Consider the following 72,089-nt stretch of genomic DNA (forward strand, 5'->3'; position numbering starts at 1 on the left):
AGTACCAACATAGGGAGGGTAGAGCGAGTGCTAGCTCAAGTGGGGCAGGGGCTAGTGAGTCGTGTGGTTTGAGTCCCGGAAATCCCGACGTTATGCCGCTTGTATGGTAGGGTTAATTTACTATTATCATTCCTTGCTGCCTATCTGTTGTTTCTGCTATTGTTCTGATGTGGTTCTGGTTATGAGCATGCCGTTGTGTTTAGTTAAGGAGGGCTACTTACGGAGTATGTTATGTACTCACCCCCCCTCTACCTTATTTGTTTCAGGTGTGAACAGGGCCGACCGTGGTGATGACGTGGAGGAGGTTTGACTGAGGCGGGATCACTAGCTGTGTTGGTTAGGATAGTGGATAATGTCGTGCATTGCAGACAGCGTTAAAATCTTATTGTTATGAATAAAAAGGGAACTAGACATTGGGTTAACTCACGGGACACTTTCTTTTTCTATTCTCGCAGCTTAGGTGGATTATTGTTTTGCAGATAATTTTACTATTCGAGTTACTGGTGTATTTTGGATTACTAGACAAAACGATTATATTTTTTTTTTGATTGGATTCTTAAGCCTTAAGGCGGGCATCATTTTCTTCTGGCTATTTCATTATTGTGTACCTCCATTTTGTAGGTTGCTTTATGAGGACATTACATTTTTTTTCATTACCTTAAATAGGGGGGGTTTAGGAAGCGTTATAGCACTGTTACCTCGTTAAACGTATCAGAAAATCGGGTCTTTACACTTCAGGTCGACTAATGAAGTGGGCCTTGGAGTTAAGTGAATACGACTTTGGCTTCGAGGCTGATGCTCATGACCAATGGATGGCATCTCAAATGAGAAAGGTTGTGGAGCAGGAATGTTGCTCCTTAGGCTAGGTGATTACGCTTGTTTACATGCGTAAAAAGAAGGTTTTAGATGCTGTTTTTACTATGTTTCAGCTTTGTTTCGGATTTTCTCGGTCGTTTGAGTTCCAATTCATGCAAAATTCATATATTATGGTTTGTGGTTGGCTTATATTATATTTAGGACATTTTAGGACCATTTGGGAGTGGAAATTAATCAAAAGAAGCAAAAGGACGAAAAAACATCATGGGAGGCGCCAGGCGCCTGGGAAGCCTGCAGAAAAACTGGTTTTCTTCCAATTTTGCCCTTAATGAAACGCGTCTTCCAATGCGTTTTGGTGGTTCCAACCGATGCATACGTGTAGAAGAAGTGTTCCACTATCAGTTTGAGCACGATTTGGTCAGTCAAAAGAGTTGGAAATGGGTGATTCACCCATCGTTTTAGGACCTACCTAACCAAGTCTGCACAGCTATAAATTCCAGCAACTTCTCCACCAAATTCATCAAGCCTTGCCTCCTTCTCTGGATCATTTTTAGTGTTTCTTTATTGCTTTCTAAGTACTTTTGAGTTGCTTTCATTAGTTGCTTTTGGTTTTTAAATCCCGAGCACTTTACATTCCTTTATTGAGCTTTGTTTTGTTTCCATTTGTACTTAGTCATTTTCTACTTATTCAAATATATAAAAATCCAGCACTTTGCTTATCTTCCCTTTGCCTTTACTTTATTTTTAGTTAAGAGAGTTGTGTTTTTGGAGGAAAGAGCACGTGACACTCCCCCTTGCTTGAAAGAGAAGGGCGAAGCTCTCAATCCCGATAAAAACTCTCCGTTAGTTAACTTTTGTTTTTCACACATGCATTCCACATTCAACCATTTTACTTGCTGTATTTTCTTCAACATGTCTTTCTAAATTCCCGTCTCTAGCCCAGTTATGGATAGTTAGCCTTTATTTTCTAAAAAGGGTTGCTAAGAAGTAGTGTTTTTGCTTTCCATTCATTGCTCAACATGTTTTCCCAAAAAGTTAGGATTTAGAGAAGGCCACTGTAAGTCTTAACAAGTCAATACTGAAAAGGTTGCTTATTTGCATTGTTGAGTGGTTAAACCGAGGAGAGGAGCGCCTTAGACATAAGGGTTCCGCTTAAGTAGCCTAGACATAGGACCTTAACCCGAGGTTGCGACTATTTCCATCCTAAAACTAAGATATCTCTCATAATAGACATATTAGGGAATGTGTTAGGACTTTGAACTTGCTTAGACATAAGTCAAGTGAGAAGCGTAGTCGTTGGTTTCTAAAGTAAAATGCATATTGTCCTTAGCATGTCCTTGATTCTTTGTTGGCTAACTTGAAGTAATTCGGGCTAGGTTTTATCATTATAAGTCCAAATCCCAAATCCAAAACCATTATTTGTGACCATTTCCCATTTTACAAGAATCACTCATTTCAACATTCACTATTTTTTAAAACTTTAGAGTTTGGAAATTATTTAGAAGTCCTTGAGGATCGATACTTGGATACTCCATCCATTTTATATTACTCTGACAGGTGTGCGCTTGCATCTATATAATTGTTACCACGCTTAGTGCGTGCGTTCAGCATAAACGCCCAGTCAAGTTTTTGGCGCCGTTGCCGGGGACTTTAGTTTTAAAATTATTTTCAAATTCTTTTAGTTTTTATTTTTGTGAATTGCTATTGGGTGTAATTTCCATCCACCGTTTTTGTTCTATATTTTTGGTCGTTTATCTCACAAGGGTAAGTTAAAGTGCATGAGCACAAGATCTTTTCTTCTACCCCTTGACCCTGAGATTGAGCGGACCCTTCGAAAAACTCGAAATGAGCAAAGACTTCGAAAACATCTAGAAAAGCAAAAAGAGAGAGAAGGTGAAATCAGTCCTGAAAGTGAGGTAGAGAGTACGAGCACATCAATGGCAGATATTCCACCTCGTGATCCGGTTGATCCACCTGCTGTTAACGGTAATATGAGGGATCATGCGAGAAATGATGAATTCAACCATATCCAGATGGCGGACAACAGAGACGTGGCAATGTGAGAATATGCCGCCACGGCTTTTCAGAACTTTGATTCAGGGATAGTCAACCCTATCCAAGCCCACGCAAACTTTGAGCTTAAACCAATGATGTTCCAAATGTTGCAGACAATTGGACATTTTGGAGGGCAGGAACATGAGGATCCACATGATCATCTGAAATCATTCATTCAAATTGCAAATGCATTTCGATTACCTGGTATAACAGACGATGCTCTGAGACTAACACTTTTTCCATTTTCTTTGAAGGACCAAGCTAGAGCATGGCTCAATGCATTTCCACCGGGATCCATCACCACATGGGGGTCGTTAGTGGAGAAGTTCTTAACAAAATTCTTCCCACCTACTCGCCACGCTGATATCAGAGAGGAGATCATCTCCTTTAGACAGTATGATCGTGAACCTGTTCACGAGGCGTGGGAAAGATTTAAAGAACTAATCAGGAAATGTCCGAACCATGGCTTGCCGACATGCATCCAGATAGAACATTTCTTTAGAGGTTTAGATCATCCTACTAAGATGATGCTAAACAATGCTGCCAACGGAGCCTTTACAAAGAAGACATTCAACGAGATAGTTGACATCCTAAATGACTTAGCTTCACACAACGAACTATGGTGTTCGCAAAGATCTAGGGCAGCACCAAAGAAGCAAGATCCAGCTGGAGTTTTGGCTCTGGACATTGCGACCTCGATGCAAAAAGAGATGGTTACAATGAACCAGAGGCTGAAAGAGATGGCGTTGGGAATAAAAAATCCATTAGCCACACCGATACAACCTGTGCAGTCAGATTTTTGCACTCCTGCCCCTGTTTGCCAAGTCAACGATCTCATTTGTTCATTTTGCAGTGAAAACCATATTTATGATAATTGTCCACATAACCCTGCTTCTGTTTTTTATGTAGGACATGGGAACAATAGGAACTTTAACCCATATTCGAACACCTACAACCCAGGTTGGAGGCACCACCCTAATTTCTCATGGGGAGGTCAAGGAGGTTCGAGCGGTTTTAATCAAGGACAGAGCCAGCAGAACAAGCAGCCCTATGTTCCACCTACACAACAATACATCCCGCCACCGCAACAGCAGTACAATCAGAGAACACAGACTCCACCAGTTCAAAATAACAACTCAAATCTTGAGAATATGATGAAGGAGTACATGGCCCGAACCGACGCAGTGATACAATCCCAAGCGGCATCAATGAGGAATTTCGAGACCCAATTGGGACAGCTCGCCAATGAATTGAAGAATAGACCAGAAGGTTCTTTTCCAGGCCATACTGAATTACCAAAACGAGAAGGGAAAGAACAGTGCAAAGCTGTCACCCTTAGGAGTGGACTGGCATATGATGGACCAACAATGCCAACAACAGATGTACAGATTCCGTCCACTGAACCAACTGTAAAGATACCAGAAAATCCAACAACACCAAAAAAAGAATATATTAGAAAAGGTAATGAGGACACCCCGAGTGTTCCTCCACAGGTACAACCTTCTTTTACCCCTACTCCCCCGTTTCCACAAAGATTAGTTAAGAAAAATAATGATTCCCAGTTTAGAAAATTTTTAGATATTTTAAAACAATTGCATATAAATATACCATTAGTAGATGCTCTAGAACAGATGCCAAATTATGCTAAGTTTTTGAAAGATATAGTTTCTAGGAAGAAAAAAATAGGAGAGCATGAACTGGTAGCCATGACAAAATGTAGTAGTGAAGCTGTAGGCAGCCCGCTACCCATGAAATGTAACGATCCTGGCAGTTTTACCATTCCATGTTCCATAGGAGGAAAAAACTTAGGAAGGGCATTATGTGATCTAGGCGCTAGCATTAATCTTATGCCATTATCAGTTTTCAAATCTTTGGGTTTAGGAGAAGCTAGACCTACTACGGTTACTCTCCAACTAGCAGATAGATCTATCATAAGACCTGAGGGAAAGATAGAAGATGTTTTAGTCCAGGTGGACAAATTCATTTTCCCTGCAGACTTTATCATTCTAGATTGCGAGGCAGACTTAGACGTTCCCATTATTTTGGGAAGACCATTTCTAGCCACTGGGGATACAGTTTTTAATGTGAGGAAGGGAGAAATTACAATGAGGGTAAATAATGAAGAAGTTAAATTTAACGTTCTAGACGCCATGAAATTACCAGGAGACTTTGAAGAGTGCTCTGCTATAAATAGCTTGAATCCTGTTATGTTTGATGAGTTTTATGACTTGTTAGTTACAGAGATTGAAGAAGAGCTTGATAAGATGGCAGAAGGACCGGAAGATGTGACCAATCCTGTTGAAAAAATACAAAAAGAAGAATGCAAGTCGTTACTTTCGTCCATAGTGGAACCACCCACTTTGGAGCAGAAGCCATTGCCGTCGCATTTGAAATATGCGTATCTAGAGGATAACGACACTTTACCAGTTATTATAGCTTCCAATTTATCACCTACTAATGAATATTCTTTATTGCAGATTTTGGAGAAACACAAAAAGGCCATTGGATGGACGATAGCAGATATCCGAGGGATAAGCCCGGCCTTTTGCATGCACAAAATTCTATTGGAAGAAGATGCTAAGAACTCTATTGAGAGTCAAAGGCGGTTGAACCCGAAGATGAAAGAGGTTGTAAGGAAAGAAATTCTTAAATGGCTTGACGCCGGTGTTATATACCCAATATCCGACAGCAGCTGGGTAAGTCCAGTACAGTGTGTACCAAAGAAAGGGGGTATAACCGTGGTGGCCAACGAGGAGAATGAGCTCATCTCAACCCGAACTGTGAGCGGGTGGAGAGTTTGCATTGACTATCACAAACTCAACAAAGTAACAAAGAAAGACCATTTTCCTCTTCCGTTTATTGACCAGATGCTCGACCGTCTGGCAGGTAAGGATTTCTATTGGTTTTTAGATGGATATTCGGGTTATAATCAAATTACTATTGCTCCAGAAGACCAGGAGAAGACAACATTTACGTGTCCGTATGGTACGTTCGCTTTCAGGCGAATGCCCTTTGGACTATGCAATGCACCCGCGACTTTTCAGAGGTGTATGATGGCCATCTTTTCTGACATGGTAGAAAATATTCTAGAAGTTTTTATGGATGACTTTTCTGTTTTTGGAAATTCTTTTGATGCATGTTTAGTTAATTTGGAGAGAGTATTGGAGAGATGTGAACAAACAAACCTTGTCCTAAATTGGGAGAAGTGTCATTTCATGGTACAAGAGGGTATTGTTTTGGGTCACAAAATTTCCAAGCAAAGAATAGAGGTAGACCACGCTAAGATAGACATCATTTCAAAGCTACCTCCTCCTACAAATGTCAAAGGGATTAGAAGTTTTTTAGGGCATGGGGGATTTTACTGCCGCTTTATAAAAGACTTTGCTAAAATTTCTAAACCCTTGTGTCAATTGTTAGAACATGATAGACCATTTGTTTTTGATGATGACTGTTTAAAATCATTTGAAATGTTGAAAGTTGCTCTAAGTTCAGCCCCTATAATTATCGAACCTAATTGGGATTTACCTTTCGAGCTCATGTGTGATGCCAGTGATTATGCAATAGGAGCTATGTTAGGACAACGTAAAAACAAGATCTTGCATCCTGTGTATTATGCTAGTAAGACTCTGACCGGTGCACAACTCAATTACACTACTACTGAGAAGGAACTGTTAGCAGTTGTGTTCGCCTTTGATAAGTTTAGGTCTTACTTGATAGGCACAAAAGTCATTGCTTTACTGACCATTCTGCTTTAAAATATTTATTTGCTAAAAAAGATGCTAAACCACGTTTGATACGGTGGATTTTGTTACTTCAAGAGTTTGATATTGAAGTTAGGGACAGGAAGGGTACTGAAAACCAAGTTGCTGATCACCTGTCTAGATTGGAATCCCCGCTCTATGATGATGGAACTGTTATACGTGAACAGTTTATTGACGAGCAACTCTTGCGAGTTGATTCAGTTCCGTGGTATGCCGATATAGCAAATTATTTGGTAAGTCGAATAGTTCCTTATGAGTTCAACAAGCAACAGGTAAAGAAATTTCTAAATGAAGTTCGATGTTATCGTTGGGATGAGCCTTTTTTATATAAGCTAGGACCTGACAATATCTTACGCAGGTGTGTCGCAAAAGAAGAGCACGAGGCGATATTAGACGCTTGTCATATGTCTCCATATGGAGGACATTTTGCAGGACACAAAACCGCAGCCAAAGTTTTGCAAAGTGGGTTCTTTTGGCCCACTCTGTTCAAAGATGCACATAAGTTTGCCCAGGTTTGTGATAAATGCCAACGGACAGGTAATATATCTAAACGCCACGAAATGCCTCAAACTCCGATCCTGGAGATTGAAATATTTGATGTGTGGGGTATAGATTTTATGGGTCCATTTCCATCTTCTAATGGTAAGCTTTATATATTGTTAGCAGTAGATTATGTTTCGAAATGGATAGAAGCCATTGCAACTGCTACCAATGATTCTAAAGTTGTCATTCGTTTTCTGCAAAAGCACATTTTTACGCGTTATGGAACCCCGCGTTGTCTGATAAGCGATGGGGGGCTCATTTTGTGAATAGGTCTATGCAAAAGTTGCTGACTAAATACAATGTGCGTCATAGGGTTGCAACAGCATATCATCCTCAGTCGAATGGGTTAGCCGAAATATCTAATAGGGAGATAAAAAACATTTTAGAAAAAACTGTAAATCTCAACTGTAGGGATTGGTCTTTTAAGCTTGATGATTCACTTTGGGCATATAGGACAGCATTTAAGACTCCCCTCGGCATGTCCCCCTATAGGCTAGTTTTTGGAAAAGCATGTCATTTGCCTCTTGAGCTAGAATATAAAGCATTTTGGGCTACTAAGAAATTAAATTTTGATTTGTCGGCTGCAGGTGAAGCGAGGAAGTTACAATTGTTGGAATTAGAAGAACACAGGCACTTTTCTTATGAGAATGCTAAGTTGTTTAAGGAAAAAACTAAACAGTGGCATGATAGGCGTCTTCGGCCGAACAATCTTCAAGAAGGTGATCTGGTTCTGTTATTCAATTCTAGGTTGAAACTTTTTCCTGGGAAACTTAAGTCTAGATGGTCTGGTCCCTTTAAAGTTTTTAAAGTCTACCCATATGGGGCAGTGGATCTAGTTGACTCTAAGGGAAGTATTTTTAAAGTAAATGGGCAGAGACTTAAGCCGTATTTTGGAGAACCAGTGGATAGAGGAAAAACCTCTATTCAACTTTCAGGTCAATAAATTTTTGCGAAAAATGTTTTTTTTCCTTCTTATCCGTTTTTGAAAGAACAAAAGTAAAAGAAGGAAGTCTTTGTATCTTGTATTTTCTTGTTGTTCAATTATAAAGTTTTTAATAAGAATGTTTTTGAAAACGTTGAAAAAACAAACAGAAAGAAAAAAAAACGTTGAAAAAAAAAAGAATTATGCAGGCGCCTGGCGCCTGCCCTTTGCGAAAATAAATCACGCAGGCGCCTGGCGCCTGCCCTGTTTTTCCAGCAATTCGAAAATATTTTCCTTCTCGGTTTGGGTTTTAATTTTCGATAATATGGGCTTTATTTTGGGTCAAACATTAATCCTCTATGATTTAACTTTAAAACTTCTCTTCAAACTCAAATTTTGTTTCCCTAATCGTATTTGGAATTCAAACTTATTTTTTTCCTTTTAGGTTTAGGAAACCTAGTTGAACTTAAATCTCAATCCCTTTCCATTTAGGATTTAGTTTGGGGAAAGCTTTAAATAGACCCATTGCCTAAGCTTTACAACTCCACCAAAACCCACACAACTCTCTTCTTCCCCTTGTTTTTCCGGAAAAACCCACTCCCTTCATCACCCTTGTTTTCGATTTTCAGCCACCAAAAAGAAGAAGAAATTTCCAGCATTTGCTTACATCTATGGCTTCTTCTTCTCAACATACATCACTTCCTACCTCTTCTACTCAAGCTCCAAATGCCACAAGCATTCCCTTTCCACCATTGGAGAACTTCCAACACCACATGGTTTTAGGTTCTAGGCTAGCTGCTGTTCGGGGAGGAAACCCGCTTCAAACATTTGAATGTCCTCCATCCCAAGCTCCTACACAACATCCTATAATGAGCCCACATGGTTATGTTAATTTTCAGCAACTACCCACCCTTAATATACCTCAAAACAGTGAGTTTAGGGCTGAAAATCCTCAACAACTTCCTCCAATGATCAATCCAGGTATGTACCAACCGTTTATGTTTAACCCGGTTCCTTCCTATCATTTTCCCTTGTCCCAAATGCAAATTCCAGCTAGTGTTCATCCTTATGGAATGCCAAATCCATCTACTCTATTTCCTAGCCTTCCACCTTATTATGGAATGGGTCATTGGGTACCTCCAACCAATTATGGGATGCTTTCACCTAGGGTTCCCCCACCACCTCAACTTCCATTCCTAGAAAGAGGACCTCAAGCACCACAATTGAACCCTAACATATTGAGTACCTTTAACATGGGACAACTAACATCCTTAGAGCCTCCTAGGATGCCAACCCCAACCAATATGCCAATGGATGCAGGAGATGACCATGGAGGAGAGCAAGAGAAGAGCCATAGCCATAGGCTAGAGCCCGGGGTTTCGATAGGGCAAAAGAGGAAGGGCAAGGAGGTGATGACAGACCCAGAAATTGAGGAAGATGGGAGTAGTAGGCGTCTGACGCCTAAGGATTCATCTATGGAGAACAGGGACGAGGAGCAGTTTTATTCATCTCCATTGATTATTACACCGGAAGATGGTAATGATGATTTTCTACTGGTTTCACGAGGCCATTGTTCAAATATGCCGGAAACAGAGGATACCGACAACGAAGTGGTGAAAACAGATACTCAGGAACCTTCCCCATTGGATACACCTACAGAATGAGCATTTTGTAGTCACCAAGAGTTGCCTACTAGGGCAACTGGATCTACTCCGTTGGCAACGGATGAGTATGTCACACCGATGGCCACTCTACCAGGGGTAAGGGATGCTCACACTATTCCTTCTAATGCAGTTAACCCGCTTGGGTGTGATACAGGTAGATCCAAGGTTGGGGAGAATAGTACTCAAGAACCTACCAGTGAAGAAGATCTTGAGGACACGCAGACGATAAGGGAAATGTTTCAATACAAGAGGCGGGAGAAAAATAGTTCAAAACGTCGTGCAGTTCAGGCTAAGAAGCCGACAGTGCCCATGAATGAACCTAAAACGAGAGCTGCGAAAGCTAAAGCAGCTGAAGCTAAGAAGAAGGTAGTGGCACCTGGGCCAGTTGATACAATTGAACTGGACTTGTCTGAGGGAGAGGAGGTCGAGACGAAATGGAACGCGGCAAATTTAGCCACTCGAACTTCATTAATGAAATCCCGTAAGATTATGACAGAATTGGGATTCGATCTCACTCTAGGAGATGTGCCTGATGATTGGAGGGAGACCGCTAGAGACAAAGAATGGAGACCACTCATTCAGCCCATACAATGTGAGGCTGTGGAGTTAGTCAGAGAGTTCTATGCTGCTGTCCATCCCCAGTCACATATAGCCATAGTGCGTGGGAAGGAAATACGGTTTGATGCCACTCAGATTAACTACACCTTTAACATTAAGAATATCAGAGATGCTGTGGGCAATAAGATGTTAGTGACTCCGACTCTGGAACAGCTTGATGAGGCTCTAGAATGTGTTGGGAAGCCCTCTGCCACTTGGGATTTGACTACTCATGGCAAGGTACGACTAAAACCCGAGGATGTTTCCCTAGCTGCTGCAGGATGGTTATACATAGTCAAAAACAGAATTCTGCCAACGGAGCATGATGAGCATGTCACTCAGGATAGGGCACTGCTGGTTTATGCCATGCTAAAGGGCATAGATGTGAATTATGGAGAATTGATCAATACCAGTATCCATGAGTGTGCCCACCGGACACGTGGTAAGCTTTATCACCCACGTTTGGTCACTTCTTTATGCTTGCGACAAGGTGTACAGCTCCCTGAGGATCAAATTAAGAGAGATGCCCCAATTGTGGAAGAGAAGAATATTCGGCGTATTATCGCCCATGCGTTACAAAGAAGGGAAGGTACTGGGATGTCTCCTACATCGGAGATCCGTCGTCTTCGAGAGGAGAACCAACAGCTGCGAGATCAGGTTCGAGAAGTCGTGCAACATATCTACAACTTGAGGGCTTCATTGGATTTTGCGGTTTTACCTTCATGGCCTCCAGCACTAGCTGCTATCCTTGGTCATCCATCTTCCAGTACCGACAATGATCCTAGTCCACAACCTCCGACTTCATGAAGGGGAGGTTCCTTCTTTGCTCTTTTTTGTGTTTTATTCTTTTGGTTAATGACGTAGTTTGCATATTCTAGCATTACTACGCATTTTTTTGTATTGATTATGTTTTGAGCTCAGTTGAAGCATGAATAAATTAGTATCGTTTATCTTCTGATCACTTAAAGTATGCCTTCACTTATCCTTAGTTTAGCTTTTCACATGCCTATTTTGAAGCATCTGTGCTGTGCATGTGATTTCATGTCGATGATGATTATAAGAGATTTTTGAGTTTTCTGTTCTATGTCTGACTAAGCTTTGAGCTATTTCCTTTGTTTATGTGATAAACTCATTTTCTTTTATGTCTTTTTGATCTTTACAAACTTTAAGCTTTTTCTTTGCCCCTATATAGGAAGTCCTTGTCCTTTTTATTGTTAAGACTTTTTCATCCAATGCAAAAGTCTTTTCCCAGTGAGGACACTGTCTCTCTTAAGTTTGGGGGGACAGTCGTTGTGTCAATCATTGTTTCAGAAAGATAAAGTGTTATTTATATTTGAAAAATCATGCTATTTTCTTTTGAAAAAGAGTCAGTTGGAAAGAAAGAAAATGTTGAAAAGCACTTAGCTAAAAAAATAAAAACGAAAGAAAGAAAGAAAAAAAAAGTTGCAAAAGAGTAAAAAAGAGTCTTTGTCAGAGAAAATAAGAGTGGGGAAAAGACTTGTGTTGAAAGAAAAGAGTGGTAAAAACAATGAGAGTTAAAGAAAATGTATTTATGATTTCCGAGTCCTACTATAGACACCCATTTAGTTTTAGGTTGGGTGTTGACTTTGAAAATAGCAGTAAAGATGGTGATAAGTGACTTCGTGTTTCTCATTGTCGTCGTTTTATGACCTAGCTGTTAGTTCAAAGTCTTTCTGCGAGTAGCTGTGGTTGAAACCGATGTTAGTGTGTGGAAACCTCAGGGGCTAGTAGCCGGTCTTTTAGATGTAAAAGTCTTAATGTAAGGAGGGAGTGTACAGATTCCTTAGGGGTATTTGAAAACGTTTTCTGTTTTTGAAAGGCAAAAGGATTTTGAAAGAGAGTTTTTATCATTTCAAACTTGGTTTATAGTGACTAAGCTTACAAAGGCAATAGAATGGTAGGCTTTGACATCTTTTCCTTGAGACAATTTATGATTGAACATCTCGGTTGCTTTTGCTTTTCCTTGTCCATGTGTTAGAAAGCTGATTAAAGTTGCTAAGTTTTGCTTGAGGACAAGCAAAAAGTTAAGTTTGGGGGTGTGATTACGCTTGTTTACATGCGTAAAAAGAAGGTTTTAGATTCTGTTTTTACTATGTTTCAGCTTTGTTTCGGATTTTTCTCGGTCGTTTGAGTTCCAATATATTATGGTTTGTGGTTGGCTTATATTATATTTATGACATTTTAGGACCATTTGGGAGTGGAAATTAATCAAAAGAAGCAAAAAGACGAAAAAACATCATGGGAGGCGCCAGACGCCTGGGAAGCCTGCAGAAAAACTGGTTTTCTTCCAACTTTGCCCTTAATGAAACGCGTCTTCCAATGCGTTTTGGTGGTTCCAACCGATGCATACGTGTAGAAGAAGTGTTCCACTATCAGTTTGAGCACGATTTGGTCAGTCAAAAGAGTTGGAAATAGGTGATTCACCATCGTTTTAGGACCTACCTAACCAAGTCTGCACAGCTATAAATTCCAGCAACTTCTCCACCAAATTCATCAAGCCTTGCCTCCTTCTCTTGATCATTTTTAGTGTTTCTTTATTGCTTTCTAAGTACTTTTGAGTTGCTTTCATTAGTTGCTTTTGGTTTTTAAATCCCGAGCACTTTACATTCCTTTATTGAGCTTTGTTTTGTTTCCATTTGTACTTAGTCATTTTCTACTTATTCAAATATATAAAAATCCAGCACTTTGCTTATCTTCCCTTTGCCTTTACTTTATTTTTAGTTAAGAGAGTTGTGTTTTTGGAGGAAAGAGCACGTGACACTCCCCCTTGCTTGAAAGAGAAGGGCGAAGCTCTCAATCCCGATAAAAACTCTCCGTTAGTTAACTTTTGTTTTTCACACATGCATTCCACATTCAACCATTTTACTTGCTGTATTTTCTTCAACATGTCTTTCTAAATTCCCGTCTCTAGCCCAGTTATGGATAGTTAGCCTTTCTTTTCTAAAAAGGGTTGCTAAGAAGTAGTGTTTTTGCTTTCCATTCATTGCTCAACATGTTTTCCCAAAAAGTTAGGATTTAGAGAAGGCCACTGTAAGTCTTAACAAGTCAATACTGAAAAGGTTGCTTATTTGCATTGTTGAGTGGTTAAACCGAGGAGAGGAGCGCCTTAGACATAAGGGTTCTACTTAAGTAGCCTAGACATAGGACCTTAACCCGAGGTTGCGACTATTTCCATCCTAAAACTAAGATATCTCTCATAATAGACATATTAGGGAATGTGTTAGGACTTTGAACTTGCTTAGACATAAGTCAAGTGAGAAGCGTAGTCGTTGGTTTCTAAAGTAAAATGCATATTGTCCTTAGCATGTCCTTGATTCTTTGTTGGCTAACTTGAAGTAATTCGGGCTAGGTTTTATCATTATAAGTCCAAATCTCAAATCCAAAACCATTATTTGTGACCACTTCCCATTTTACAAGAATCACTCATTTCAACATTCACTATTCTTTAAAACTTTAGAGTTTGGAAATTATTTAGAAGTCCTTGAGGATCGATACTTGGATACTCCATCCATTTTATATTACTCTGACAGATGTGCGCTTGCATCTATATAATTGTTACCACGCTTAGTGCGTGCGTTCAGCATAAACGCCCAGTCACTAGGCTAGCTTCGAACAACAATCGAATATGAAGCTTTACTTGTCAGAATATTGGTGGCCTGAAGTATGGGAGTCAATTATCTCCTCATCCTTAGTGATTCCTAGCTCATTGTTAACTAAATAACTGATGATTATCGGGCTAAAGATAGTCGGATTCGTTAATACCTAAGCAAGGCTCACGAGCTCCTCGCTAAGTTCAAAGAATACGTTATATGACCGGTACCTTGCTCTGAAAACTCAAATGCAGACCCCTTAGTTCATCTGACATATTCATACGAGATTGCCTTGCCAAGGTTAGTACTTGTCGAAGTCCTAATCGACCCGTCCATTGACCAAGTAGAATTGATGGACTAGCAAGTTGTTATGGAGAACAAAAGCGACCCGAAACGGGAATCGATAGTCGAGCTACAGGTTACGATTGGAGGGAAGCCCACTGGGCCACGAGGGGCTCGGTCCCGACCCGGTGCTCGGCCCACGGCCCTTCAGCGATCCTCCGTCTTCGATCCACAATTTCGCCCAGGCCCTCCAACGGAATTAGGGTTAGCTACGAAAGGTTCTGGAACAACTTCACTGCTATAAGTAGCGATCCAACCTTAGAGGTAAAGGCATCTAAAAGGTTGACGACATTTACGTTATTCACTTGCTATCTTAAGCATCGTAGCCCGTGTGACTAGAGTCACACCGGTTTAGCTCGATTTGGTTTTGCAGGTACTAGTCTCGAATCAACAAGTTTGGTGGGTGCGAGGAGGAGAACCGAAGGACCAAAATCCACGCATCAACAATTGGCGCCGTCTGTGGGGACGATATAGCAAAGTGAGCTTCGTCGAAGCGAAATCCCGATCCGAGGTGAAATTTCAATCCAAGGCGTGTAGAGTGCAGCGGCCGACCATTCAGGCGAGGTAGGACAAAGCTCTGATTATCGACTTGGTCCGAAAGTGACATGAATCCTGATGAGAGCCACCGGTGCTTCGAAAAGAAGAGCCTGAAAGAAGCGGCCGATCACTTAGATGAGGCAAGACCGAGCCCTGATCGTCAACTTAATCCGACCACCCTTGACGGGGGAGAACCAGTGTTGGGCCTGAATAAAGCGACAGACCTCTCGGGAAAGGCAAGGCCTAGCCCTGGTTATCGACTTAATCCTACCACCCTTGACAGGAGAGAACCAGTGGCGGGCCTGAGTAAAGCGACAGACCTCTCGGGAGAGGCAAGGCCGAGCCCTTGTCATCGACTTAATTCGACCACCCTTGACAGGGGAGAGCCGGCTGAGGAGGTAGAGTCTGTCCGTCTGACAGTCGAAGATCGACGGGTCAACATCGGAACCAAGTTGGGGAATGAGAAAAGAGAAAGCCTTATAAACTTCCTCAGAAGCAACGCCGATGTGTTTGCATGGTCACCGGAGGACATGCCGGGAATCGACCGAGGAGTTATGGTGCATCGACTCAACGTCGACGAGAGCTGTAAGATAGTGAAGCAGAAGCGTCGCGCGTTCAACCAGGAAAGGAACAAGATTGTAGCTGAATAGGTGGATGAGCTACTGAAAACAGGCTTCATTCGGGAAGTACATTATCCCCAGTGGATATCCAACGTGGTGCGGGTAAAGAAGCCAAACGGCAAATGGAGAGTGTGCATCGACTTCACGGACCTAAATAAGGCCTGTCCAAAGGATTCTTTTCCTTTGCCTCGAATAGATCAACTGGTTGATGCCACTGCGGGACATGAAAGATTGAGTTTCATGGATGCTTACTCTGGATATAATCAAATCAAGATGCATGTACCGGATCAGGAGAAAACCTCTTTTGTCACAAGTCGAGGCTTGTATTGCTACACCGTGATGCCGTTCGGATTGAAGAATGCAGGTGCAACCTACCAACGAATGGTGAATCGGATGTTTGCAGCCTTAATCGGCAAAAATATGGAAGTCTACGTAGACGACATGCTGGTAAAGAGTCGAAAGAACGAGCGGCACAAGGAGGATTTGGCAGAAGCATTCGACATTTTGCGAAAGTACAAAATGAAGTTGAATCCCACCAAATGCACGTTTGGAGTGACCTCAGGCAAGTTCCTGGGATTTTTAGTGCACCAAAGGGGAATCGAAGCCAACCTAGATAAGATTAAAGCTGTTCTGGAGATGGATCCACCCAAAACTCTAAAGCAGCTTCAGGGACTCAATGGAAGGATAGCAGCATTCAACAGATTCGTTAGCCGTTCAACTGACAAGTGCCTACCATTCTTCAAAATCTTAAGGAAGAAAGGACAATTCGAATGGACGGAAGAGTGTGAGGCTGCCTTTAAGGAGCTGAAACAGTACCTGGGGGCAGCTCCACTCCTCGCAAAGCCGATCGTGGGTGATGAACTTTACTTATACTTAGCTGTATCCAACACTGTAGTGAGTTCTGCGTTAATAAAGGAAGAAGATGGGTGACAGTCTCCAATCTACTACACAAGCAAAGCAATGGTAGATGCAGAACTTAGATACCCGCAAATGGAAAAGCTGGCATTGGCACTGGTCACTTCAGCTCGGAGACTAAGCCCGTATTTCCAGGCTCACAAAATAACTGTCCTCACCAACTTTCCCTAACGACAGGTCTTGCAAAAGCCAGACACTTCTGGACGACTGGTAAAATGGGCTGTAAAGCTCAGCGAATACGACATTCACTATAAGCCAAGAACTGCCATGAAAGGGCAGGCTGTGGCAGACTTCATAGCGGAATTAACACCAATAGAACCTCAAGTATATAGTATTGACCCACAAGTGGTCGAGGAAGAGCAACTCTGGACACTCTACGTAGATGGGTCCTCAAATTTTCGGGGATGCGGGGCAGGACTCCTACTAATCTCTCCAGATAAAGAAAGATTCGAATATGCGCTGCGATTCAACTTTCATGCATCCAACAACGAAGCCGAGTATGAAGCTCTACTAGCAAGACTAAAAGTGGCCAGGTATGTAAGGGTCAGGAACATACTGATACTTAGTGATTCACAACTGATTGTAGGTCAGGTGAAAGAGGAGTTCCAGGCTAGAGAACCGCGAATGGCGAAATACCTTTCACAGGTAAGAAACCAGCTCGACCAGTTCTCAAAATATGAGATTCGACAAATTCCACGTGCTCAAAACGTCAACGCCGATGCGTTAGCTCGACTAGCTGCGGCTTATAAAACCGACTTAGGCAGAACTGTACCGGTCGAGATTCTACTTGGGCCAACCATAGAAGCTCAAGAAGCCATGGATATCGACGATCAAGGGTAACCAGAAGAAAACTGGAAGAGCCTTTTGATCAAACATCTGAAAGACGGGATCCTGCCTACAAAAAAGTTAGAGGCCCAGCAGCTACAACGACGAGCGGCCAGATATGTGCTTAAAGACGACAATCTATACAAAAGAGGTTACTCATTGCCGCTTTTAAAATGTCTAACGCCCGATGAAGCCGACTACGTCATGAGAGAGATACATGAGGGTATTTGTGGAAGCCATTCTGGAGCACAATCCTTAAGTCACAAAATAGTTCGACAAGGGTACTACTGGCCGACCATGCTGAATGACACGAAGCAATTCACCAAAAAATGCGACAAATGCCAACGGTTTGCAACCGTACCTAGACAACCGCCAGAGTCTCTAACAAGCATAATGAGTCCTTGACCCTTTGCTCAGTAGGGAATAGACCTTATAGGGCCTCTCCCACTAGGAAAGGGCCAGACCAAATTTGCAGTAGTGGAAGTCGACTATTTTACTAAATGGGCCGAAGCCAAAGCCCTAGCGACAATCACCGAGAAAAAGGTCACCGACTTCATCTGGAAGAACATAATTTGCCGCTTCGGAATACCCTACACCATTATCAGTGATAATGGGAAGCAGTTCAATAATGCCGCCTTTCGAGGATTCTGCAGGGAGTTGGGCATTAAGCACATCTGCTTCTCGCCAGCACATCCGTAGGCTAATGGGCAGGTTGAAGCAGTCAACAAAATCATCAAAAGAACCCTGAAGACCAGATTAGAAAAGCTCAAAGGGTTGTGGGCAGAGGAACTTCCCAACGCATTATGGGCATACAGAACGACACCTTGTACTTCGACAGGTGAAACGCCATTCTCATTATCATTTGGCTCTGAAGCGGTAGTGCCAGTCGAAATTGGACTCCCCTCCCCAAGGGTAGAGTAGTTCACTCTACTTGACGACGACGAATCCGTAAAACTCAACCTCGACCTATTAGAAGAACATCGAGAAACAGCACGGCTACGAACGGCTGAATACAAAAATCGAATAGCTCGATACTACAACTCGAAGGTCAAGCAACGTGACTTCAAAAAAGGTGATCTGGTGTTAAGAAAGATTATGCCCAATACAAAAGATTCAACTAGCGGTGTGCTCGGGCCAACATGGAAGGGCCCATACAAAGTCACTAAAGTGGTACGGATAGACACTTATGCTTTAGAAGACCAACGGGGGAAGGCCTTACTACACCCGTGGCACGCCCGACACCTCAAAAGATACTACCACTAGTTCGACATATTTCTGGACATTTTTATGTTTCTCCATTATTTGGACCAACTAAGCTTATTCTAATAAAGTATTCGACATTCGATGTGATACTTGAGTTCTTATGTTCATTCTGAAATAAATTTCTGAAGCAGGGGGCATCATATGAATATCTACATATCTACGACCAATCAAGAAACTCAAAATTAGGACGGACCTAGAAGCAGGCCGATAAGCTAAAAGCCAATCAGTGAAACCAGGGAAAAGAATCCCGAGGTGCATAGAAAGACATGCGTACAGGCCCAGCAAGGTTAAAACAGAAAACAGGCAAGCGTAACCGATCAACGAAACCCACGGGTAGAAAATCATATGGCAAAAGCCAAAATAGGTTAAAAACCCGAGGGTGTTGATTTAACTTGGGGTAAGAAACCGGCAGAAGCCAAATATGTTAGAAACCTAAGGGTACCGACTAAACTCAGGGTATAAAGGCCATTGGCAAAAGCCAAGTGGGTTAGAAACCCGAGAGTAAACCCTGAGGTATAAAACATGGGCAAAAGCCAAATAGGTTAGAAACCCAAAGGTATCGACATTAGTTCTGTTAAAGTTAGATCCCAAGGCCAAAAGTAAATGGTTTAGACTCATATGAGAATAAAACAAGTCTCAGGAGACTTGATTATGGTCAACGAAAATTGGAAAAAACTTCCAATTCTTGAATAGTATCGACAAGTTCAAGGCACAAAATCAGTGGCAGGAACTAAGCACTAAAATCCAAAATTGGATCAAAAGCTTTTAGTAGAAGCCTTGTGCGTTAGCAATCTTCTCATTTTTAGCCACTGATATACAATGATCTCTTGGTAACGACAAGCGACAAATACTCTCAAAACAAAGATCTTTACACAATTATTCGTCTTCTATTTTGAGAGTGGGGGCCATTGTTATGGAGAACAAAAGTGACCCGAAACGGGAATCGATAGTCGAGCTACAGGTTACGACTGGAGGGAAGCCCACTGGGCCACGAGGGGCTCGATCCCAACCAGGGGCTCGGTCCCGACCTGGGGCTCGATCCTGACCCGGTGCTCGGTCCCAACCCGGTGCTCGGCCCACGGCCCTTCAGCGATCCTCCGTCTTCGATCCACAATTTCGCCCAGGCCCTCCAACGGAATTAGGGTTAGCTACGGAAGGTTTTGGAACAACTTCACAGCTATAAATAGCGATCCAACCTTAGAGGTAAAGGCATCTAAAAAGTTGACGACATTTACGTTATTCACTTGCTAACTTAAGCATCGGAGCCCGTACGACTAGAGTCACACCGGTTTAGCTCGGTTTGGTTTTGCAGGTACTAGTCCCGAATCAACAAGTTTGGTGGGTGCGAGGAGGAGAACCGAAGGACCAAAATCCACGCATCAACACAAGTTAACATGGCCAATTCGATAGACCCAATAAAAAGAATTTCTCGGAGGAAAGGTTCCACCTGGCAAGGTCGAAGCTAGGAAATTGAGCCGCAAAGCAGCTCACTACATAATACAAGATGACAAGTTGTACAAGTGAAGCTTCTCTCTTCTGCTCCTCAAATGCCTCGACCCTGATGAGGCAAATGCCGTCATAAAATTAACTGTATGGCAGAGTCCAAGAGACTTGACCACAACCGAGTATGACAAAAAGGTATTGAGGCTAAGAAGGCCGACCCGTGAAATAACAGTCGACCACAACAAGAGGGTACGAGGACTGTTCCACAAAAGCAGCCACCCATGGAATGACAAGTACTCTCAATATAGAAATCTTAACATTTTACTTATGCTCATTGGCTTCTATTTTGAGAGTGGGGGCTACTGCTATGGGAAAAAATACATAGATGTGAAGGGATGTATATCCCGGAGCGGAAGCGCACCGTTGTTCGTGACATTTGGGAAACAAAATAAAAAACGTTAAAGATGAAAATACAGAGGGAAACCATACCTTTGAAGAACGTTTCTTCGATAATTTTCCAACGAACACCACCAAACGGCCTTCCTTACTATTCTCTTGGGTTTCGAGAACACGCTTGTGGGAGCGTTTCTTTGGAATGTGAGGGAGAGTTTGAGAGAGATCAAAATTGAGAGAGATGGGAGTTCCATACTTTTTCTCTGTTCTGTAACAAATTGCAGAACCTTTCTGCAACCCATTTGTCAAAGAAAAAGAAGAATGACGTGGGGTAACTCCCCACGTCATACCAACTTCCGACTCCCCTGCAATTTTGCATGGGAGTTTAATATTAATATTAATATATATATAATTAATTAATTACTCATATTAATTAACAAATATTAATTAATTATTAATCTAATTAATAATTAATTAACATATATATATATATATGTATGTATATATATCAAATAATTAACACTTAATTATTTATCACATAAATAGAATCGTATTCTATAGTATTTCTCTCGTATAACCTATAATTTTAATGTACATCTTATGTGCATTAATTTTTAACCTATAGTTTTAATATGAATCATATTCATATTAATTTTATTTGAATCTCATTCAAATAATTTCTCTCATAATAGTTTTAATTTATAATTAACTATATATTATATTGTATCAATATACATATAATCCCTTAAGAAATTTGAACAGTTCAAATTCTTCCAAAAACTTGATCCTCTTTTTACCCGTTATGAGCTAGCAAGGGGACCTAATGGACGTACAGATCCGAAGCTCCAACGATAGGAGATTAATCGATCAAACTCATCGACTGAGTTAATCAACATTCGTTAACTACGGGTCACTCCACTAAAGACCCGCAGTTGCACTATTCTCACTGCAGAATGTTTTCGTGTCCATGGATATACGACCATAAATGACGAGTCAATCCTTCACGAGTGCTCGTAACTCAAGTTGGGTCGAATTACCGTTTTACCCCTAAGTTACATCTTACTCCTTAAATACCACTGCTCCTCTAATTGAACAACCCGGTTATGGACCGACCAATAACCGGAAGTCCCTTTCAGGCTGCCCTTGTTCAAGTCCCGGAGTCAGCATTTAAGGGAACACTCATCTACTCCCCTAAAGTCGGAGAGGAGTGAATTTCATCTTGTGAAGTTATGTTCCCAGCTCCCCACTTGGTCTCGTCCCCAAAATGGTAGGAATATTGAGTCGGCAACTCGGGCCACTCTCACCCATACAGATCAAAGGACGAGCCCTCATGGGCAGGAGTCCATAACTCACTCAGGATTGAGAATGAGTTGTTTGGTCATCCTAAGAAACAGCAATCTATTAGTTAACGGTGTTACATCTAAAGATTGGCTATTTCGTGGTCCGGTCTTATACAAACTCATTGTATAGAATACCCCCACTCGCATGTCTCCACACGAACGACCTGGATCGAGTCATCTGTAACCTTTACAGAGTGGGTCGTATCCATAGTGTTGCCAGGATAAGGTACCCAGCCTTATCCATATACTATAGACCCTTTAGGTTATTCACGGGACATTATCCACTTGTATGTCAGGGTATATCAAATATATACCTCGTATATCAGGGGTATATCAAATATATACCCAGTACATATACTGTCTCGGTTACACTAAAATAACCTCGGATGTTTATTTTATTGGATTTTGGACAATGCAATGCTATGAATTCAACAACAAATTTATTGAATAAAACTTTATTGAATATACATTTGTTTTTACACAAAATACAAACTACGAGTTTAGGGCAACACACCCAACAAGATGGAGGAAGCGACAGAAAGGGAGTAGAGAACGGGAGAGAAGCGTGCAGGTAAGCACTGAGGATCGACTCAGACCGACCAGGCCTTGGTGCTGAGGTGTTCTCGACCAAATGGCCGAGAACGCTTATTTGGTTCTCCTCGATTCATGTGCAGCGCAATATGAACCCTCGTCAGAACTCGACCCTCAATCCGACGTTAGGCCCATAACAAGACACATAGGTCCATAAGTTTAGATCTCCTAAAGATGCTAGGGTTCAACTTTGTAAACCCTAGGGAGATTAGGATTCGACCTCTATAAATAGGGAAATAAGCCACATCCTAAAGGTACGCCTAAACCTCCTACTCTCTTCAGTCGACTTCTCTGATATTAACTTAAGTATCGGAGCCCGTGTGACCAAAGTCACATCGGTCCTAGTGCTATTCTGTTTTGCAGGTCACGTCGATCTCGTTCATACTTTGAAGATTGGTGCAAATTTGGCGAAATCTCAAGAGACCAAATTTATGTATCAATAGTTTTCAACAAAATATTTTGTGTGATTGAAGCTCGTAAAACTAACAAAACATCGCGTTCCAATATTTGAGGATAAAAGCTAACGAACCCAGGTAGAAGGTTATAAGGACGTTCGCCAACCTGTGGCAACTAAGAGAGACTCAATCGTAAACTTATAGAGATTACGAAGTTCGAGGAGGTCGGCATCGGAGCAAGTCGAAGGATGTTTTTTTGGTTAATCTCGTCATGAGGTGGAGGCCTAACCTACCTCGAGTTGAATGGTTTCTTAGTTCACCTCATATGAATGAGTGTTGTCGGCATTATGACCTTTGCATGATCTAATGATCTTACCCCGACTCAGACGCCGACCTACTCATACTTTAAGAGTGTAAAGAACTACAAAAAGAAAAGGACACTAACCTATGGATTGACCGGACGAGGTTCTGATGCCTCGGATTCAGAGAGAATTAGGAAATTTTGAAAGCGTAAAAGTGAAAAGTGAATTCTTCTAGGTTATAGTAAAAGGGAGATTGATCTTAGCCGTGAGATAAAATTTAAATTCAATGGTTCAAATTCAATCCTGCCAAAAATTAGTGCTTGATTATGTCATCGCACGTCAACTCGCCGCCTCAATTTTCATAACATCTCAACCAACTTCTGTCATTCCATACCTTGACACATGGGAGCGCAAAAAGTACTTTACCAAGCCAACCATGTAACTCGCCAAAGTGGGAGCAAATGTTTTAGGCGATTTCTCACCATCCACGTGTTGATTTCATAGCCAGCAGTGATGAGTCTGCATAGTGACTCACTCACACACAAAGAGAATGCTTGCTCAAACCTCTGAAGAGATCGAGCTAGACTACTTAAGACGGTTGAGACTAATGTCTAATGCTTAGCTAACCATGTTCGTACTTCGACTGCCTGAGATATCAGCCGAGCCGACCAACATCTCGTACCTTGGTCGCTTGAGTTATAAGCTGAGCCAACCTATCCTAGATTTAGTAGGCGCAAACCTCTAACAGAATCATCGACAACATGTCACGATTCTTGGGGCCATTAGAGGATGGTTGGAAGCCTACCTGATAAATAGAGACTTCCCACCTCATTTCCAGGTATGCGAAACTGATTCACTCTGGAGTATAGATTTGACGACTACTGACTTGAACGTTAGAGTGGTAGCTCTGTTTTACAAGTCCCTCATTGATTACAGTTCAGCTCATCTAGGAAGTCGATTCATCATTGCCAACCTTGGCAGACTTGGTCAACTTCTTGATCAAACAAATAATATTAATTATTTTGGAATCTTGAGGCAAATTTTGAAGGAAAAGAATGATCTTTTTAGTTTTAAATTTTGATAATGATTTAAAAAAAATATTCTGAATGTAGATTAGAAAAAAAAAATCAAATTGAATTTAACTCAATTTTAAATTCGGTTCACACATTACTAACCGGGTTGAAAGTAGAATTTTCATTCTATGCAATATTTGTAATCTTATATTCTCAAAATACACAGAGAAGAAAAATATTAATAATTAATCGTAAATTTACAAATAAAAACATTAAAGAAAATAATTATACAACGAATCTTAAGCAACCAATTTTCACCCACCCTAATGAACAAGACTCATTGTTTGAACAATTTAACAAAAAATGGAGTTAGTTTTTTAGTACAAGATGGAGATTCAAACTCACGATGAGGTGGATCTTGACAAATTGAGCTATGCTTAGGTTAAATAGAGTTAGCTTTCTTTCTTTCCCTATATCTATAGTATATATAAAAGACAGGATCTGGAGAAACTTTTTTTACCGTTTTTGCCCTTCACTTTTAATACTTTTGAATATGAAGTTTGAGGCAAATTGGTCCTTTTACATATAGATTATTCAATTCATTATAATTATAATTATTTATCAAAAGATTTGATCGATCTAAATGCAGCTATAATTATTTCGTTATTAATTCAGGTGAGATTAAATGGAAATAAATGTTTAGATTGCAGAAACTCGCGTGATACACTTTTGATCAAATTTGATGTTTGAATTTGAAACTTATTCAAATTGGATCCTTTATAGATTTGAATTTGGCGCTTGTATCTTTATATATAGATTTTTCTTCATTTTTGAAAAATGTAAAAATAATCTCATTACTAAAGGAATTTTAAATTGAAAGTTTCAACTATTGTATACTTTCGTAAAAACAATCAAATGCATATTCAAGCTATTGGAAATAAAGCTTAGAAGAGTTAAAAGGTTCTTAAAAATAGACCTAAAATAAAATTAAAAAAAATTGTTCAAGTTAAACGGTAAAAATCAAATGATACTTTTTCTAAAAAAAAACAAATGATACTTTCGTAATAGATTAAAATGAGGATATTTGCAAATTGAAAAAAAATTAAAAATAAAACTAAATGATGCTTTTTATCCCAACAAATATAAAATACAAAAAATACAAAAACTTATAAAAAGATTAAATATTATTTCGTGCGCATTCAAAATGTATAATAAAAACAAGATAGAATAAATGTTTTTTAATACAACATATGAGGTTGATAAAATAAAAAAATAATGATGTTCATTCAATGAATAACGCTCATAAAACCGTTACAATACAAAATTATGAGTATGACATAATGAAATCATGCACGTGATATGCACATTCTATTTAAAAAAAAAAAAGAAAAGATATGCACATTCAAAATTTATAATTAAAACAAAATAAAACAGAAATTTAAAATCATGCTCATTTAAACTCATAAAACTTCATGTACTGTTACACTACAAAATTATGACTTTCAATGAAGCAATATTAATAAAACTTCGTTACACCACAAAATTATGGGTTTCAATGAAACAATATTAATACTGCCATAATAAATTGATATTTTGTCTTTTTATCTTTCCTCATCTAAAACGTCTACATATTTATATATTTTTTTAAAACTATCTAAAACATCTATATTGTGAGTATAATATTAACAAAATTATTATATATTACCTTTCTTTGCCCAAACAGTTCTTTCATCAATCCTTTCTTTGCACCAAAGCTTCTTTCCACAAGCGTTACCTCTGGAAATACATATTATTCCTCAACATCTCCTTTAGTACCGGTTTCAAATCTGACACAAGTTCGAGATCAAGCTGATTAAAGGTAAATCCATATTATATTTAACTTTTGGTTTTTTTTTTGTTTTGTTATTTTACCCAAAAGAAAAGGTTTGAAATTTTAAAAAGTCATTGTAGATTTACGCAATGAGAAATAATATGATAGCAAATACCAAAACATAAATAGATATAAAATGGAAAGATTGATAAAAAAAAAAGACATGTAAATAAACTTTAGCTCATTTTAGCCTCAGATCTAGTATCGAAACAATACCACAACTTTAAAAATGATGATCTACGAATATCACGGACTTTCTAATGGTGAATAACTACAACTCTAAATCATTGTGGTTCTTTATATTCATATGGTGCAACCTCATAAAAAAAATTGGAATGTTGTAGGTTAGAGTTTATAGGTGAAATGCATGTATTATGGAAATTAACAAAAACATGTTTCCCTTAATTATCGCAAATTTTAATAATGTGAGTTATTAGTTTTATTTTAATTTAAATTTATTACTATTATTGTCATTTGAGATTTGATTCTTAGATATGGAAAAAAATTAAGTATAGATTTTAAAAAAATATTATCTCAAATTTTAATAATGTTATCCCATATTTTCATTTTAAAAAAATTACTCTGTATTTTAATATGGTTAGTCATTAATGTTTTGACAATTTGACCTATTAGATAGGGTAACAATATTAATTATAGGTTTAAAAATCCATCTTTTAGAATATAATAAATTTGTCATCCTAAGGTAACTATTTAAACTAATAAATTTGTGATCCATTTTATAGACGTAATTTAATTTAAAATAAATAAACTTAAAATAATAAATATTTTTTATGTTATGTTAAAACCTTTTTTTTTTTTTTTTTTACTTTGATGTCAAAGATGAGAGTTTGGGATGGGGACACAAAGTTTTTTTAAGTACTTTAAAAAAATCTGAAATGGGTGTGATATGGAAATGAACAAAAATATTATTCCTTATTTATCGCATATCGCATATTTTATGAATGTGAATCACTGATTTAAATTTAATTGAAATTGGTTATTATTATTATTATTATTATTATTTTGAGATTTGACTTCTTAGATATGAAAATATATTCCAATTTTTTTTTAAACCACTAAGAATGTGGCGATTAGAGTTTACAAAATTAGTCTTTTTTAATTATACCATATTTTCGTAAAAAAGAAAAAAAAACTTCATTTTTAATAATGTCAGTCATTAATGTTTTGAAAATTTGACCTTTTAGAAATGGTAACAATATGAATGATAGGTTTAAATATTTGATTTTTGAAAAATACTCAATTAGTTATCCCTAAGGTAACTATTTAAAGCAATAAATTAATTCGCTTTATGGTAAATATTTAAAAATACTTACAATTTATTGTGATCCCTTTTATATGACAACACAACAATAATTATTTGGAATTTATATTATTATTAAAATTTTTTTAGATTTGACTTCTTATATATTGAAAAAAAAAATAAAGTATAGATTTTAAAAAATTGTTTAAACTACTGAGAATGTGGTAATTAGGGTTTGCAAAATTGGTATTTCTTAATTATCTCAAATTTTCGATAAAAAAATTACCTATTTTAATTTAAAATAATAAATATTCTTTCAGTTAAGCTTAATTAATATAATGCGTAAAATGTGGATTTCACTTTTTAAAAAAGAATATATATTTCGAAATTGTTGTGACGGTGACACAATATTTTTTAGTAGTTTGAATTTTGATTTTTTTTATGTGGAAACATAAATTTTAGGTTTGAAATATGACTTTTTTAGATATGTCAACAACATTTAGTAAAAAGAAAAAAACACATTTAGTAAAAAAATTATTTGGAATAAAAATTATTTGGAATTTAGTATAAATTTTCAAAGTTGCTAAATTATCAAACAACAATAATTATTTGGAATTTATATTGTTTTTTTATTAACCATCTCGATTATATTATAGCTACTTTTTTTATATTATTTTTATGTTGGGTTCTCATATTTACGCCATAACATTTTATTAAGGTTAACGTGGATGTCGATTTCATTTGAACCTCACATTTGTAACTACTTTCCAGCAACAAGTTGAAGTTCTTGAGAGTGTAGGTAAATTGAACACATTATTAAACTTTCAACTTTTACAATATTAATTCTCTTGAGTATTCAATTTTTTTTTTGGAATAATTAAGTAATTTTATCTAATTTGAGTTATAATTTCTTTGCAGGATTGATATTCTACAAAAAATGTGGCGGTTCTGGATATTCCAGACGGCAATGAGAACTTTTGAGGGTTAAGTTTTCTCCATTTGCAATGTAATTTCTGACATTGTGTTCTAACTCGGGGTAACAATTCAATTGTTTAATATTTTCATGTGGATTAGCTCTATATATATATATACAGATTAAAAAAAGTTATATTTTTAACAAAAATAATATTTACTATTTTTAGCATAACAAAATTGATGACCATTTCCTTTTTGGATTTTCAAGTTACTAAATTACAAATGGAACCCAAATGAATATAGTGTGATATTTGACTTGGATTGTTTATTATTGTAGTACAACTTTGATGCCAACTAAAAGGTTTGATGAACACCATGCAACGGGAAACTTCTACGGCAAAAGGTAGATAATTAAAATTTTACGATTTCCTTTCTAATTATTAATTATATTATGAAACGATTACAATTTCTTCTCAATATTTATTTTCTAATTTATTTTCTTTTGTAGTTTTATATGATCATGGAAAAAATTGCATGTCATTTTTCAAGCTCACACATATATTACGATATATGACAATTTTCAAAATTGCTTTATTTTTATATTACTGTATTACAATATTTTAAAAATTAAAAATAATTAATTGTTCAATTATTTTATGTATGTGTGGATGAAGAATATATATCATATATTTATATAGCTTTCATGGTTTTTTTTTTAAGAAAAGACGACTATATTTGTATACTAATAAGTACTTATACATGTGATTTTCATGAGTATACAATGATATTATTATTTCAATTAAAACAATTCATATTTTCAATTACAAGATAAGTTAAAGAAGTTTATATTTACAATATTATAAATATATTATATTTACATACTTTCATTTCATTTAATTGAAAAAAAAATATCGGACAAAAAAATTAAAAAAAATAATTAAATAGTATTGTTTAATCCAAATGATTTAAGTATTTGCATATAAGCTCTACGGTGATCTTATTAGACTACGGTCATAATAATCAATAGGTGAAATAATTCCTCATCTATTTAGTAGCTTATCCTAACCATTTGTATTTATAGGAAAAGAAAAAATGACTGAAAATGGGAGGAAGAGAAAAAAGTATGCAGAATTATCGATCGAAGAACGAAGAATTAAAATTCAAAAATCTTCTCATGCAAAGAAGCTAGCACGAGAGAGAAAACAAGTTCAAAATGAGGTTTCCAATATGTTCGTCTGACAAGAACTACATAAAATTTCGAGCGGTATGCTTTCATAATCTATTTACTCATTATTGATCATGTTAAATACAGCCTATTAAAATTGAAAAACAATTATACATATTTTATAACAGATGACATTTCAAATGATGAAGATATTGTCATTCATGAACTCAAGTCGATGCCTCTATGTGCATTTTGTAACGTAAAACGATTTGAATATGAGGCACCAACATTTTGTTGCTATAATGGAGAAATTAAACTTTCTCAGAGCAAATATCCTGGTGAATTGCTTCATTTGTTTACATCTCAACTTGAAGAAGGAATCAAGTTTAGAAAAAATATAAGAGCATACAATAGTATTTTCTCTTTTACTTCTTTTGGGGTTAATTTGGACAAAAACTTGGCGTCGTCAAGAAAGGGGGTTTATACCTTTAGAGCTCAAGGACAGATATATCATGATCTTCCATCACATCTACCAGAGGATCGTCCGAGATACTTCCAATTGTATTTTTATGATACTGAAAACGAAGTTCAAAATAGAATCAAGGTACTACAAAATGGAGTTCTCGATGAATCAATTACAGAAAAGTTAATGGTTGTCTTACAGAATAACCCGTATACTCAAATCTTTAGATCCTTGAAGGATATTGGGTGATTCGAAGACATCCAAATACATATTGCAAATAATGTGAAGATTGATCAACGAGTCTATAACATACCCTTAGCAGATCAAGTTGCTGCAATATGGATTGAAGGAAACACAGACAATGTACCCTTCGAGAGAGACATTGTAGTCCATGAACATTCTGGAAATAGACACAGAATAAAACATTATTTTAGTTGTTATGACTCATTACAATATCTATTGTTATTTCCAAGAGGAGAACCTAGATGGCACCAAGAAATAGATAGATGCACTCGCAAAATTGAAAATCTCCGATCAAATGCGATGATTGATAATCAAGATACCCCAACTCTTGGAACACCAGAAGAAATCATTCAAAGAGAATGTCGAGGTATATTACTAGATTTCTATATTTTTGGTAACATACTAAATTTTCATATTTATCTGTTTCAAGAAAAAAAAGTCTTTACATATTTTAATTTTATAACATAACTTATTGATAGGTATATCGAAGAAACGACAGAAAAGAATTTCTTGTAGAGAGTATTATTGTTTCAAGTTTCAGATAAGACACGACCCACCAATTCTTCTTTTGGCTGGAAGATTGTTCCAACAATATGCAGTTGATATGTACATCAAACTTGAAACAACAAGACTGGATTTCTTTAGAACACAACAATCTCATATAAGATCTGAGTTGTACCAAGGGTTGGTAGATGTTGTTAATGCGGGAGAAACAAGAGGTGACAAGATAGGAAAGAGGATAGTATTACCGAGTTCTTTTGTTGGTGCTCTAAGAGATATGCGACGCAGATACTTAGATGCAACGACCTTAGTTCAAAGATTTGGAAAACCTGATCTCCTTATTACAATGACATGCAACTCAGATTGAAAAGAAATTCGTCAAGAGCTTCTACCGGGACAACATCCACAAGATAGACCAGATCTCATTTCTCGAGTTTTTAGAGCAAAACTCCAGGATCTTAAAGATCAGCTTTTCAAAAAACAAATTTTTGGTAAGGTTGCAGCTTATATTTATGTCATTGAATTCCAAAAGAGAGGATTGCCACATGCTCATATTTTAATTATTTTTCAAAGTGGCTACAAAATAACAAATGCAGATCAGTATGATAACTACGTCTCGGCTGAAATTCCAAACAAGGATGAAAAACCTCTTCTGCATGAGTACGTAGTCAGACACATGCTTCATGGACCGTGCGGAAAAGATACATATCCATTATATCGAAGAAGAATTGATGGAACACAAGTAAGTTTTTAACAAAATGTATTAATTTTTTTTTAATAACATCTATTCAATTTTTTAAACAATCTTATAAAGTTATACTTAATTTTTTTCATTTACAGATAAATATTAGGAATGCAATCTTAGATAATGCTTGGGTTGCTCCTTATAATCCGTATCTTCTTGGAAGATATAATTGTCATCTTAATGTTGAAATTTGTTCAGCAATTAAGGCAGTCAAATATCTCTACAAATATATATATAAAGGTCATGACAGAGCAGCAATTGCAATAACAAAGGATGATGATGACAAATTTGTCAATGAGATACAAGACTTCCAAGATGCAAGATGGGTTTCAGCACCAGAAGCGTTGTGGAAAATTTTTGACTTTAGGATGAATGAAATGTATCCTTCAATTATAAATCTACAACTGCATCTTCCAAATCAACAATTGGTTTCATATTTGGAGAACCATAATTTACAACGGCTCATTGGATTTGAATATGCTTCAAAAACAATGTTGACACAATATTTTCAAATGTGTGGAACAGATGAAGATGCTAGAAAATTGCTTTACAAAGATTTTCGAGAGTACTATGTATGGGATAAAAGTGCAAAAGAATGGATGCCTCGAAAAAAAGGATATGTTATATCTAGAATTAATGGAGCAAATCCAATTGAAGGAGAAAGGTATTACCTCAGACTTTTACTAAATCATGTTGTAGGACCTATGTCTTTTCAACATTTGCTAACAGTTGAAGGAAAACAATGTCTTACATTCAAAGAGTCAGCACAAAAAAGAGGTTTGCTTGAATCTGATCAAAGTTTGAAAGCCTGCTTAGATGAAGCTGTAATTATTCAAATGCCATATGCACCTCGAAGGCTTTTTGCTACTTTATTAGTTTATTGTGAGCCAACAGAAGTTTGAACATTATGAGATCTTTATTGGAAACATATGGCTGAAGATTTTAAGGCAAACGACAATTACACGCCGGCCAAACAAATTCAATTAGTCCTTAAAGACTTGAATTCCTTTTTGGAGTCAATGGGAAAACATGTTGGACAATTTGACCTACCTCAGATGGATGAGGAAATTCATGATAATGGAAACATTTCCAACAAGGAAATCATAGATGAAGAATCTATTACAATAGACGAAGAGGATATCCAAGCGTCATTAAGGTTGAACAATGAGTAGAGAATTGCTTATAATCTAATCCTTGAAACAATTGATACAAATACATGTGCATCCTTCTTTATAGACGGTCCTGGAGGAACTGGAAAAACTTTTTTGTACCGAGCACTTTTAGCTACAGTAAGGTTAAAGGGAATGATAGCTTTGGCAACTGCAACATCTGGAGTCGCAGCGTCAATATTGCCAGGAGGAAGAACGACACATTTGCGGTTCAACATTCCTTTGGAAGCAAATGAAACAACAATGTGCAATATATCAAAACAGAGTGCAAGAGCTGAATTAATTCGAAGGGCGAAACTAATAATTTGGGATGAAGCTCCAATGGCAAAAAAATATACAATTGAATCAGTTGATAGAACACTAAGAGATATAATGGATTCTCCTCACCCGTTTGGAGGAAAAGTAATCATCTTCGGAGGAGACTTCTGTCAAGTGCTCTCGGTGCTTCCTAAAGGAACAAGACAACAAACAGTTGCAGTTAGTTTGAGAAAATCATATCTCTGGGATAAAATGCACAAAATTCAACTCAAGAAAAATATGAGAGCATATGATGATACAACATTTGCAGATTTTATTTTGCGAGTTGGGGATGGAAAAGAACCTACCATTAAAGATGATATAATTAACTTGCGTGAAGAAATTGTAGTTCCAAATTCGGGAAATGATCCGAAAGGGGAATTCATAAGCAAAGTATATCCGGATCTAGAACTTCATGCTGGATCAGCAAATTACATGACACATTGAGCTATTTTGGCAACAACAAATGACCATGTAGATAATTTAAATGAAGAACTCATAAAGCTTTTTCCAGGAGAAAGTACAACTTTCATCAGCTTTGACCAGGCAATTGATGACACCAATGCTTACTATCAGGAAGAATTCTTGAATTCCCTACTACCAAATGGAATACCACCACATAAACTTATGTTAAAGGTAAATTGTCCCATTATGTTGTTGAGAAATTTGGATCCCTCCCATGGATTATGCAATGGGACAAGATTGGTGTGTCGATCATTTGACAAAAATATTATACATGCTGAAATAGCAATGGGAGCTCATGCAGAGAAACAAGTTTTTCTTCCACGAATACCATTAAGCCCACCAAATGATGTGGGATATCCATTTAAGTTCAAGAGAAAACAGTTCCCCATCCGTCTATGCTTTGCAATTGTACAATTAACAAAGCACAAGGACAAACAATTCCAAATGTTGGAATATATCTTCCTCAACATGTATTTTCTAATGGGCAACTTTATGTTGCACTATCAAGAGGAATTTCCATGAAGACAACAATAGTCTGGATCAAACCGATAGTCATGATAATAATTTACCTTCGAATTGTACGAAGAATATTGTTTATAAAGAAATTCTTTTTTGATATATGCAAATCTTACGTTTTTATTCTTTTTGTATTATTTATTTTTACTTTTCTTAATACACACATGAGTTATTTGTACCATTTTCCAAATCAGTACTCTCAAAATAAACAATATAGACATATATATGTGCAATATTTACTATAAATTAAAACTACACAATTATACGTGCGTTTATTTACTATAAATTAAAACTACACAATTATACGTGCAACGCACGTGTATTTTACTAGTATAATATAACACTACAAATATTTGATGAGTATAAAGTGAGAATTAAAGCATTCAATGAGAAATTATTCATGTCTTAACCATTTAAGACAAGTGAAAAAGAAAATAGAAACAAGCAAAAAAATTAAGGTGATTCTAGTAACTTTTCCATTTTTTGTTTTTTGTTTTTGAAAAACATAAGCTTTTGGTAGTTATTCATATTCCTGGTTTTTCATTTTTTTTAATATACATTTCCAAAATGGTATACACAAAACAATCAAGTTTTTTTTTTTCCTTTGGGTTTCAATTTCAAGTTATCTCAAAAACATTAATAAAACATTATTTTACCATTTTTAACTTATAAATGCATAATAAATATGAAAAACAATAAATATATCATAAAAGTTTTTAATATTTAATTTTAAAACTTTCATGTTTTGAAACTAAAATTTGAGAGAAGAAAATATAAAAAATAGAAAAAATACTTATCAAACATATTTCTATCCATTTCTTCAACAGACAATAAACACTTAACAAATATAGTTATATCTTTCGAAAAACTCGTAGAGAAAATATGAACGTTATTAAAGAAACAAGAAATAAACCTAGTAATAAGGAAAATGTTAGAGAAATTAAAAAAAATGGTCCACTTGGCTGGGATTGTGCATGGGTGCATTAAAGTGAATCTAACAGAAATCCCCGGTTGAAAACTATCATTAATTAATAAATAATCCAAATATAAATATATATGTGTAACAATTGAGGGAGAAATATAACGAAAGAAATAAAAATAAAATAAACAAATGCTACCTGATAGTAATTGACACCTACTCCGTCCTTTGAGATCGAAAGTTCCAACCCTCATCCCTCTAATTTGTTGTACTAAAAAAATAGTAGTAAAGATATACTCACTTATAATACATAAATCTAAATTATATCACATAACAAAAAAGGTAAAGATGAACATAGCTCAGCAATAATCATAGTATAAATATTTGTCGACATGTTCATTGACATTTTCATGCATCTATTAATTCTACATCGACTTAAAAGATAAATAAACATTTCCATCATATTATAAAAAAAATCGATAAAATATAGAAAAAAATCAATAAAATGTTTCTAATATACATAATATTAATACTAATCATTTTAAAATTATTTAGAAATAAAAAAACCTTTATTTGTTAATATAAATATTTTAACCATGTTTAATTTCTCTAACTTTTACATAAATATCTAGTAATATCGACATTTCATCGATATTTCTATTGATATTTTCATGAATTTGAGATTTCGACATTTTTATCGACGTCGATATTTAAAACCTTTGCGGTAATTGACATTTCTTTATTCCTTGGAAGTCACGAGGTTCATCTCGTATATCCCTAAATTTTCGTGCTAAAAATAAAAAAAAAAGAAAAGAAAAGAAAAAAGAAAGTCTAGGTAGCAAGTACATGAAGCCTAGGCCATGAGAGGTTGGCAAAATGGTGCCGCTTTTGCTGCCTGCCTGCCGCCCACAGTCCCTTCCCTATGGAAAAAAGTCTAACGTAGAGGATCGGGCCTACCTATTTTTCAGCTTCCTCTCTCTTCATTTATTCAGATCACGGTACAGCAGCATGGCCAGAGCGGGAGTGAACTTTTTTCTTTTTCTTTTTCTTTTTCTTTTTCCTTTTTTAATTCTGTTTCATTTGTCATTTTTGGACTTCTTTTTCTCAATTATTTTCTTTTCTCATTATTAAAAGATGAAAATTGTTTTTATTTTTCTTTTACATAATGTTTGATGCACGTGTTCGTTACTGTTTTTTAATCTTAATAAATAATATTGTCCAAAACAATTTTTGTTGAAAATACTTTTAATAAAAAGAGCTTCATTTAAGACAACCTTTTGGTCTAATTAGTAGAATATGTTTTTTCAGTTATTGATATTTAGATTTAGAAGGGATTTATTTTGAAGCATTTCAAATTATATAAAAAAAAATTAGTGAAAATGGATTCAGATATGAGAGAGAAATTTGTTTAGGTTAATAGTAGTAAGAAAATATGTGACCGAAGATATTTAGTAAGACTATTTGTGTAAAGTAAAAAATTTAGGGTGTCGGAGTTGATTTATAAAGCACCACATGTCAACAAACTATCGGTTTGGAAAGTGTCAAATCATCATAATCACACAACCTGAAGGCCAAACTCTTAAAAGGAGAATAAACAACAACTCGACCACCTACATTGGCGGAGCTCATGTATACATTATTGGTTGTTGGAACTTCGTAAATACCAAGCCAACCGAGTGTTATGAGTAAAAATGGCAAGTGTAGGATGGACCAAGTGGGCAGGCCCACGTAAGCAGGGCTCGATCCCGACCCCTGCTCGGTACCGAGCCGGGCTCAGTCCAAGGCCGAACCCCATCCTTTGTCTTCCTACGATTGTTCCAGAACCTAGGGTTGATGCTCCTCTGCCTGCAAGCCCGCGAGTATCCCAAACCTAGGGTTAACCGATTGTGGAACCCTAGGGGGCAAATCAACTACAAAAAGAGAAGGTGTCACCCCTTGAAGGCAAGCCAAAAACTACACTTTCAGATGCTTTACTTGTTTAGTGATCATTTCTTTTGCTAACTCAAGCATCGGAGCCAGTGTGACAAAAGTCACATCGAGTTAGGTTTTTCTCGATTTTGTAGGTATCCGGTCCCGTAATAATTCGAGGTTGGTGCACGGTGAGGAGTGAATTGGTCTACCAGAATCCAAGCATCAACTAACTAACCGATAATGATCTTAACGACGATCTTCGTAAAGGCAAGCCGATGATCAAAGCCTATGAATAGAGAGATCTGGTTTGTAACGCCCCGCGTTCTCTGACTCGTTTATTTTAAGAGATAAATAGTGTCTTTGGATTTTTCCCTAAGTTGATAACTTTAATTCTTGGATTTTCTAACTTTGAAATTCTAATTTTTGGCTAAATTAGAATTAAGTTTAATTTCTTTGGATTAAGATAATTTAAGTTCTCGACCTGTGTAGGAGAGTTTTAGTTAAATTCTAAATTCACGAGTTTTAGGATTTTCCTTCCTAAATTCTACTTTTCTTTGAATTATTATTCTTGGGTTTTAGAGTTTAAGTTAACTATTTTATTTCGGGTTGTTGTGGGGTTTATTTTTATTTCTAAAGTATAATTATTGGGCTTTTGTTTTTGTTTTGGGTCATTGTGTTATTTAGTTGGGCCACCTTCAAGAATAAGATTTGGACTTTTAGGTTTTTGAAACAAGTTAAAGAAAAGGGTTTTAAAACAAACTAACCCTAGCCCATTTTGTTTTTCTTCCTCTTCTTCTTCCCCCTTCCCTTCCTTGTTCAGCCGCCAGCCCCCTCTTTGAGCTTTCTTCTCCGGCGACCACGACGGTAGCAGCGGCGGCGGCGTGTGCTACGACTTTTCAGCGTGGCGGTAGGCTATCACGAGCGGCGGCAGCAGCTCTTCCTCGACGCCCAGAAATGCGAACGGCAACATCTGTGCAGCGTTCTTCACGGTGGCGCAACCACACCCACGACGACTTGTGTTCTTTTCCGACGAACAGAAGCTCGGACGGCGGCAGTTCGCAAATCAAATCGTGCGTCTCTCTCTTTCGTGCAGTAGTGTGGCGTGTTCCGGTGGATTCCACGACGGCACGACCCTTTCTTCGGTAGAAACCCGCGGTTAGCACGCGAACCAGCAACTCTGGTGGCCCACTTTGTGATCCCGACGCGAACAGCCCAGTTATGCAACATTTTCTTCGTTTTGACAAGTTTCGACACTTACCCACTCCTACTCGAAGCTCGATTCATAATACCCACCCTCTTTGGCATTGGTTCGGCGTTTACCCACCACTAATCGGACCCAAACCAGCGTTACCCATCGCTTTTTGACATCGGAACAGCAAGCCTAAGGCCATTCGAAGTCTATTTTGGGAGCACGAATCACCTTGGCGTCGACTCACTCCTTACCCAAGAGGTTTTATGGTGAGATAGTAGGTAACGGATCATCTCAACTTACTTTCGATGCAAACTAAGTGTTTCTAACATGAACTCTAATCAAGTTTGGTTTGCTTTTGGATTTAGGAACCCTTCGGTGAACTTGGTAGCGCATTAGAACTTTGTTGTAAGTAGTTTCTTACTGGAGGGATTGGTTGTTGTGTGCTGAGATGATATGTTTGTTTGCTCGTGTGCCCATGTGTGATATCTGCATGTTGCTTGTCGTTGTTATCATTTAATAAATGTCATTTTTGATAAAACTGTTGATATATCTTGGGAAAATTATGTGGTTGTGTGAATAAATTGTAGCCAGGTAATCTTGGATGACTATGATTGAATTGTTATTATGTTCTAATTGGTTTTCATGATGAAATTTGTATACCGGTACTATAATCTGTTGTTTCGAAAGCATATTGAATATTTATGAGAAATCGGTTGTGTTTGATGTATGCTGGGTATTTATCAATTATATTTTGGTTAAGTGGTTTATTGTGCTTTTCTGTGAACGATGCCTGTTGGAGCTGTTGGATCATGTTGGACTATTTTAGATTGATTGGCTTTTACATATGATCATTTTGGTGTATCGCATATTGGACTGTTATGAGATTGTTGATGCATGAGGCATGGCGTAGTAGCAAGTAGGACTCTTATGAGAATTTTGGGACATAACAAAGTAAGTAGCACAGGGGCGGGTGTGTGCGTTGATGTGTGTTAATAGAAATTGTTCTTGCTGATTTTACATTATAAACATGTTTCTCTTATTACTTTAATTGTTGGACAGGTTTGTGAGGTCGATGCTGTTATTGTAACTTGCGGTTATTTTATATATTGGATATGTATATGACTGGTATTCATGTTTGTTGTCTGCAACTTTAGGAACTTACTGATATTGTATGGTTGGTTGGAAGTGATTAGGATTTGTTATGTTGTGAAAAGCATGTTATGTGAAGAATGTCATAGGGTTGTTTGTTGAAGCTTTGTGTGCGCTATGCTGTGAGCAGGTTGGTTGTTGTCAAACTTTGTGTTATTGAGACCCGTGATGCATTGAAATCTTACTAGTGGTTGTGTTGTTGTTGGGCTTTGTGGTGGTTGGTGTTATTAGGGAAGTAGTACTGAAATCCTGGTTGGAGGCTAGAAATGATATGTGGAGTTATGAAAGTTACGAAGTGAATGGGTGAGTGTCAGGGCCTCGGGTATAAATGGTCGAGGGCTGATAAGTCACTAATTGGGTATCGAGGCCTCGGGTATAAATGGTCGGGGTCGATACGCCAATATTGGATAAAGATGAACGTCGAGGCCTCGGGTATAAATGGTCGGGGGTCGATGCGAGGAGTCTTTCGAAAGGAAAACTATTGGGGCCTTGGGTATAAATGATCAAGGGCCAATAGATTGTAAGACATCGAGGCCTTGGGTATAAATGGTCGAGGGTCGATGCAGAGTTCAAGGCCTCGGGTATAAATGGTCGAAGGTCGATACGAGGAGTCCTTTGGAGGAAAGACTATTGGGGCCTTGGGTACAAATGGTCAAGGGCCAATAGATGGTGAAGTCATCAGGGCCTCGGGTATAAATGGTCGAGGGCCGATGCTGCAGGGTCGGGGCTCTGGGTATAAATGGTCAGGGGCCGACTCTACTCGAAGGAGTTAACTGTGGAAGGCTAGGATAACTGTGATAAGCGTAGAGGTACTTGAGATGTTAGGGAGACTAGAGGTTAGTACTGGTAGTTAATGTGTTCCTGGTTGTGGTTGTCACCGAATTTTATAGAATCTGTCTATGTTTGAATGCATAATGTGATGAAAAGCATGACAATGAATGTTTCATGATTTGGTTGAGCATGATGTGTGTGTGTTGATTCTTTAATAAGCATGACACGTTGTTCCTTGATAAGTATGCTGTTTGTGCGTGACCCTTCAGATAAGGGCTGCTTACTGAGTACTGTGGTTGTACTCATCCCTCTTTCTCCCCTCCAGTTTGCAGGTATCGAGCTAGCTCTTGGGATGGTGATGGCGAGGAGGAGGCTTGATCGAAAAGACCATTAGCTATGCTGCGTGAAATTAATTTCTTTTAGTTAGGATAGTTGTGGCCATTTAATCTTGTAGTTGAGTCGGTAGTGGTTGGTTTTGTTTAGTTTTATTGTCTAAAGGATGATTGTAAGGGTGCCGATTCATTATTCTTTTAGAGCATTAACTTTGTTAGCCTCTTGAACTACGGGATTGTAATCTACATAGGATATTTATGAATACATTCGTTTAAGTTGTTCGTACTTGAATTAGTTTTTGCTTCATTGCCATTCGAGATGTTAAAATTCATTTAGTGGATGGTTTATAGTTAGTAAAGGTTTCCTTGAAGGGTTTGGTTCACGTGAAGTCGGTATTAAATGGTTTATTTGTATAGGATTTGAGTTTCTCTTAAAACTTTAGTGTTGTTGTTCTAATTGTTCAAGCTCTCGTGAGTGTTGAAAATCAGAGTAGCACAGCGGAAGCGTGATAGTTCTATTGCTTAGTATTGTTGTGAAGAAAATTCTCTTGTTTATGTGAAAATTTTAGGTAGGCTTAGTAACGGTCCCTGTTTGGAAATGGTGAAATTCCTGGGGCGTTACATGGTTCATTTTCGAAGTACATGATATTACTATTCTCTCTGGAGATAAATCGAACTTAGACTAACTTGAGCATCTGAGCTTATTGTTCAGGTTGGTGGAGCAAAACTACAACTCGAAGGATAAAGGAATCAGATAAAGAAGGAATGAAGAAATGCATGGGCACACTAGTCTAGGAGAAAGCGTTGAGACACTACATACGAGCGTCTCAAAACTGCAAAAGTGGGAGGATCACGTTGCTTGGCTTAGAGCGTTACGACGCTAAGGATAACGTCTTAATGCTGCAGCTTCTAGGCGTGCGTGGAGGTGTTTGTGTCTGTAGCATTGAGACGCTATAGATAGTGTCTCAACGCTATGATGCAGAATGTTATAATAAAACCATCTTTTGGTTTAGGGTTGAAGCAATCGTGGAGTTTATTTGCTTAGCCAATTTGGAGAGCATTTGTGTGGCAATTTAGAGGCGACGGCTCGGGGCGTTGGCAGCAGAAAGAGGACAGATCGTGCTCAACCTATAGTATGTGGATTAGGCTCGGTACCTTATCCTGATAACACTATGGATACGACCCACTTTGTAATAGTTCGAAATGATTTGATCCAGGTCGTTCGTGTAGAGACATGGAGTGGAGGTATCTTATACAATGAGTTTGTATAAGACCGGGTTCGTAATAATTAGTCTTTAGCTGTAACACTGTTAGCTAATAGATTAATATTTCAATAGGATGACCAGGTAACTCGATAACAATCTTGAGTGAGTTATATACTCTTGCCTGTTAGGGCTTGTCCTTTGATTTGTATGGGTGAGAGTGGCTCGAGTCGCTAACTCAACATTCCTACCATTTTGGGGATTAGACCGAGTGGGGAGTTGGGAACATAACTCCACAAGATGAAATTCACTCCTCCCCGACTTTAGGTGAGTAGATGAGTGTTCTCTTTAGTGCTGATTTTGGGACTTGAACAAGTGGCTGCACTCTTTCACTGGCCCAAGATGGACTTCCGCATATTAGTCGGACCGTAACCGGGTTGTTCCATTAGAGGATCAGTGATAATTAAGGTAAAGATGTAATATAGGGGTAAAAGAGTAATTTGATCCAGCTATGGTTAGTGGTTACAGACATTCATGAAGGACTGACTTGTCGTTAATGGTCAATATCCGTGGACACATAAATATTCTATAGTGAGAAGAGTATAGCTGCAGGTTTTTAGTGGGGTAACCCGTAGTTAATGTATGTTGATTAAGGTGGTAAATGAGTTTAACCAATTAATCTCGTAATGTTGAAGCTTCTGATCTATAGGTCCATTAGGTCCCCTTACTAGCTGACAGTAAAGGAACACCTCTACATAGGAACCGACCTACGGGTTGAATTAGTCAATATTTTATAATATGTAATAATGTATTTAGTCCATTAAAGTGTTTAATATACTAAAATTTTTATGTTAAAACAATTAATATAAATAGTTATATTGGGCCGACTAAAAGTTCACTTAGATAATTTCACTTAGTCAGATTTTACCTAAGTAATAACTATAGTCTTAGAATATTAAGTGGGAGGTTAAGATGTATATTTTATATACCACTACAACAAATCTTAGTTTTAATGTCGGACAAAAAAAAAATGCGGAGGAAATGATGTCGCACAAGAAAAACACGAAGGCAACCATGACGGACACACTAAAAAACACGCCCAATTTTAATTTCAAAATTTTTTAAGTATCCATGTCGGGCCTATCCTGACATTGTAATTTTAATTTTAATGGTGGGCCTGGCCCGCCATGAAAAGTGCCCAATTTTAACCCTAAATTAAAATTTTCACCCAAAATTTATACACCCGAAAATTTTTGCCTCCCCAGCTCCCTTTGTCGTGCGAACCCTCTCTACCCTCTCGTGAAACCGGCACAAACCTTGTTCCATTGTTGTGGGAAGGGGAGCAAACGACTACTTAAGGGAGGCGCGAGCGAGACTCAACGGTGAGGAGCAATTTTCGACGGCAAAGAGCAACAATCTGCAGCGGTGACTTTCGATTCGGTGGCAGGAAGCGAATATACGGCAGCGGCGACAATATCGAAGGTGTTTTTCATCTTCCCTTATATTCGCTCATTTTCATCTTCTTCTAATTTGATCAGTAATTTTCTTCTGGTTTGAGTTTGGATTATTTATCGATTTGGCTCTTTTTCATCACGAATGAGTTTGAGTTTCTACTTTAAGTTTGAGTTTGTGTGGTGGGTAAATGAAATTCGCTCCACATCTGAGTTTGTGTAGTATATATATATGTAGAACAATTTCTCTTCTCTTTACCTTTTGAGTTCTACAGATTTTGTTGCTCCTCGGTTCTTGAAAAGTAGAAGAAGAAGAAAAAAAATAAATGCAGAGCCTCAAAATTTGGATTTGAACAGGTAGTCCAATCATGACTGAACTACCCTAATTTTTCAATCTGGTTTCATTTTCCCCCAAAATATAAAAGACAAAATCTCAAGTTTGGTCTCTCAATGTGGTGGGAGGGGTTTGTGTAGCCCAGATATTAGAAAGTCGTGAAACTCTTGTTTTCTGCCGAAAAATATTACTAGGAAACTGACATTTACGGGCTCTCATGTGGGAAACATGTAATATAGCAATATGCTTTTGAGTTTTGATTTTATTGCACGTCTTAGTTAAAATGCTCTGGCACCCCGATATACTTGCCTTTTGTTTCCAACTTTCTGATCAGTTGTCTATTTTTCTGATCTCCGTATGTTTGTGTAACTATTTTGGTTAATTTTTTTTCTTGGAAGAATCAATCTGAATTCTTAGGTGATTTATGCAAAGAATGAATTGAACCATCTATAACTGTGGAATGTTTCTCTTATATAGAACAGGTTGAGAGCCCTAGCATAGACTGGTCATGTGGTCTAACAATTCAATTCAATACAGTACAACTCAATGCCCAAAATTAATGAATACACACTTTGTCTTGACCTCTGCGTGTGGAAGAGTCTTAATTAATGGTCAAAGGTATTGAATTTCCTTTAATCAATTGTTATGTGCATAATTTGAGATAATTCTATATACTCTCGTGATAAATAAATAATAATAATTGATTTCTCAAGGATTTCTTAGAAGAAGATCCAACTATGTGTTTTTTTTATATGGAAAGAGCATAAATTTTTTAAGAAAATAATTATGATGTTTGAATGTGAAAGTGATTTTTGCACATTGAAGTTGTAAAGGGAGAATCATAAACACGTAAGTGCCTTGAACTCCTATAATTGAAATTTTTATAATTATGTTATTCTAATGTTTCAAATTATTTAGATCATTGAAAATGTGGCAAGCAAAACATTCTACTCAACAATCTCGTAGTAGTACAATTTGGAAACCTGTGAAGGTAAATTTGCATAACTCATATCAATGTCGCAGTAAATCCTTTGTATAACTCATAATTATGTTATTTTTCAAATTTTCTATATGTAGTGTCCTCGACAATCAGATTCTATCGAGTCTGGAAACTATCTGCAAAAGTACATATGAGAAATAGTGCGGAACCCTGATACTCCTATAACTGAACTTGTACGTATTATCATATACCTGTATGTGTTTATATATGATTTGTCCTTATATTAGTATTATTTTTTTTTTTTGTAGTTTAATACAAAAAGTGCCTATCAACAAGAAGAAATCGACGAAGTTCGAATATAATGGACATCTTTTGTTGGGAGATTTGTGTAGTACCTATGGATTCATTAGTTTTGTTCATTTGATGTAAGTATTTGGTTCAGACTACTTTCTGTCTAGTACTTGGTAGATTAGAAATGCTTTTGTCTTGTTTGTAATAGGTAGAAGTTTGAATTTTGTATATATGGTACTGCATAACAGATTAGTTTTGGATTATTAGAGAAGTATTTGACTGATGTTATTGAATATGTTGGATTGTTTTGTTTATAATATATAGAAGTCGGAATTCTTATGCTGAATGTAGTTTTGTTTGAGGGACGGGCGGTCTCATTTGCTCCGATGTGGAATGATGTTAATATAGAAGTGTTTGATTGTTGCTGAATATAGTATATTATTGCTTTCCAAGTTATTGTTGAGTTATTCTAAAGTTGAGAGGCCATGTTGGAATTTGTACTTGTTTGATATACTCTTAAATAATTGTGTTGTGAGTTTAAGGTTAGTTCTTAAGTTAAGTTTTAGAAGATCATGATGTTGAAATTAGTTTTACTTGCATATTAGTTTTTTAGTTTCAATAATATTGAGAATTATTTTCTGTGAATAGGTTGGAAGGAGATATATTGATTGATTAGTTTTGAGTTATATTCTAAAGTAGAGAGGGTTATGATGAAATTTGTACTTACTCTTGATTATTTGTGTTTTTTGTTAAGTTTTTATAGAATATGTTGGAAGGGAGAACCCTCTCTACCTTCTCGTGAAACCGACGCAAACCTTGCTCCATTGCTGGGGGAAGGGGAGCAAACGACCACGTACGGGAGGCACGAGCGAGACCCAACGGTGAGGAGCAATTTCCGACGGCAGAGAGCGACAATCGGCGGCAGCGGCAACGAATATACAGCGGCGGCGACAAATAACGAAGGTTCCTTTTATCTCCCTCATATTCGTTCGTTTTCATCTTCTTCTAGTTTGATAAGTAATTTTGTTGTGGTTTGAGTTTGAGTTATTCATCGATTTGGCTTTTTTTCATCTATATTGCATGAATGAATTTGAGTTTCTGTTTAAGTTTGAGTTTGTGTAGTGGGTAATTGAAATTTGTTCCACATCTGAGCTTGTGTAGTATATATATATGTAGAACAATTTCTCTTCTCTTTGCCTTTTGAGTTCTACAAATTTTGTTGCTGCTCGATTCTTGAAAAGTAGAAGAAGAAGATAAAAAAAAAAAGATTCTTGTGGAATTTTGAGAAACAAGGGCTTTGTTTTGCCTTCCATGGCTGCTGTTTTGAAGCTCTCATTTCTTCTTTGAATCTTGTCTCATCAGATTTTATACTTTTTTTTATTTCTTTTCATCTCTTATCCTTTTCTTTTGCTCTCAGTTTCTCAACACTCATATTTGTTCTCAAATCCACCCTTACAAGATTTTCCTCAAATCCACCTCTCTGTACATTTATGTGTTTATATATGATTTGTCATTATATTAGTATTATCTTTCTTTTTCTTTTTTTGTAGTTTAATACAAAAAGTGCCTATCAACAAGAAGAAATCGACGAAGTTCGAATAGAATGGGCATCTTTTGTTGGACGATTTGTGTAGTACCTATGGATTCATTAGTTGTGTTTATTTGATGTAAGTATTTGGTTCAGACTACTTTCTGTGTAGTAATTGGTAGATTAGAAATACTTTGTCTAGTTTATAATATGTAGAAGTTTGAAGTTTGAAGTTTGAAATGTACTGCATAACATATTAGTTTTGGATTATTATAGAAGTATTTGACTGGATGATGCTGAAGTCTGGATTCTTATGCTGAATGTAGTTTTGTTGGAGGGACGGGCGGTCCCATTTGTTCTTGTGTGGAAGGGTGTTTATATAGAAGTGATTGTTTTGTTTATAACCATGCTAGTTTTGAGTTATTCTAAAAGTGGAGAGGTTATGTTGAAATTTGTACTTTTGATTATTTGTGTTTTGAGTTTAAGGTTAGTTTTTGAGTTAAGTTGGAAGGAGATATATTGATTGGTTAGTTTTGAGTTATATTCTAAAGTGGGGAGGTCATGATGAAATTTGTACTTACTCTTGATTGTTTGTGTTTTTGTTAAGCTTTTATAGAATAGGTTGGAATTGAGAGATATATTGTTGGCTAGTTTTGAGTTATTCTAAAAGTGGAGAGGTTATGTTGAAATTTGTACTTTTGATTATTTATGTTTTGAGTCTAAGGTTAGTTTTTGAGTTAAGTTTCAGAATAGATATTGTTTTATAATGGATGAATGTGTTAAAAGTTTTAGTTGTATATTCAGATATTATCATAGGTGTGAAGGAAATATATATAGTTGGTTAGCCACGTCTGGGCAACCAACTATTTTTTTAATTTATTTATTCACGAAATAATGACGGTCAATATCTGTCACGAAATATAATCATTCAATGACGCACATATCGATGTAGATATAGTGACGTACAAACAATGTCACAGAAAAGATGACGTACAAAAAATGGCCTACAAACAATGTCGCACATACAATGACGGTCACAAAACAAGGACAGTCATAAAGATGTCGGTCGTCACCCGTCATGGTTATTCTTTCATGACGGCACGTTCGTCATGGAAAACACTATACATGACAGGCAATGCCCGACCTTAAAAGGGTCGTTTCATGACGGCCATGTCCGGATGGAAAGAAAATATACATGACGGGCAATGCCTGACCTTAAAACTGTCCGACATGAATGGGAAACAAGGACACTCGTATAGATGTCGGTCAGTGACCGACATGGTTAATGTTTAATGTCGGGCAATGCCCGTCATGAAATAGCAGATTTGTTGTAGTGTACCTAGTATATTGGGTATATGAGGTATATGTATATTTCTTCCCTCACGTTCTTCATATAAAGTTGACGGTGTGAGTTCCATGCTCGGTCTCGTATCGCCCTGGGCGCGGCCTCCCTACGGAAGGTGTTTACATGGTTCAATATCAAGGTGAATGGAAATAGTATTCATCGTAAGTGGGAGAAGAACGTATGACAACACATCCTACATCTCCACCATTAGTTTACATCGTGAGATTTCATACACAACCTGCATGTTGCCCTAGAACGATCATCCCTACTGTGGTCTGTATGAAATCCATATCAAGCCAAACTCCAAAAAAATTGGATAGGGTCTCTTAAGTTTTGCTCCAATATTGTCCTTCCTTACGGTGGGATTATTGGGGGAACCTCTGGGTTTGAAAATAGTGGGTCACATTTACGGAAAATTATTAAGCTAGTTAACAATTTATTGACCAAATAAGCGGTGACTAATTATTATAGGAACAAGAGTTATTATGGTGTAATATTTAGTTGAGAAAGCCTCAATTCAATGAAGGAGTGACTAACTGCTACGTGGTAGTTGTTGCTTTAAATCACCGAAACATGGTTACAAAAATAATATAATAGTTAGGGTGCTTTATTACTTTTTGCTAAAATTGATTGGGTTTAAAAGGGTAATGTATGAATATAATATAGATTTGTTTTTTAATTTTAGCATGTCTACTTCTGTCATTGCTTTACCTACCGCCGAAAAACTTAAAGACGAAAATTAAAAACAGTGGAAATCGAACCTAAGCATTATACTTGGAGTAGATGATATTTGGTTCATCTTGCAAGAGGAATGTCCTCAAGCTCCTGCGCCTAACGCCATTGTGGCCACGCGCAACACTTGTGACAGCTGGATCAAGGCAACCAATAAGGCCAAGGTTTACATCTTGGCGACCATATCTGATGTGTTGGCCAACAAGTACGAGAACATGGTCGACGCCAAGGAAATCATGGACTTTCTGCAGACCATGTTTGGACAATCCTCACAAGCCCGATGTTAGGGTTGACTTTTTACTGCAGAAACATGTGTCGGTAGCCCTGTTTGACCACGTTTTTGACCCATTTCCCATTATTATCTGCCAAAAAGGACCACATATTCTTAAAATAGAACATACATAGATTATTTATGCATAAAAGTCAAATTATGGTACTTTAGGAAAAATATGAGATAAATGCGGTCAAAGTTGGAAGAAAATAACAGAACTCTGTCTTTTGTAGAATTGCGCCTGGCGCATTTTTGGAGGGCAATTTGTCAAAACGCACGTTTTGATTCATGAAGGGCAAGGAGGACATTTCCCACATGTTCAAAACCGTGAGTCCAAGTCTAAGTGAGGTGGTTAGGTGAATCTCAACCCTTTTCCACCTAAAATGGAGGGGAGTTTTAACCAACCTATGGTGCTATAAAAGGAAGCCATTCATCCCTCAGCAAATCATCCCTTCCAAGTTTCATGTCATCTTCTTTAAGATGCTCTCTAGTTGTAGAACACGTTTTTAGGGTTTATGTTCATGTTCTAGTTGTTCATTTCTTCGTTTTTCACGTTTTTACCTTTCGTAGTGCTTTTAATTCGAGCTCTTACTTCCGTTCTTTGTTCATTCTGTTAATTTAAAGTTCTTTAGCGAGTTTCAACTCCCCTCACGCTCGAGAGAGAAGAGGGTCAAGCTAGAACTCCTTGTACGGCTTATTTATTCATTTAAATTCAATGACAAATACTTTCTTATTGTTTTCGTGCATTTACTTTCATTTAATTATGTTCTAAATTTGTTATCAACCTCCTTGTGGAATGCCTTAGTCAAATGATTTGATTTTCAACACGCTCGGGATTTTGTCCAAAATTGCGCCTGGCACTTTTTTCGGTTGGTTTCTAAAAAGTTCTCTTTACGTCTTTTTTCCATTGGGCCAGTGGGAACTTGATTTATACACCAAAGCCCAACCTTGGGAAAGGTGAGTTAGGTAAAATAATAGGAAACCAATATGGGATGTGACTTAGGAATAAGCGCATAAAACATGGTCCTAGGCATAGGCCCTCTGACCCATAATGCAAATGAGTTGGTAGGTATTCTCTAGGATTGTGTCTTCTAGACAGAAGGAGAACGAAGCAGTTCAAGAAGCTTGGGAGCATTTTAAGGAGTTACTTAGAAGATGCCCGAGCCATGGATTGCCCGCATGTGTGCATATTGAACAATTCTATAGAGGATTGGATCGTTCATCAAGGATGATGTTGAACACTGCAGCCAATGGCTCGTTGTTAGAGAAGGCGGTAAATGAGATCGTTGATATCTTGAATAAGATGACAAACATTAATGACCAAGGCGAAATAGGAAGGTCATTACCAAAGAAGCAAGTATCAGCTGGAATCTTTGAGTTAGACACAGTAGCTTCAATGCAAGCCCAAATGGCGGCTATGAACCAAATGTTAAAGCAGTTGAAAATGGAGAAGGAAACCAAAACCGTCACTTCGGCGATACCTGAACCCTCTCTTATTTTACAAATTTCAGATATATCTTGTGTCTATTGTGGTGATAACCACTTGTATGAGAACTGTCCAGCTAATCCAACATCTATTTTCTGTGTAGGTCAAGGTGCCCAACGGAATTTCAACTCGTATTCAAACACTTACAACCCTGGATGGAGGCACGATCTAAACTTTTCCTGGAGTACTCAAGGAGTAGCTAGTAGCAGTGAACAAGCACCCACTCAATAATACAAGCAAAACTACACTCCTCTTAGTTTTCCAAATCAACCGACGTTGCAGCCTCAACAATAGAATCAGCAAAGAGGTCAAAATACTACTCAGCAAAGTGGTAGCAACGTAAGTTTGGAGGCCATGATGAAAGAGTTCATGACAAGAACTGATGCTGCGATAAGAAGCTTGGAGATGTAGGTGGGGCAGATTGCAAATGACCAGAAATCTAGACCCCAAGGTACATTGCCTGCACACACAGAAAACCCGAAGCGAGATCGTAAGGGAAAGGAGCACTGTAAGGTGGTCATCACGGGAAGCGGATTAAGTTATGAAGGACCCTCACTTCCAGATGAAGGAACTCATGTAGTTACACCTGTTCCTGCATCTGGTGGCTCCAACCCACAACAAGAAGAGAAAGCAGAACCTGTAAGTTCAGAAGAAAAAGGTAAGAAGGCGAATAAAGGTAAGCAAGCAGTGCCCAGCACTACTCCACAGGTAGGTAATATTAAGATTCCTCCACCTTTCCCCCAAAGGCTAGTTAAAAGAATCAGGATAGTCATTTTAGGAAGTTCTTTGAGATTCTAAAACAGTTGCATGTCAATATACCTCTCATAGATGCTTTAGAACAAATGCCTAACTACACTAAGTTTTTAAAGGACATCATATCTAGGCGTAAGAAGTTAGGTGAGCATGAGACGGTAGCCTTGACAAAGTGTAGTAATGATGCTCTAGGGAATCCATTGCCTGTTAAATGTAAGGATCCAGGTAGTTTTACTATTCCTTGCTCAATAGGAGGTAAAAACCTAGGAAGAACGTTGTGTGACTTAGGAGCAAGCATTAATCTTATGCCTCTTTCTATCTTTAAAGAGTTAAATATAGGAGAAGCTCGTCCCACTACTGTCACTTTACAACTAGCTGATAAATCCATAAAGAAACCGGAAGGAAAAATAGAAGATGTGCTTGTTAAAGTTGATAAGTTTATTTTTCTCGCCGATTTCATAATTTTGGACTGTGAAGCAGATCTTGAGGTGCCGATCTTTCTTGGGAGGCCATTCTTAGCAACTGGAGATACGGTTTTCAATGTTAGGAAAGGAGAGATCACGATGAAGGTCAATGATGAGCAGGTAACCTTCAATGTCCTCGATGCGATATGTCTCCCGGATAAAGTCGAGGAGTGCTCTACAATAGGAGCAATCATGGAGGAACCCTAGCAAATGATGGTGGAAGACTTGGAAGCAGATTTGGAGGCCGCAGAAAAAGAATCCAAAATTGGCGCAATTTTGCCCCAATTTCAGCGTTTTGAGTTTTTGCAGCCGACAATAGCGGATTTGAAGGCCTTGCAACCTTCCATCATTGAACCTCCAGAATTGGAAAAGAAACCCCTACCTTCTCATTTAAAATATGCTTATTTGGGTTTAAACGATACTTTGCCCGTTATCATTTCTTCATATTTGTCTAATGAACATGAATCTTTGCTTTTGCAGGTTTTATCAAAGTACAAGAAGGCTATCAGATGGACCATAGCGGATATAAGAGGAATTAGCCCTACATTTTGCATGCACAAAATCATCCTGGAGGAAGGAGCCACCAATTCTATCGAGTGCCAAAGGAGGCTTAACTCGAAAATGAAAGAGGTGGTCAAAAAGAAAATCATAAAATGGTTAGATGCTGGAGTGATCTACCCCATTTCGGATAGCAGCTGGGTTAGCCCGGTTCAATGCGTTCCCAAGAAAGGTGGTATGACAGTGATTACAAACGACGACAACGAGTTGATCCCAACTAGAACGGTGACTAGTTGGAGAGTGTGTATGGGCTACCGTCGGTTAAACAAGGTAACTCGAAAAGACCATTTTCCATTACCCTTTATTGACCAAATGCTTGATCGTCTTGCAGGGAAAGAATGTTATTGTTTCCTCGATGGGTATTCTGGTTACAACCAAATTACTATAGCTCCGGAGGACCCAGAAAAGATCACGTTCACGTGTCCCTATGGGACATTTGCATTCCGGAGAATGCCGTTCGGTCTTTGTAATGCTCCCGCTACCTTCCAAAGATGCATGACCGCTATTTTTTCAGACATGATAGAAAGCACGGTAGAGATTTTCATGGATGATTTTTCTGTGTTTGGTGAGTCGTTTGATGTTTGTTTAGAGAACTTAGAGAATGTTTTAAAAAGGTGTGAAAAGACTAACCTTGTTTTTAATCGGGAGAAGTGCCATTTTATGGTACGTGAAGGTATAGTCTTACGTCACAGAATTTCAGAAAAAGGAATTGAGGTAGATAGGGCTAAAATAGATGTGATTGCTAAACTACCCCCTCCTACAACTGTAAAAGGTGTTAGAAGTTTCTTAGGACACGCGGGTTTCTACCGCCGTTTTATAAAAGATTTTGCGAAAATTTCTAAACCCTTGTGTCAGTTGTTGGAAGTGGATCGACCCTTTGTTTTTTATGAACATTGTTTGAAAGCTTTTGAGACACTTAAGAAAGTACTTAGCTTAGCACCTATCATAATTGAACCATATTGGAACTTGGCATTTGAACTAATGTGTGATGCAAGTGATTTTGCTGTAGGTGTGATGTTGGGTCAACGAAAAGGTAAAATTCTTCATCCTGTTTATTGTGCAAGTAAAACTTTGAATAGTAGTCAGTTGAACTATACGGTGACTGAGAAAGAACTTTTTGGCTGTTGTTTTCGCATTTGATAAGTTTCGTTCATATTTGATTGGGACTAAAGTGGTAGTGTTTACTGATCATTCTGCACTTAAATACTTGTTTGCTAAGAAAGAAGCTAAGCCTAGGTTGATTAGATGGATCTTGTTGTTACAAGAGTTTGACTTAGAGATAAAAGATAGAAAAGGAACAGAAAACCAAGTAGCGGATCATCTATCTAGGCTAGAGTCTTCTTTGCAGCATGATAGTTGTGAGATTAAAGAGCATTTTGTGGATGAGTATCTTTTAGCTATTTCTGAATTCCCTTGGTATGCTGACTATGCGAACTATTTGGTGAGCAAAATAAGTCCTAATGATTTGAGTAAGCACCAAATAAAGAAGTTCTTTCATGATGTTAGGTTTTATAGATGGGATGAACCTTTCTTGTTTAAACTAGGACCTGATAATATTCTTCGTAGGTGTGTTGCTGAGCATGAACAGAAGGAGATTCTAGAGGCATGCCACGAATCACCATATGGTGGGCATTTTGCTGGACGCAAGACTGCAGCAAAGGTCCTCCAAAGTGGTTTCTTTTGGCCGTCACTATTTCGAGATGCTCATATATTCACTCAAGGATGTGACCGCGGTCAAAGATCAGGTAACTTGACAAGGAAGCATGAGATGCCCTTAAACCCAATATTGGAAGTTGAACTTTTCGATGTTTGGGGCATCGACTTCATGGGTCCGTTCCCACCTTCATTCGGTAAGAATTACATTCTCTTGGCTGTTGATTATGTCTCGAAATGGGTTGAGGCTTTGGCCACCCCTACTAACGATGCCAAGGTAGTTTCTCTCTTCTTGCAAAAGTTTATTTTTACTAGATATGGTACACCTAGATGCTTGATTAGTGATGAGGGTACGCACTTTTTGAATAGAGCAGTAAGTAATTTGCTTAAAAAGTATAGCATTCACCATAAGATTGCTACTGCATATCACCCACAAACTAATGGAGTAGCAGATGTATCAAATAGGGCAATAAAATCAATTTTAGAGAAGTCCGTGAATGTAAATAGGAAGCACTGGGCTATTAAACTTGATGACACTTTGTGGGCGTATAGAAGTGCTTATAAAACTCCATTCGGCATGTCCCCATATCGCATTGTTTTTGGTAAAGCATGTCATCTTCCGTTAGAATTAGAACATAGAGCATATTGGGCTACGCGGAAACTAAATTTTGATTATGTTGCTGCAGGTGAAGCGAGATTGGTCCAGTTACATGAGTTGGATGAATTTTGTTAGTTTTCTTATGAGAATGCCAAGATGTACAAAGAACAAACTAAGAAGTGGCATGATAAAAAGATAATGCACAAGAATTTAGAACCTGGAAACTTAGTTTTGCTTTTTAACTCTAGATTAAAGTTGTTTCCAGGTAAGCTTAAGTCTAGATGGTCAGGGCCATTCGTAGTTGAACATGTTTATCCACACGGAGCAGTGGATTTAAAGGGTTCTAAAGGTAATATCTTTAAGGTAAATGGGCATCTGGTCAAGAAATATTATGGCGAGTATATTGACAGAGGTAAAACCTCTGTAATACTGAAAGACCCATGAGAAAACAGTGGAAATAGTCCCTCGGACAATTTGAGGGGCGTTTTTATGTAAAATATTTTTTGTCTTCTTTTTACGAAATTTTTACACTTTCTTTAAGGCTTTTTTGTGTAGATTCTAAATCTAATTTTTTTTTTTGTATTTGAATTTTGCAGGATCAAGATCCGACCCTCGTCAAAATTGCGCCAGACGCAATTTAAGAGATAAATTCGATTTTTTTGAGTTATGGATTAGGGCTTTCGTGGGTTTTATGTGGGTTATGTTTAAATGGGCTTTGGGTTGTTTTTAAATCATAAAGAGGTCCAATTTTAAACCTAATTATGTCTTTAATGGGTTTTAAAACATAAAACAAAAAGCCCTAGAATTTGAAAACACCCCATTCACGATTTTTACCATAATTTTCTCACTTGTTTTCAAATCTTCTCTCAAGAAATCCCAAAGAATCCCAAAGTCTCTTTCATCTCTCTCTTTTTCGGCACTTTTAGGGTTTATTGGATGGATTTTCGTTGTCGATCGTGAAGCAAACTCAAGAACCATGGAAGGTTCATCTTCCTCCAAGCCACACGACAAAGAGAAGGAAAAGAAGAGAGTGTTGTTGCCTCTGCCAATCAAACCGGGTATGATTCCTCTTGAACCTCCTAGGATTTCTCATGAAAAATTAGTTTTTGATCGTAGGGAACAAAGAAGAAAATATGAGGAAGCTATAAGAATGAACCCTAGGAGAAATCTATCCATAGGTGATAAGCGCCAAGGTTGCTCGGGTTTACAAAGCTAGAGGTCCTTCTAGGATCCTTGCAAACATTCACAAAAACGACTAACTTATCGAATGATTCCAACCAAGAGTAAGGTTAGAAGATGAATCACTCTTAGATCGGACTTAGAATCTACGATGGTCACTCCTAGATCCTAAGACGACTCACTCCAGAATTAGCTTGATCGAGACTAATCCAATGAATCGGTTTAACATCAAACCTAAAGCAAGATTTGAAAGAAGCAACACCAAAAGTGTTAAGGAACAAAAGTTCTTGAATTTCAATATGTTTTAAATCTTCCAAAACAAGGTGATTACAAGCCTTTAAATAGGCCAAAGGGTCGTTCAACATGAGGAACACCAAAAGTCTTTCAAATCCTATTTAATGCAAATTGTAGAAAATAAGACATGCAAATTAAAACATGATTGCACATCAAACTAGACAACTAAATGTGAATCCAAAAACGTAAAATTGCTTTAAATTGTCTTGGAAATCACATGTAGGAGGCGCTTTACGTTTGGATGAGATTTGACAAGCTTTGACATCACAAACTCCCAAGAGGTGCAATCTGCAAAGGCACCTGTTCACCAATCTGCACACTTTTTTTGTCCTCCGTGCCATCTCTCAAAATAGACAACTTTTCCCGTGCCATCTTTGCTCCATTCTCTTCTTGACTCATTAAATTAACATTGTAAAGAATTTTTGCCTCAGAAATCTTTGTCTCCTCGTGTGCATTAGCTAGCCTTTGAAGATGTATTATGAAAACCTCTTGAATCTTCTTTGCTTTGCTTCTTGTAATTGGTCCCCCGGGTACAGTCAATGGATCCGTGGTTGGATTTGCATCAATAGGTGGTACAAATTCTGAAAAAATCAATATGGAATCTTATGATGCTAGGGTTAATAAAGAAGGTTCTAGTGAAAAGAAATTAGGAGGTGTTAATCAAGTTTATCTTCGAAAAAATCAATCTTTAGAGGAAAAAGGTGCTGCTTTAGATGAGGAAATGGCTAGACTTCAAGAGAGATCGGAGATGTTCAGTAAAAGTAACGAAATTAGGGATAAAGAGAATGAGAGGGTTTATGTGAAAATTGAGGAATTAAACATAAAATGGCAAGAATTCATGGAAAATTCAAATAAAGTGAGTGAGGAGATTCAACTTGAGTTAAATAGCATGAGTATACGTCGTAGGATGAATCTTTCTCGAGATAACCACGTTTTCGAGTCTTTAGAACTATCTATCCCTCCCCCTCTTTCCACTACTGTTGCTGAGCATGTTGAAGGTCAAGAACAGGTTAGTAGAGACTCAGAACACGACACGGAGCCCTTGAAGCATTCAGATTCAGCCACGGTCGAAATTCAATGCCAAATTGCACCTGACGCAATTATGGATGAGACTCCACCTGCCACTCTACAAGGTATTTTGTCTTCATCTTTTCCAGATCCTATCTTGACTAAAAAGCCCCTAGTTTTTGATGATTTAGAACAGGAAAGGACAACGTCGAAAATTGCCAAAATTTTGGTGGCGTTGAATGAAGCACGGGGAGAGGATCCATTGGAGGATGATGGAAACAGTGGGGCAGCACAAGAACAATTGAATGTTGATAGAGAAGATGAAAATTTTGGAGAATTACCCCAAGAAGTGCATGGAGATGAGTTTGAGGACGAGGAAGACAATGACGATATCTCGCAATATGAAGTGAGAGTACGAACTCCGGTGCACGAATCTCAGCAAGTTGATGAGGAGTCCCTGCAAAAGAGCAAGAAGGAACATTCGGTCCTGTGGATGTCTCTAGTGAGGCCATGGCGGAATCATCTTCCTCTTCTTCACAAGGTAAGACCCCTTCTTTGTCGAGTTTGAATGTTTCTGACCCAAACTTTATTGCTACTACAGAGACTTCAGATGAGGAGGTGAGTTTGACCAAAGTAGTAGAGAAAACACAAAAGAAGAAAAAAGTTGCAGAAAGGCCTAGGACCCGCGCCGCTGTAGCACGTTTGGCTGCTCAAAAAGAAGCCGAGGCTGGTCCATCTAAAAAAGCCAAGAGGGCTAGAGTGCAAAGAGGGGCAGAAGAGCCACTTGATGAGGCCAACGAAGAGGAGCCCGATTCTACCGAACAAACACCATCAAGAGTAAAAAGGGTAAGATTGGAGGTGAGGAGACCCATCTTCACAAGACGTGATATCCTCCTTAAGAGAGGTTTTGATGAGACCCAAGAACCGGTGCCGGAATATGTTAGGAGAAGGCTTGTGGAGAATGGTTGGGAGACATTGTTTGCCCCAATTACATGTGTATCAGAGGCCTTGGTGAAAGAGTTTTACACTGCCATCAACCCCAACCGAGGGGATGTAGTGAGAGTACGGGGTAAAGTGGTAAAATTCTCGCCTTCCATTATTAATACTCACTATGGTTTGTTGGATGTTTTTAATGCCATAGGTAATGAAATTTTGGTGCATCCATCGGACGAGCAAGTGGAGGAGGCGCGTAGACTTATTTGTAGACCACATAAGACATGGGCCGTCTTAACCACGAGGAAGCTTTCCTTAAAGCCCCTTGACATTAATGAGCAAGCGACAGTTTGGATGTATGTGGTGAAGAACCGGTTGATACCCACTTCTCACGATTCCTCCATTAAGCGCAGTAGGGCGATGATGGTGTACATTCTCATGAAGGGCATTGAGTTCAACTTTGGGGAACTCATAAGAAACGAGATACGGAGTTGCTCGGAGAAAATGGTAGGTCCACTTGTTTTTCCTGGACTAATAACTGAGTTATGCTTGCAGGCGGGAGTGAAGGCCGATGATGCCAATGTTGTGATGCCCAAGAAGTCGTTCACATCCCTAAGAAGAGTTCGGGGGTATTCCATTGTTCGAGAGGAAGATTCTCCCATTACCGTTGCAGATCTCGAGACCCAGGGAGTGGTGACTGGGGAGCAGTATGACGAGCTTAGGCACAAGTATGAGCTTTTGTTAGTTACTCAACGTGCCACATGTGCTTTCCTCAAGAAGATATACGGTGATGAAGCACCTTCTTTCCCCGATGAGCTGGCGGCCGATTTACCATCTTCTTGCCATCTTCCTACCGATTCCACCGATGATGAGTCTTCCGATGATGCATAGGGGAGTAAATCACTCTCTTTGTTTTAATATTTTGATCTTGATTTTGTATGTTAGATTGGTTAGATTAGTTTGCATGTTAGGTTGTGTAGGTTGTTTTTGTTCTTTTAGTTTGCATGATAGGTTGTTTAAGCTTAGCTCTTGAGTTGTAGGTTAGTTGTTGGGATGTTGTGCTATTAGGAATGCATATAAGTTTTGTTTTTGCATATGTTTAAAGTTCAAGCTTGCATGCTTCCTTGTTCTAGCTACTAGCTTGTCTTTAGCTTCTTCAATGCATCTTTTCTAAACTCTCAACCATGTTCATCTTTTTAATGAAATGCTTTCCTTTGTTCTTTGTTTTTGTATCTTGTTGATGAGGACTCTTAAAGGCATGAATAGGTTAGATTTCCTAGTTTTATGATCAAGCCATAAGTCATTTTCCATTCGTTTTGTTTTGGTTATAAAACTGGATTCTACTTCTTTTTGTTTTGAAACCTTAACTTTTTCATTGCTTTGGAAGTCCTTGTCCTTTTTGTGCCAAAATTTTGCATCTCTCAAAATTTCTTTCCCCAGTGAGGACACTGTTTGTAACGCCCCGCATTCTCTGACTCGTTTATTTTATGATTTAAAATCGTGCCTTTGGATTTCTTACTTTTTTTCGTTAAGTGAAATTATTGAAACTTCTTATTTTGGAGTTTTAATTTCGGATAATTTCGAATCAAGTCTATTTTCGTTTGATTTAGATAATTAAGTTCTAAAATTTTGAAAAGAGATTTTAATTAAAACTTAATTAAACTTTTGGAAATTTAATTTTTCCTCCTGGATTTCATTTTGGGTTGTGGTGAGTCTATTTTAATTACTGGAGTGTTTTCTTTAGGATTTTCGCTTCGGGCCTTAGATTTATTTTTTTTTGTTTTACTTTTGTTTTAGTTGAAGATCGTTGAGTTTATATTGTTTGAAAGTAGAATTTTAGTTTCTTCAAACCCATGGGCCTTCTTTTAATTTGGGAATTGGGCTTTTAGTTTAAAAAAACAAAACAAAAGAAAAAAAAATAAACAAAACAAAAACAAGAAGCCCTAGGATCTCTTTCTTCCTCTCCCTCTTGTTGCAGCCGCCAGCCCCCCCCTCTCGATTTCTGCCGCCGTCACCATAGCTCCGGCGACCGAGCCACACGAACGACGCCCCATTTCCGGCGGTGTTTCTCAAGGCGAGCAGCGACGGCAAGTCATTCCAGCAGCGACCCGACGGTGGTACAATGGCGACCGGTTCTCCGACGTCACATGCACCAGACCCGACGAACCGGCGCGACGGCAAACCACGAGCAGTCCCGACGACCCATCCTACGGCGGCGAGACCCAGATCCGACGGACCCGACAGCGCGCAACCCCGATGCCCAACACCAGCCCACGGCAATTTCGGCGGCTACCGACGAATCCCTCCGGTGTTTTGCGTCAGTTTTGCGGCAGCCCGAGCACTGGACGGTGCTGCAGCGGTGGGTCATGGCGTTCCGACGATGTTGCCTCAGTTCATGGCGTCCCGACGTTCTTCAGCGGTTGAAATGGTGACGCAACTCCTCGATTAGTCCAGATCTGGTGCGTCCAGCCCTCCCCGACGCTAGCAGTAGCTTTCCGGCCCGTTTGAAGTTTACCCACACCCGTTCAAAGCTCGTTTTTCGTTACTCGTCCCCTCCGGCGTTGGTTCGGCGTTGACCTACCCCTAATCGAAGCCAAACCAGCGTTACCCATCACTTTTTGACATCGAAACAGCAAGCGCAAAGTCCTTCAAACTTGGAGTTGAAAGCTCGGACCTCCTCGGCATCGACCCACTCCTAACACAAGAGGTCTTAGAGTGAGTTAGTAGGTAATAACTCACCTAAACCTTGTTTCGATTCAAATTACATGTTTTTAGATAAATTCTAATCAAGTTTGGTTTGCTTTTGGATTTAGGAACCCTTCGGTGAACTTGGTAGCGCATTAGAACTTTGGTGTAAGTAGTTCTTACTTGGGGGATGTTTGTTGATTGAATATGTATGAATTGTGTGGTGCTTTCGGTGTGTTTATTATTTATTAATATGTAAGTTAATAGGTGTTATTGAGATGGTTTCGTGCTTAACCTTGCTATACTTGAATATCTCATGTATTTAGAGTTTGTTGGGCATCATTTGAGGACTTCTAATTGTTATTGTTGGGTTGCATCCTTGTTGTTTCTTTTGTTCCTTTCCTTTACATATTAGGAAAATATCTTGTGTCATGATTATTGGATGTGCCTTGAAAGTTGCTGCTCGGTATGGTTGGAAGTGATTAAGCTTTGATGTTTGAAAGCATGTCTTGGGATTGAAAATGCATGTGATAGTTTTATGTTATTTAGTTTATGTTTGCTTAGTTGGAAGCTACGGGATTATTTTCTTGTTTTGTACGATGAAGAGCATGTTGGATAATTGTGTTTTGATTAGATGTGTGAATGGCTTGTCGATGCACTTGAGAGATTGGAATTGGTGGCCTATCGAGTAAGGAGAAGTAAGTAGACGAGGGGCGGGTGCGTGCGTTGATGTTTATTATTTGGTTGCCGTTGTGCTGTTTTATGACGTTTAATATTGATTTTGATACGTTACTGTGCAGTGTAACTCTTGTTTATGTTGGTTTATGTGCTTGAGTAGTGTTGCATGTCCGTCGGTGATAATATTGGAAATTTTGTATTGTTGAGCTGCTGAGATCTGATGTGGAATGATGCATGTTGCAGGGAATGCTCGTTAAAGTGGACTTATTGTGGAGATGTTGTTGTCTGAATTTTGCATAAGATGTTTGGCGTGTCTGATGTGTTTATTTATGTCTAGCAATGCTTATTGAATACTGATGTTGGATGATTTCTTCGAATGTTGGATATTAAATGTTTGGATGAATTGTGTTGGGCGTGTTCTTAAAAGTTTTCTGAACCACTATGTGAAATGTATGTTATGTGAAGCATGCCATAGGGTTATTTGTTGAAGCTTTTGTGTGCTCTATGTTGTGATCAGGTTGGTTGCTGTCAAACTTTGTGTTTTTTTTTTAGATCTGTGATGCATTGAAATCATACAAGTGGTTTTGTCGTGATGGGCGTTGTGGTGGTTGCTGTTATTAGGGAAGTAGTACTGAAATCCTGGTTGGAGGCTAGAACTGATATGTGGAGTTATGAAAGTTACGAAGTGAATAGGTGAGTGTCAGGGCCTCGGGTATAAATGGTCGAGGGCTGATACGTGACTAATTGGGTATCGAGGCCTCGGGTATAAATGGTCGGGGGTCGATACGCCAATATTGGATAAAGATGAGCGTCGAGGCCTCGGGTATAAATGGTCGGGGGTCGATGCGAGGAGTCTTTCGAAAGGAGAACTATTGGAGCCTTGGGTATAAATGGTCAAGGGCCAATAGATTGTAAGACATCGAGGCCTCGGGTATAAATGGTTGAGGGTTGATGCAGAGTTCAAAGCCTCGGGCATAAATGGTCGAGGACCGATGTTGTAGGGTCGGGGCTCTGGGTATAAATGGTCAGGGGCCGACTCTGCTCGAAGGAATTAACTGTGGAAGGCTAGAGTAGTTGTGATAAGCGTAGAGATACTTGAGACGTTAGGGAGACTAGAGGTTGGTACTAGTAGTTAATGTGTTCCTGGTTGTGGTTGTCACTGAACTTTATAGAATGTGTCTACGTTTGAGTGCATAATGTGATGAAAAGCATGACTGTGAATGTTTCATGATTTGGTTGAGTATGATGTGTGTGTGATGATCCTTTAATAAGCATGACACGTTGTTCCTTGATAAGCATGCTGTTTGTGTGTGACCTTTCAGATAAGGGCTGCTTACTGAGTACTGTGGTTGTACTCATCCCTCTTTTCCCCTCCAGTTTGCAGGTATCGAGCTTGCTCTTAGGACGGTGATGGCGAGGAGGAGTCTTGATCGGAAGGACCATTAGCTATGCTGTGTACAATTAATTTCTTTTAGTTAGGATAGTTGTGGCCATTTAATGTTATAGTTGAGTTGGTAGTGGCTGGTTTTGCTTACTTTTATGGTCTAAAGGATGCTGTAAGATTGCCGATTCATTATTCTTTGAGAGCATTAGTTTTGTTAGCCTCTTGAACTACGGGATTGTAATCTATTTAGGATAATTATGAATACATTTGTTTAAGTTGATCGTACTTGAATTAGCTTTTGCTTCATTGTCATTCGAGATGTTAATATTCATCTAGTGGATGGTTTATAGTTAGTAAGGTTTCCTTGAAGGGTTTGGTTAATGTGAAGTCGGTGTTAAATGGTTTATCTATATAGGATTGAGTTTCTCTTAAAACATGAGTGTTGTTGTTCTAATTGTTCAAGCTCTCGTGAGTGTGGGAAATCAGAGTAGCGCAGCAGAAGTGTGGTAGTTTTATTGCTTAGTGTTGTTGTGAGGAGAATTCTCTTGCTTATGCGAAAATTTTAGGTAGGCTTAGTAACGGTCCCTGTTAGGAAATGGTGAAATTCCTGGGGCGTCACACTGTTTCCCTTAAGTTTGGAGGTGACAGTGTGTGTTTTTTTGTTTTAAGAAAGAAATGCATTTTATGTTTTGAAAAAGAGTCAGGAAAGAAAATGCAAGCAATAAAAGAGTCATATGCAAGAAAATATTTTCGAAAGAAATAGTATGAAAAAGAGTACAAAAGAAGAAAAGCAAGTTCAAAAAAAAAAAAGAGTCTTGAGAGAAAATAAGAGTAGGGGAAAGAAAAATAAAAGTGAGAGTAAGAAAAGTGTGGTAAGAAACATGAGAGGAAAGAACATGCACTTACTTTTTCACGAGTCCCACTATAGACAATCATTTTCTTTAAATGGGTGGTGTTAGCATCTTGGAGGGTGGTAGCCTACATATTAAGGTGACTTCGTGAAAAACATTGTCAACATCATTTTATGTCGGGTTGCTACCTAACAAGTTTCTACGAGTGGCTGTGGTTTGAAACCGATGTTAGTGTGTTGAAAACCTCAGGGGCTAGTAGCAGGTCCACTTGATGTTAAAATTTTTGAATCAAAACGGAAGTGTGCATATTCCATGGTTTTGTAAAAGAGTTTTGAGTTTTAGGAAAAAAGAAGATTTATAATCGTTTTTATTTTCAAAACAAAGGATGGTTTATGGTTGTTGGCTTGAGAGTAAAGTTAGGACAATTAGCTTGTGGAGCCTTTCTTGAGACTTATATGATTCATTTACTTAGAATATTTGGATTGCTGATCATTAATATTTCTAGCATGTTGATTGTTTTAGATTTGTTGTTGTTGTTTTTGCTTGAGAACAAGCAAATGGCTAAGTTTGGGGGTGTCTGAGGGTTAACTTTTTACTGCAGAAACATGAGTCGGTAGCCCTGTTTGACCACGTTTTTGACCCATTTCCCATTATTATCTGCCAAAAAAGACCACATATTCTTAAAGTAGAACATACATAGATGATTTATGCATAAAAGTCAAACTATGGTACTTTAGGAAAAATATGAGATAAATGCGGTCAAAGTTGGAAGAAAATAACAGAATTCTGTCTTCTGCAGAATTGCGCCTGACGCATTTTTGGAGGGCAGTTTGTCAAAACGCACGTTTTGATTAATGAAGGGCAAGGAGGACATTTCCCACATGTTCAAAACCGTGAGTCCAAGTCCAAGTGAGGTGGTTAGGTGAATCTCAATCCTTTTCCACCTAAAATTGATGGGAGTTTTAACCAACCTATGGTGCTATAAAAGGAAGCCATCCATCCCTCAGCAAATCATCCCTTCCAAGCTTCATTTCATCTTCTTTTAGATGCTCTCTAGTTGTAGAACACGTTTTTAGGGTTTATGTTCATATTCTAGTTGTTCATTTCTTCGTTTTTCACGCTTTTACCTTTCGTAGTGCTTTTAATTCGAGCTCTTACTTCCCTTCTTTGTTCATTCTGTTAATTTAAAGTTCTTTAGCAAGTTTCAACTCCCCTCACGCTCGAGAGAGAAGAGGGTCAAGCTAGAACTCTTTGTACGACTTATTTATTCATTTAAATTCAATGAAAAATACTTTCTTATTGTTTTCGTGCATTTACTTTCATTTAATTATGTTCTAAATTTGTTATCAACCTCCTTGTGGAATGCCTTAGTAAAATGATTTGATTTTCAACACGCTCGGGATTTTGTCCAAAATTGCGCCTGACACTTTTTTGGGTTGGTTTTTAAAAACTTCTCTTTACGTCTTTTTTTCCATTTGGCCAGTGGGAACTTGATTTATACACCAAAGCGCAACCTTGGGAAAGGTGAGTTAGGTAAAATAATAGGAAACCAATATGGGATGTGACTTAGGAATAAGTGCATAAAACATGATCCTAGGCATAGGCCCTCTGACTCATAATGCAAATGAGTTGGTAGATATTCTCTAGGATTGTAATCACACATAGGAATATGATTGTAGGTTACCCTAGCCTCTGCAGCAACCAAAAGTAGTAGTGAAAGAGTGGAACTCAAATCCCAAGAAAAGTCAGGAATTGCGCCTGGTGCATTTTCCCAACATTGTGTGTTTTCCATGTTTTGCATCAAAACTAAGGTAGGAGACAAGAAGGTTGAGTTTCATTAAATTGCTTAATAGTTAAAACCCTAAACAACAACATTTCACCATTACTTTCTTCCTAAATCACAATTGCATATTTGAACCATTTCACTGAATTACTTGATTTTTAAAAGCAACAAGTCCCTGAGGATTCGACCTTGGATTACTTCCGAGTATTACTTGTGACCATGTGCGCTTGCACGAGTGTCTAATCTTTTTAAAGGTAGAGAAAATCCCAACACCCGACATGAAGCCCTGAAGTTCATTTATAACTCCCGCATGAATGTGGCTGAGAAAATCCCAACACGGGTCATCAGTGCAGCACATGTTCTCAACTTGATGGTCCACCTCAATGTGGCTGAGACAAACGAGACTGTCATAGACGAGCAGAGTCAAGGCAATTTCATTTTGGAATCTCTTTCGAAGAGTTTCTTGCAATTCCACAACAATGTGATCATGAATAAGATTAAATACACCCTTACCACGCTCTCAAACGAGCTGCGTACCTACTGGTCTCTTATGAAGAATAAGGGACCGAAAAGGGAGGCAAACGTTGCCACCTCCAAACGGTTTCATCGAGGTTCGACCTTCGAAACCAAATCTGCACATACTTCTTGAAGTAAGACTTTCAAGAAGAAGAAGGTTGGTGGTAAGAACCAAAGCCTTACTCTGTTGCTGCTGCTGCCAAGAAAGGCAAGGCTAATGTTGCAGACAAAGGAAAATTTTTCCACTGCAACATCGACGGGCACTGGAAGAGAAATTGCCCGAACTATTTGGCCAAGACGAAGAGAGCCAACGAAGGTAAATATGGTTTACTTGTTTTGTAAACATGTTTAGTGGATAATGATGATTCTGCCTAGATACATGATTTAGGAGACGTTAATTTAAGGGAATTAGTTCCTCGAGGCAGCTTGAAGCCGAAGAGATGACTCTCAAGGTCGGAATAAGAGAAGTCGTCTCAACTGTAATAGTAGGAGAGCGTAAATTGTTTTTAGACAATAAATCATAAATTTTATTAGATAATGTATATGTTGTTCCTAAAATTAAGATCAACTTGATTTGAATTTCGTTGTCAACTAGAACAATTGTATTATGTTTCTTTCACTAACCTCACAATACCCATCCAAAGGCGTCATCGCCCATGCGTACCCTACCACAAGCATCCAGCCCGCGCACGTCTGCACCATTCAATCCCAACTCATGTCCCCTACTTGCACACTCGAGTGTCTGCCCGCGTACTGCCTCAACCGCACGCTCTACCCGCACTCACGCACCACCAAGCTCACGCCCCTGTGCGCACGTCCTTACCGCGCACGCCAAAGTGTCGCGAGAAACTCACAGTGCTTCCCTTGCCACGTGCACCAACGCCCTACTAACCTCACAACGCCTATCCCCTACGCATGCTGCCAACCGCCCACGCCTGCACCCCACGGCCTGCCGTCCGTTCTCGTACGCCAGCACCGCTGCACGCTCAAACGCCCGCGCACCCCTGCCGCCACCAGCGTCCGTGCCCACGCACGCCACACGCTCATCAACGCCCCTACTGCCACCAGCGCCCATCGTCCCCACGCCCCAGCGAGCGCCCACCTACAGCGCCCATCACCCAGCAATCACACGCCCAACGTGCCCAGCGGCCATGACTGGACGCCCAACACGCCTTCTCTAGCGCCCAGCGCATCTGACCGCCGCCATGCGCGCGCGCCTCGTGCCAGCCCCGCCCTCCCGCGCGCGCCAGCCTTGCGTTACCGCCCACTCCTCCCATTTAAGGAATAGATTTTCTTAATGATTTGGGATTATTTGATAGGATTTGATTTTGTTTTATTTCTTTTTATTTAACAATTTTAAATCTCATCTTTAGGCAAGTTTTAGACATTTTAGGAATTTATCATTTTTAATTTTCTTTTTAATTTTGTTATTTTCCTTACAAGGCCAAGGGCCTTAGCCTATAAATAAGCTTGTACCCTCTCATTGTTGAGGCATCTTTTGAATTTTGAATTGAATAAAAACCTAGACTGTTTTTCCCCCCTTGCCGTGTGCAAACCCCTCTCAAATTTTGAATCCCTTTGTGTGGTTGAACTTAAGCTTTCATATTTGAACCCCTCAGAGCATGCTTGTTTGATTGGTCATCAAACTAGTACAATGTTTCCGACCTCAAGCATAGTGAGTAATCTGTCTGCTCAACGTAACGACTGCAAAGGTAATCCCTCTAACCCTTAGCCTTTCGGGTTGGACCAACTCTACGATTGGATTCAAATGGCTTGTGGCCTGAGTAGCTCAATATGCTTGGGTTGTTGCGTATCAGTGTCTCGACATAGTGGGAGGATTATGTCACAACCTGCCCGCTATGTGGGTTTAACTGAAATCCAGGTTGTCATTACCGATGACAGCATTGATGATCCATTGACCTATAAATAGGTAACAGAAGATGTTGACAAGGACAAATGGGTCAAAATTATGGACCTGGAAAGGAAGTCTATGTACTTCAATTCCATGTGAGATCTTGTAGATCAACCCAAAGGAGTAAAACCAATAGGATGCAAATGGATCTACAAGAGTAATGAGACGTCGAAGGAAAGGTATAGACATTTAAAGCGAGGCTTGTCGCAAAAGGTTACACACAAAGGAAGGGGATGGACTATGAAGAAACCTTTTTCCCTATAGCCATGCTCAAGTCCATCAGGATAGTCTTGTCCATTGTCATATATTATGATTATGAGATTTGACAAATGGACATCAAGACTGCTTTTCTGAATGGCAATCTTGAATAAAGTATCTATATGTCTCAACCTAACGGGTTCATTGAGCAAGGTCAAAAGCAAAAGGTTTGTAAGCTTCAACGATCCATTTATGAATTTAAACAAGCATCTCAATCTTTGTATATAAGATTTGATACTGCAATCAAATCTTATGGCTTTGACCAAAATGTTAATAAGCCTTGTGTATACATGAAGATCAACAACACAGTAGCTTTTTCTAGTGTTATATGTGGATGATATCCTACTCATTCGGCATGATTTGGGAGAAGCTCAGTATGTTCTTGGTTTTAATTCTAAGGAATCGTAAGAAAAAAATGCTAGCCTTGTCCCAAGAAACTTATATCGACAAAATGCTTGTTCGATATTCGATGCAAAATTCCAAGAAGGATTTATTGCCTTTTCGGCATGAAATTTGTTTGTCCAAGGAACAATGTCCCAAGACACCTCAAGAAGTTGAGGATACGGGATGCATATCTTATGCTTCAGCAGTGGGCAGCTTGATGTATGCCATATTGTGTACTAGGCTTAAGATTTGCTTTGCAGTAGGGATGGTGGTCGATAGGTACCAATCCAATTCAGGATATGATCACTGGACTACTATTAAGGGGATCCTTAAGTATCTTAGGAGAACAAGGGACTCAAGCTCGTGTATCACTCTAAGTATTTGTTCCTTACAGGGTACACGGACTCGTATTTCCAAACTGACAAGGATCCTAGGAAATCCACATGGGATCAGTGTTCACTCTTAATGGACGAGCTGTAGTATGGCAAAGCGTCAAACAAGGATGCATCACCGACTCCACGATGGAGGTCGAGTACGTTGTAGTTTATGAAGCAACAAAAGAGGTGGTATGACTTAGGAAGTTCTTAACCGATTTGGAAGTCGTTCCAAATACGAATTTTCTCATCCCACTTTATTGTGATAATAGTGGTGCTGTGTCAAACTCCAAAGAACTTTGAAGTCACAAAAGAGCAAACAAATCGAGTGAAGTACCACCTATTACGGGAAATACCGCAACGAGGGGATGTGACCGTCACAAAGATCGATTCAGAGCACAACATTGTTGATCAATTTACGAAGGCTCTCATGACTAAAGTGTTCCCCAACTAGAAAGTCTAGATCTACGAGCTCTGTACGATTAGTCTAGGGCAAGTGGGAGATTTGTAAAGGGTATAGCGTATGCCCTAGTTTACTATAGTTGTACTTTATTATTGTACAACTCACTGTTACTTTTAGATTTTGTACACCCTACTAGTATGAGAAAATAATGTGAATTGGATTGATATTAAAACTATAGGTTAAAATTTAATGTGAATTAGATTCATATTAAATACTATAGGTTATGAGAGAAATGTATATTTGAATATGATTCAAATATTAATTGATTTAATTAAATTATGTTTATTTCATTAATTAATTAAATAAGATTTAATTAATTATTTATTAAATTAAATCATTGTAATTTAATTTATTTATTAAATAAATAAATAAATATATTTAATTAATTTATTTTATGAATTAATTAGATTAATTAATCTAAATAACTAATTCACCACATTCGAGCAATTTTGATGGGAAGTGGTGAGGTGGAGAGTGGAAGGTAACCCCCACAGTAGGTTGTTGTGATTTTTTTTTCCTGGATTCTTAACTCTGTCTCTCTCATTGTTACAAAATCTAAAAAAGTTCCCTTTGTTTTTCCTTACCAAGTAGGAGGATCCCACAATTCGGGTTCTTCATCTCGGAGGATAGTTTGTAACTTTGTGGTGGTCTCCATTCTTGAGTTTGTGGAGATTTGTTCGTGCTGTCACAAATTTTGTGCTTGAAGAAGTGGATTTGTTCTCGATCCATAAACGCAAGTTATCTTCTTTCCAAGAGGCTTAACCTCTAATTTAGAATATAATTGTTCTGTTTTAAAATCTGGTAACGTATAACTTCTAAATTGAGTTAAGTCAGAAGCGGTCAACCGCTGCCTCCGTGGATTGGATCCCTTCAGAATCCTCATCTGAGTGGAAGATTGGACGTAGCCCATAAACTGTTGGGGTGAACCAGTATAAATTCTATTTGTCGTTTATTGTTTTCCATCTATTTCTCTTTGTGTTGTGTGATGGGCTTAGATAATTAAATATAATTGTGGAAAGGGAAATTATCTGGAATGCATAATTTCCCAACAAGTGGTATCGGAGTGAATGTTGCAGTATCATGGGATCCAGTTAGAAGTAACATCATTACTTTTAAGGGTTATGAGATTTGATGGGGCATCTTTGGGTTTTGGAAGATGCAAGTGACAGATCTTATTACATACAAGAAAATACATAAAACTCTAAAAGAACGACCGACCACTAGGAGAACAGATAAAGAGTGGACAAAGATGGATGAGCAAGCGGTAGCAATCATCAAGCAATGGTTCTCAATAAACGTGGCGAGTCTCATGGCGAGCCATAATACAGTAATGGGATCGACGACGACTTTGACGAACATGTATGAAAAACCTTTTATCAACAGCAGGGTGTATCTCATTACGAGATACTTCGACATTCACATGGAGGAGGATACCTCAGTGAACTCCCACATAAATAAGGTCACAGATCTGATGAAAAAGTTGGAGTCTACGAAGATCACTTTTCCAGACGAGGTGAAGGACATAAAATTGTTGTCCTCTTCAACTTATAGTTGGGAGACAATGAAGATGGTGTTGTCGACAAGAGTTGAAATTTTTAGATATTTGTGACGCTGCAATTGTTGAGGAGGTTCAGAAAAAAGGGAGTGGGAAGAATTCAGCATCCATTTTCGGAAGGATGAACAGTTTAGAATCAACATTGGTAGCTCAAAGCAGGGGCAAAGTGAAGATGAGCAATAAAGCAGAGTGGCAGTATAATAGTCGAAGGAGTGGGAGTAGCAGTAGAGATGTGAAGTTTTTTTACTAACATAAGAAGGGACACATGAAGAGGTTTTGCACATGTATCTTTAGACAGAAACTACTTCACATCTTTCAGCAGTCAGCATGGCGAGATAAAGACGGGGAATAGGGGTATATCCAAGGTTAGAGGAATTGGGGATGTCTGTTTGAAGACTGATAGAGGGACTGAGTTAGTGTTGTGAGCTGTCAAGTAAGTTACAGGTTTTATAACGAATCTATTCTCTATTGGGAAACTGTACCATGATGGTTATAGCAGTGAGTTTGCAGAGGGTAGCTGGAAACTTCTGATAGGATCCAAGGTAGTGGTAGTGCGTCACAAAGAAGCTTCAATTTATGTGTCAAAATTTGAGGTTGCTAGGGTATCTCCGAGACAAAGTATGCACAAGACTACAGATGATGGTTATAGTAGTGAGTTTCTAAAGGTAGCTGAAAACTTCTTAGGGGATCCGAGGTAGTGGCAGCGGGCCACAAAGAAGCTTTAATTTTTATGTAAAAATTTGAGGTTGCTAGGGGATCTCCGAGATAGAGTATGCACAGGGATGCAGATGATTCAGGTGAGATATTGTGAATGCTTGTATCCAATTCTGATTAGTAGTGGAACCCGCATCTAAGTGGAAGACTAGACATAGCCCATAAACTGTTGAGGTGAACTAGTATAAATTCTCTGTGTCGTTTATTGCTTTCTCTATATTTCTCTTTGTGTTGTGTGATTGACTTAGATCATTGGATATAACTATGGATGGGGAAATTGACTTGAATGCCTAATTTCCCAACACCTTTTCTTTATGTGTGCAGGTTTTGAGCACTTGTCGGCCATCTAAGCCTGAGTTTCACAAAGTTGGCCCATTTTTCTATCAAATATTTGGCACCGTCTGTGGGAATATTCGACAAAAATTAAGTCGTTCCCCACTGAGTTATGACTAAAGCACACTCTCAAGGATCGAGCACTCCTAGCAAGGGCGACCTTCCTACTTCTCCCTTTAATCTTCAAGCAGCAAGAACTTTCAAAGCTATGGCCATCAACCAAATGGCTATGATGAAAGGAACTAAGATTCCTTACCCCTCAGTTATCGAAGTTGACGTCCCTCCACTTCGAGGACAACACGACAAAGTTGGGAAAACCAAAGGTAGATACACAGGTTAGACCACACCCACCCTTATGTTTATCCGGATATTGTAGCGATCAAGGTAGTTGAAATGGGTGGGATGAAGGAAAGAATGGAGGCGATTGAGCCGAATCAACAATACCTCGGACTAACTAGGATATTTGAGTAATCGATATTGCAATCTAGACAAAGGCAAAGGACCTGCTAACGTCTTTGTAAAGCTTGATGAGGTCAACTGATCGAACTATCGTAGGGATTCAGATCGGCATCGAATGCAGCCCACATTCTAATGTGGATCTCCCACACAATCAACCACGACTAAATGATCTATACAACTCTAACCTTCTGTTGGTGTTTTGGTCCTTAATCTCAAATTAACTAATTTTAATTAATTAATTAATTAATGTTTTGATGATAAAAAACTTAATTATGTTATTTAACAATTTTAGTCTTTTGAAGTGACCACAGCATAGAGCTCGAAATAAAGATTTCAACGAATTTTGAATTACCTAAATCGGAGCTCTTCCGGTGTCATTTTCTCTAACCCTACTCTATTTAATTTTTGCAATTAATTTTCTTTATTACAAATTGCATGAAATTAATTGCTCGAATTTGTTAATCATGATTATGGTCAATATTTATATTTTAATTATTCGGGTGGTGAAATTAATTAAGGTGTTCGTATTTCTAATTTGTTATTTAATTTTGTGTTAAAATCATTTGTTCATAAAAAGTTTACATAATTGTTTAAATTGGATCCACCGTAATAAAAAGTTCAAAAAGTTTCATTAAACCCTATTCACCCCCCTCTAAAGTTGTCATACCAATCCAACAATTGGTATCAAAGCGAGGTTTCGCTCTTCTACAGAAACTATTTTTCAAACTTTATCTCGATACTAAGTGTCTTGTTAATTTTCGAAAAATTATTTGAAAAGCTTAATTGCTAGAGCTATGACAACTTTAGATTTTCTTGGAAGTTATTGCATTGATAGACCTCCTTTATTTGATGGTAGAAAATATGATATTTGGAGACATCGAATGAAAA

At 38.2% G+C, this 72,089-nt stretch overlaps 4 protein-coding genes, 1 long non-coding RNA gene and 1 other non-coding gene across 6 annotated transcripts; 5 read left to right on the forward strand and 1 right to left on the reverse strand.

Annotated features, from left to right (window-relative positions):
* Positions 1-3,233: 3,233 nt before the first annotated feature.
* Positions 3,234-3,340, reverse strand: LOC148210283 (small nucleolar RNA R71). The gene has a single exon (XR_015792514.1). It is a non-coding gene; the product is annotated as a small nucleolar RNA R71 (small nucleolar RNA).
* A 13,088-nt stretch (positions 3,341-16,428) lies between these two features.
* Positions 16,429-17,223, forward strand: LOC148210284 (uncharacterized). The gene is made up of 2 exons (XM_088126265.1): positions 16,429-16,482; positions 16,561-17,223. Exons 1-2 carry the CDS (start codon positions 16,429-16,431, stop codon positions 17,221-17,223), a joined length of 717 nt encoding a protein of 238 aa, XP_087982391.1.
* Positions 17,224-30,165: 12,942 nt separating this feature from the next.
* Positions 30,166-32,013, forward strand: LOC148210285 (uncharacterized). Its single transcript, XM_088126266.1, has 4 exons — positions 30,166-30,232; positions 30,345-30,584; positions 30,963-31,108; positions 31,207-32,013. Exons 1-4 carry the CDS (start codon positions 30,166-30,168, stop codon positions 32,011-32,013), a joined length of 1,260 nt encoding a protein of 419 aa, XP_087982392.1.
* Positions 32,014-32,415: 402 nt separating this feature from the next.
* Positions 32,416-33,024, forward strand: LOC148210286 (uncharacterized). Its single transcript, XM_088126267.1, has one exon. The coding sequence runs from the start codon at positions 32,416-32,418 to the stop codon at positions 33,022-33,024; it is 609 nt and encodes a 202-aa protein (XP_087982393.1).
* A 17,818-nt stretch (positions 33,025-50,842) lies between these two features.
* Positions 50,843-52,327, forward strand: LOC148210287 (uncharacterized). The gene is made up of 2 exons (XM_088126268.1): positions 50,843-51,653; positions 52,197-52,327. The coding sequence occupies exons 1-2, from the start codon at positions 50,843-50,845 to the stop codon at positions 52,325-52,327; spliced, it is 942 nt and encodes a 313-aa protein (XP_087982394.1).
* Positions 52,328-58,916: 6,589 nt separating this feature from the next.
* LOC148210288 (uncharacterized) lies at positions 58,917-61,826 on the forward strand. Its single transcript, XR_015792284.1, has 3 exons — positions 58,917-59,579; positions 59,666-59,705; positions 61,593-61,826. It is a non-coding gene; the product is annotated as an uncharacterized LOC148210288 (long non-coding RNA).
* The last annotated feature ends 10,263 nt before the right edge of the window (positions 61,827-72,089 follow it).

This window comes from Momordica charantia, assembly GCF_013281855.1.
Source record: "Momordica charantia cultivar OHB3-1 chromosome 7 unlocalized genomic scaffold, Mcharantia_2.0 BLBB01000007.1, whole genome shotgun sequence".
NCBI lineage: Eukaryota > Viridiplantae > Streptophyta > Magnoliopsida > Cucurbitales > Cucurbitaceae > Momordica > Momordica charantia.

What these genes read in the sequence shown, in the direction of transcription:
- LOC148210284 (XM_088126265.1), top strand. Translation starts at nt 16,429, where the DNA reads ATGGTAGATGCAGAACTTAGATACCCGCAAATGGAAAAGCTGGCATTG. An exon ending in AAAAGCTGGCATTGGCACTG is followed by an intron (nt 16,483 to 16,560) that starts GTCACTTCAGCT and finishes CCCTAACGACAG; the next exon opens with GTCTTGCAAAAGCCAGACAC.
- LOC148210285 (XM_088126266.1), top strand. Translation starts at nt 30,166, where the DNA reads ATGATTGATAATCAAGATACCCCAACTCTTGGAACACCAGAAGAAATC. An exon ending in CATTCAAAGAGAATGTCGAG is followed by an intron (nt 30,233 to 30,344) that starts GTATATTACTAG and finishes ACTTATTGATAG; the next exon opens with GTATATCGAAGAAACGACAG. An exon ending in TAATGCGGGAGAAACAAGAG is followed by an intron (nt 30,585 to 30,962) that starts GTGACAAGATAG and finishes TAACAAATGCAG; the next exon opens with ATCAGTATGATAACTACGTC.
- LOC148210286 (XM_088126267.1), top strand. Translation starts at nt 32,416, where the DNA reads ATGATAGCTTTGGCAACTGCAACATCTGGAGTCGCAGCGTCAATATTG.
- LOC148210287 (XM_088126268.1), top strand. Translation starts at nt 50,843, where the DNA reads ATGGTGGAAGACTTGGAAGCAGATTTGGAGGCCGCAGAAAAAGAATCC. An exon ending in GAGAATGCCGTTCGGTCTTT is followed by an intron (nt 51,654 to 52,196) that starts GTAATGCTCCCG and finishes ATTTTGCTGTAG; the next exon opens with GTGTGATGTTGGGTCAACGA.